Source organism: Tasmannia lanceolata, unplaced genomic scaffold (assembly GCF_043159265.1).
Source record: "Tasmannia lanceolata isolate RefF3 unplaced genomic scaffold, GAP_Taslan_0.1 ptg000003l, whole genome shotgun sequence".
NCBI classification, from domain to species: Eukaryota; Viridiplantae; Streptophyta; class Magnoliopsida; order Canellales; family Winteraceae; genus Tasmannia; species Tasmannia lanceolata.
This window is the reverse complement of record NW_027518680.1, coordinates 5224246-5295519: the sequence shown is the minus strand read 5'-3', so window position 1 is coordinate 5295519 and position 71274 is coordinate 5224246. Positions and strand designations below refer to the sequence as shown.

General features: G+C 39.1%; 4 protein-coding genes and 2 long non-coding RNA genes across 8 annotated transcripts; 5 read left to right on the top strand and 1 right to left on the bottom strand.

Annotated features, from left to right (window-relative positions):
• The first annotated feature begins 5287 nt into the window (after nucleotides 1-5287).
• LOC143848877 (polygalacturonase-like) lies at nucleotides 5288-8142 on the top strand. Its single transcript, XM_077357934.1, has 8 exons — nucleotides 5288-5777; nucleotides 5941-6069; nucleotides 6222-6389; nucleotides 6493-6513; nucleotides 6691-6898; nucleotides 7134-7215; nucleotides 7335-7560; nucleotides 7657-8142. The coding sequence occupies exons 1-8, from the start codon at nucleotides 5466-5468 to the stop codon at nucleotides 7876-7878; spliced, it is 1368 nt and encodes a 455-aa protein (XP_077214049.1). The 5' UTR covers nucleotides 5288-5465; the 3' UTR covers nucleotides 7879-8142.
• Nucleotides 8143-21013: 12871 nt separating this feature from the next.
• On the bottom strand, nucleotides 21014-29632 carry LOC143848841 (uncharacterized). 3 transcript variants are annotated; one of them, XR_013235485.1, is made up of 5 exons: nucleotides 29195-29632; nucleotides 28921-28976; nucleotides 22599-22823; nucleotides 22047-22511; nucleotides 21014-21891 (listed from the first exon to the last, which is right to left on the bottom strand). XR_013235485.1 is itself a non-coding variant. In XM_077357905.1 (4 exons), exons 1-4 carry the CDS (start codon nucleotides 23287-23289, stop codon nucleotides 22488-22490), a joined length of 522 nt encoding a protein of 173 aa, XP_077214020.1. In that variant the 5' UTR covers nucleotides 23290-28872; the 3' UTR covers nucleotides 22298-22487. The 3 variants fall into 3 exon arrangements, 1 of the variants encoding a protein (XP_077214020.1); XR_013235483.1 differs by having other exon boundaries at nucleotides 21015-21891; nucleotides 28921-28971; XM_077357905.1 differs by lacking the exons at nucleotides 21014-21891; nucleotides 28921-28976; nucleotides 29195-29632 and adding exons at nucleotides 22929-23006; nucleotides 23095-28872 and having other exon boundaries at nucleotides 22298-22511.
• A 2186-nt stretch (nucleotides 29633-31818) lies between these two features.
• On the top strand, nucleotides 31819-36986 carry LOC143848812 (putative cellulose synthase A catalytic subunit 8 [UDP-forming]). The gene is made up of 5 exons (XM_077357880.1): nucleotides 31819-32017; nucleotides 34073-34423; nucleotides 34877-35385; nucleotide 35734; nucleotides 36603-36986. The coding sequence occupies exons 1-5, from the start codon at nucleotides 31847-31849 to the stop codon at nucleotides 36675-36677; spliced, it is 1107 nt and encodes a 368-aa protein (XP_077213995.1). The 5' UTR covers nucleotides 31819-31846; the 3' UTR covers nucleotides 36678-36986.
• Nucleotides 36987-40012: 3026 nt separating this feature from the next.
• LOC143848822 (polygalacturonase-like) lies at nucleotides 40013-43973 on the top strand. Its single transcript, XM_077357892.1, has 10 exons — nucleotides 40013-40595; nucleotides 40759-40887; nucleotides 41045-41212; nucleotides 41316-41336; nucleotides 41513-41720; nucleotides 41820-41901; nucleotides 42017-42125; nucleotides 43112-43228; nucleotides 43325-43711; nucleotides 43812-43973. The coding sequence occupies exons 1-9, from the start codon at nucleotides 40272-40274 to the stop codon at nucleotides 43544-43546; spliced, it is 1380 nt and encodes a 459-aa protein (XP_077214007.1). The 5' UTR covers nucleotides 40013-40271; the 3' UTR covers nucleotides 43547-43711; nucleotides 43812-43973.
• A 3979-nt stretch (nucleotides 43974-47952) lies between these two features.
• On the top strand, nucleotides 47953-60655 carry LOC143860432 (uncharacterized). The gene is made up of 5 exons (XR_013239711.1): nucleotides 47953-48053; nucleotides 48228-48299; nucleotides 55815-55875; nucleotides 55962-56576; nucleotides 60118-60655. It is a non-coding gene; the product is annotated as an uncharacterized LOC143860432 (long non-coding RNA).
• A 58-nt stretch (nucleotides 60656-60713) lies between these two features.
• On the top strand, nucleotides 60714-62287 carry LOC143848861 (uncharacterized). The gene is made up of 3 exons (XR_013235492.1): nucleotides 60714-61111; nucleotides 61231-61355; nucleotides 61592-62287. It is a non-coding gene; the product is annotated as an uncharacterized LOC143848861 (long non-coding RNA).
• The last annotated feature ends 8987 nt before the right edge of the window (nucleotides 62288-71274 follow it).

Sequence of the window (71274 nt, the reverse complement as noted above, 5' to 3'; positions counted from 1 at the left end):
AATTTAGGCGCATCTTCTTCTCTCATAATGTTAAACATAACGATATCTGTCAGACATAGTCGAATCGTGCTGACCGCCTTCGACTCTGTGCTTCTCACTTGCCAACTGTCATCTTCTCCTGCTTCCCATCCTTTCCATTCAATGCCTTAGCCAAGCCCTAGGATCTCCTTCACCCTCATCTGCCATTGGGTGAAACTGCCCTTTCCGTCAAATCTGTCAATGTTGAACTCGGTAGAACTCGATTTTGCTGCCATCTCAGATTACTTCGCACTTCTCGGTGTAGCGCTCCACCTTGAACAAGAATCTTCTTTGACAATCTTTCCAACCCAAAAAATTGCTCTAAACGCGATCCAACTACAACACCCACGATCACTCCACCCGGCCTCAACGATCGCTCCAACCACAGCTCTGATACCACTTGTTGAGAAAATCCATCGGGCAGAACAATTCGACCGTGCACAGATTTAACGGAAAAGTAAAATACACAAATAAGCCACAAGATGAAGACTGTGATTTTATGTGGCTCAGAAAAGCTGACTCCACGGGCTAGAAACACGATCTTCCACCATGAGAAAACAACATACAAGGATTACAATGGATTTAAACCAAAATCCAAAACCCACAACCCTTTCCTTACTCCTCAAACCCAAGACCGTACCCAAGAGTAACCCGAGAGAAACCCACAAGAGAAAACCCAAGAAAAAACCCCAAGAGAAAGCTCTAAAGGCACCCAAGAAAAACCCACTTTCTTCTTCTCCTTCTGTCCCTCTTTCTCTCTCTTTTCTCTCGTCTCTTTTCTCTCATGTTTTTTCTCCCTCTCTACTCTTGCACGTTCTCACACCCAAGAGAAACACCTCTCTTGCCCCCTTTCCAAACGTGGGTTTTGGGAGCTAAAATAGCTAGGTTTTTATTTTCTTTCTAAACTCGAAAAAGGGAAACCTGCTACTTTGCTTTTTTGCCTTCCCACCCAAGTAATCCAACGTGGGTCGGAAATAAGGCAACTTTCCAACAATCTCCACCTTGGCTTATTTCCCAGCCACCTGAAGATTTTCCGTTGATGTTGCCACCGGTCCGCTATCATCGCAAACCACCACTGGCCTTCCAAAGTACCAGCTACACACCCTCGAATCACCTTGGTTCTTACTACTTCCAATTCGATCAACACGGCCAATGTACATGTGTAGCTGCCAACCCATTGACTGGCCTAGTCAACCTTGGAGAGGGATCTCGATCCATCCTCCCAAACGCAGGTACTGTCATCCTCTCACCATCATCTGCAACCTGGAAACCTGTCTCTGAACCAACTGCGAAAGAGACCCTACGTGTGCGCACACAATTACCCAGTTTCCAACTAGCCATCGAGATCTTAGGAACCCTAGTCACTGTGTCCCCGAACAGACGATATAATCCACCACAGTTCTCTCCTTTCATGAGAACCATACAGCCACGTGTGATTTTCATGGCTCCACTTGCAGCTGAAACCAAAGAGCTCGACTCCACCCAATTCCATGCTTCCTTTTATTCAGTAATAGTCATATGCCGCAAATCCTATGTTTAAAGCCAGGATGGATGGGCAAGAAGTTTCAAGCTTGAAGGCAAGTTTCGTACGCACAACAGCCAAACTATTGGATTTTGTTCCCCTCGCCCGGTGACATCTTTCCTCCTTAAGCCAACCCCTGGAGTCCAACCGACCAAGAGATATTAGATTCTTCCGTATCTTTGGGACATACGCCACACCGCCCAAAGTACGAACCACTCCATCAAACATATTGATCTTCATCGTCCCAACTCCCGTGACGTCACAAGTAGACCCGTCATCAAGGACACTACACCCGCCCCTGTCTCTTGGAACGTATCAAAATATTCCCCCTGGAGCATACATGAACAGAGTACCCTGAATAAAAAATCCACTCATCATGAGGAGAAGTATGATTACCTGAGGAGACTGTGAGAACGTCTCCAAACACTTCACTCTGTTCATTCGTTATCGCCACCACAGCATTCGTAGCACCATTGTCCGCCAGGTAAGCTAGCTTCGGACAATCCCACTTAATGTGACTATATTCCTTGCAACGGTAACATTGCGCGCCCTTTCCGCCGACTCCGGATCTTGACCTGCCTTTTCCAGATCCCCTGTCAGATGACCTTCCTCTTTGTTTCCCACCATTAACAACCAACCCATGCTCTTCACTTACACCAATAACATGTTTCTTTCGCATCTCATCTGATAAGAGCGACGCCTTGACTTCCTCTAACTTTATCGTATCCTTACTTTATAATAAACTCGACACCAAGTTGTCATACGAATCAGGAAGTGAAGTAAGAAGCAAAAGAGCCTTCTCTTCTTCCTTCAACTTTTTGTCAACCTTGTGGAGCTGATCCACAAGCTCGTTGAACTCTGGGATGTGTTCCAGAAGATCTTCGCCTTTTTGCATCTTCAGCCTGTACAATTGGCGTTTTAGATATAATCGGTTGGCCAAGCTTTATGACATATAAAGCTTTTCCAACTTCTCCAATAATTTAGGCACATCTTCTCCTCACATAACGTTAAACATAACGCTATCTGCCAGACATAGTCGAATCGTGCTGACCGCCTTCGACTCTACGTCTTCCAACTTGGCACCCGTCATCTTCTCCGGCTTCCAATCCTTTCCATTCAATGCCTTAGCCAAGCCCTGTTGAACTAAGATATCCTTCACCCTCATCTGTCATAGGGTGAAACTGCCGTTTATGTTAAATCTGTCGATGTTGAACTGGGTAGAACTCGATTTTGCCACCATTTCAGATTACTTCGCACTTCTCGGTGTAGCGCTCCACCTCGAACAAGAATCTTCTTTAACAATCTTTCCACCCTAAAAAATCGCTCTAACCGCGATCCAACTATAACACCCACGATCACTCCACCCGGCCTCGACGATTGCTCCAACCACAGCTCTGATACCACTTGTTGAGAAAATCCACCGGGCAGAACAATTCAATCTTGCACAAATTTAATGTAAAAGTAAAATACACAAACAAGTCACAAGATGAACACCGAGATTTTATGTGGTTCGGACAAGCCTACTCCATGAGTGAGAAACACCATCTTCCACCATGAGAAAACAACATACGATGATTACAATGGATTTAAACTAAAACCCGCAACCCGCAACCCTTTCCTTGCTTCTAAAACCCAAGACTGTACCCAAGAGTAACCCGAGAGAAACCCACAAGAGAAAACCCAACCCAAGAAAAACCAACTTGCTTCTTCTCCTTCTGTCCCTCTTTCTCTCTCCTTTCTCTAGTCTCTTTTCTCTCTCTCTCTTCTCTTGCATGTTCTCACACCCAGGAGAAACACCTCTCTTGCCCCCTTTCCAAACATGGGTTTTGGGAGCTAAAATTGCTAGGTTTGTCTTTTCTTTCTAAACCCCCAAAAGAGAAACCTACTACTTTGCTTTTTGCCTTCCCACCCAAGTAATCCAACGTGGGTTGGAAGTAAGGCAACTTTCCAAAGTGTTTATGTGTGGGTTGCCTTAGGGGGATCCCCAACTCAATATTCTCATAAAAAGTAGATAGAAAGCTCATATGTTTTTGCATGAATAATGTTTGCGAGTTGAAAAACAAGATCCTACGGCCCATATCAAAAGAAAAAGTAATCAATATTCACAGATCAAACACGTACTCCTCAACGTCAAATGGAAATTCTAGTATTGAATAGGCTCATATGAAGCCTTGGTCTTCCCTCTACAACTAGATTCGACTACGACATTTGATAAAGACGCCATCCTATCATCCTCAACCCTTTTCACATGCATCGCTCGTAAATTCTTTTTTTGGTAGGTTACACGCATCGCTCGTTAATTCGGCAGGTTAAAAACAAGGGTATATAGCCCCCTAGCCCTAGGCCCCAGCTAACACTCCTAACACCCATATCTATGCGCGCACGACTCTCTGGCTACGTGTCACATCTACATCGGACATGGTTCACCCATGAGAAGTGGAGGCCATCGATAAGAGTCATCACTAATCCTAAAGAGGCTAAGTAAACATTGATCGCCCACAATCATATACCACAATGGGAAAAAGAAAAGGGTCCCTCCAATAAAAGAAACGCAATAAAGTCTTGGAGACATTTATGTCACAAAGATAGGCCTTTGAACCCAACCGTTAAAAGCAACAAACCCAAGTCACAAACCCAAGCCCTCCTCCAAACCAATGCCTTCCTTTTCCCTAACTCACCACGGCAACTCATGGTATAAACATTACTATCGCCCCACAAATACTCATTTTCAAACCCCTTTGACATCATCCACAGACATGTCGATATCCTTTGAAATCCATGGATACGTGGGTGTGGCAATAAAAAATGGATTTCCGTTGACCATAAGCCATCTATCTATGAAAAAAAAATACATTTGGCCAACCCACGTGAAAAAATATGATCACTGTTGTGCGACCATCTGTTTGTACATGTGCATGGATGCATGCCTTCATGCACATCATCTACAACTTCATACATACATATATTCAAGAGTATATCCATTCATGTGATTTATAGTATTTGTGCTGATATGGGATTTATAATATTTATAGTATTTGGGAATTGCTAGCTATAGATGCAATCTTTAGTTCATTGTATATCTTTGGGTTGGAGGTCGGGCAGCATGTCCCCCTCTTGCACTATTTTTTCTTACTAATAAAATTTAAGGTGCCGGCTTGAGTTAAAAAAGAAAAAAGAAAAAAGAAAAAAGAAAAACTAAGTATAAGGGGTTTTGGGAAAGATTTGAACACATGTCTATGCTTACATGTATGGTGTTTCTCGTATTGTTGGGGGTTCCACACGAATGCAAAGAGATCCCACATTGGAAAAGTGAAAGAGATGTGGATGGGCTTATAAGGGCTTGGGCACCCTCCCCTTTACGGCTATCTTTTAAGGATGAGTTTTATCCTGGTCCCAACAAGTGGTATTAGAACCGGGGGTACTATTTAGCTCCCCAAATTCATAACACGATGTAATTTACAAAGAACAAATTTGTGTATATCTATAAGCTTCATGTATGTATTATTGTATATGATACATATGCATGTCTACTTTACATGCATGATTATGAGTAACAAGGAAAATGGGGAAAGGAAAGGTCGGTAGCTAGCAGAGAAATCTTTTTCCCTTTGGAGAACAAGAGACTTGAGAAGGTGGTGCAATTAGGTCAGCAACCGCCAAAGAAATCCTTCCATCTCAATCTCCTGTATCTCAATCCATACCTTAAAATTAACATGAAGAACAAACTATCCAAAGCCGCCATGGATTGAGTACAAATTGTACTCTCTTTCCCTCTTTCTCTCGGCCTACAAGTAGCTTCAAAAGCTACCATTGGTTTCTATATATATAGAAACTCATCATGACATGATTTCACCACCATACCTCTTGAACGTCAAGTACTCCATATCAGATTGGTTGTTTTATCTGTCTCTTACAAGTGAGAGATATGGGTCTAGAAAGACATTTACTCCCCCTTTTAATGCTATGCTGTTGTTCTTATTCCTGTTATGGCAATTTTCCTGAGGACCCACTCTCTGAAGCCTCTCCTTATGACAAAAGTGCTTATCCTACATATTTCGGCACTATCAACGAAAATGCCAGCGAATTCGAGGAGGAATTCACGACTTCAATAGGCTATGGCGAACCCCAATTATTTAGTTTCAAGCGGTTAGATCACGTGGAGAGTCGTTATTCTTCACCTATAACCGTGAATGTGGATGATTTTGGAGCTAAAGGTGACGGATCAGATGATACACAGGTAGGCACCAATAGAATAATGATAAAAACAAAACAGAATATCACACAGTTGTGATTGAATCCTCGTTGGGTTTTGATGATGTCTGACTTTTTGTTTGTGAATGGGTCTATTTGTTCTCGAGTGGTTTTGAAAAGTCTCACTTTCTATATGGTGTAACTGTCAGGCATTTGTGAAGGCTTGGGAGAAAGCTTGTTCATCTGCTCCATCTGTTCTTGTGATATCTAAGAATAAAAACTACCTTCTCAAGCCAATCACCTTCTCAGGCCCTTGCAAGTCATCTGTCACAGTAATGGTAAGATAAATTTAATTATGCAAACACATATGGGTCTTAATTTTTTTTGTATATAAAGATTGACCCCCATGCAGATTATTAAGTGTATTTGCTTCCCTTATCATTTCAGTTCATATAAATGTTATATTTATTTGTTTTTCCTAATGCATCAGATATATGGAACCATTGAAGCTTCCTCAGATCGATCGGATTGGGACCGGGGTCGAAGATACTGGATTAACTTTCAGAATATTCAGAATCTTAGAGTTGATGGGTCTGGGACTATCAATGGGAATGGAGAGATATGGTGGAAAAACTCCTGCAAAATCAACAAAGCTTTTGTAAGTTTTTTGAATTCACAATCACCAAATTCGATATAACAAACTTGCATTTCCTTTCAACAAGGGCTAATTCTTTTTTAATTCCTCATCTGTGAATTTGCAGCCTTGCACGCAGGCTCCAACGGTACATTTCCTGTTCTCTTTCCACCGAACACATGTTTAGTTTCATTATAGAGATGCTTAAATAAATACATTTCCTCTCCACTTTCAGCTTTCTTTCTATAAAAATCTTAAAAAAGGTTTAAGTAGTTAAAGAAAGGAACTGATGTTCTTCCATCTTTGGGTTCTTTTTTTTCAACAGGCCTTGACCTTTTCTTCATGCATGAACTTGATAGTGAATAACCTCAGCATTAAGGACAGCCAACAAATTCATCTCTCTTTTGAGAGATGTACCAATGTCCAAGCTTCCAATCTCATGGTAACTGCACCAGAAACAAGCCCCAACACGGATGGAATTCATATCACAAATACCCAAAATATTCAGATAACAAATTGTGTCATTGGAACAGGTAAAGAGAAAAAAGATGAACAGGGTGTCACCTCATTTTCTCCTAAGTTTTTTTTTTTCTGTTTTATGAAATATGGTCTTAATTTCATTACAAAACACAAAAAAAACAGAAGAAATAAAAACAATACATTTTCTTGTTCTACTTTTCCTTCAATGGAGTTTTGGGTACTTTAACAGACATAAAAAAACTCCAAAAAACTCGATTATGATGTGTACATTCTCCATATTTTTTTAAGGTGATGACTGCATCTCAATAGTAAGTGGGTCTCAAAACGTCAAAGCGACAGGCATAACCTGTGGACCAGGCCATGGAATCAGGTCTCAAACTCAATCTAATCCTTCTTGAAACTTTTAATTTGTAAATTTTCTAATTAAGAAGAATTGAACTTATTTTATTTTATTTTTTGTTTGTCCAAATATTGTCTTCTTGAACCCAGTATTGGAAGCCTGGGATCTGGCAATTCAGAAGATCATGTCTCACAAGTAATAGTAGATGGAGCCAATATTGTTGGAACAACAAATGGGGTCAGGATCAAAACCTGGCAGGGAGGTTCCGGGAGTGCAAGCAACATCAAATTTCAAAACATTGCCATGCGCAATGTCGCCAATCCTATAATCATTGACCAAAACTACTGTGACTCCAACAAACCATGCTCAGAAAAGGTGATTTCTGAATCCCCACCAGACCCTTTCTTAGTTTCACTCATCTAAATAGGATGTCTCACTTAAATCCAACGAGAATTTTGATGTGTCTTGCAGAATACAGCTGTGGAAGTAAGTAATGTGGTCTACAATAACATCAAAGGGACAAGTGCCTCAGATGTGGCTGTGGAATTTGATTGCAGCAAGAGCTTTCCATGTCATGGGATAGTGTTGAATAACATTAATTTGGTTGGAAGTGGAGGGAAAACCACAAGTAGCTCATGCAAAAATGTTAATGGGATTGCAATAGGAAATGTTTTCCCACGCCCTTGCTTCTAAAGAGAAGGAAATTAAATATACTTGTATTAATTTATCGATCTAGGATAGTGTGATTTTTTATTCTTCCATTAGATTGACATGAATTATATTGGGTTTTAATTTTTTGTGGGTATCTTTCAGCATTAAGAATCGAGGACAACTTCTCCTGTTTGTGTCTTCAAAATAGTGATGGGAAAAATACTGTATTTTATTTGTTCATGGATTGTAATAAAGTTGATACACTGTGTTTATTGTTCCAATAAAAATGGGTTTCATTTTTTTCCTTATCTTGTAGTTGACGATTGAATATGTCTGTTAGACATGGTGGAAAAGTAGGTTTAAAAAGATCACTTCCATTTCATTCAAACGCATGCTTTTTCCTTCCTTTCCTTTGTTGCTGTTGCTATTGAACACTTACCAAATAATTAGAGAAAAAGCATGCGTAAAAGGCTTGCAATTTCTAAGGTGGTGGTGTAATACTATAACCTGCCTACCTTGTAAAGAAAATAAGGAAACCTCTTTATGTCCTTTCTTACATTCCAAATGTATAACATGGAAGACGTAGAAAAATTAGTTGTGAATGATTGCATATGATGAATGGCTCTTGTAGGGTCTCAATATTCTTCTTGCCCAAGCAAAATAAAGAAAGCTGGATTGTAGTTTTTGATGGGGCCCATGAAATGATACCTATTTTCTATAGGATGGAGAAGAATATAAGCGGATCAGCGTCGGGTAGGGTGGGTTCGGGTTGGGCAGACTTTGCCCAATTGGATTTGGGTGTAGAAAGCATTATTTCGGGTTGATCGGCTGGGCCAGCCCAATTTGGTAAATTTAAATAAAGTTCGATTTTGCCTAAAAATCAATGTACATGCCACAAATCAAATGGTGAGACTCATCCCGTACGTGATCTTCATGCAATGGAGGGGCCCCACTTCCGCCTTATGTACGCGCGTGAACAGATTTGTTGATCTGCTCTTGATCAGATGATCTTAGGCCCTCGATCCATCAATTCTCGTTTGAGGGTCCAAAAAGAAAAGCTAAACCGTGCTTTGACTTAATAGTCTGGACTCCGGAGGGGGGAGGATCTTGCTTAGTCTTAGTCCAATTCTTTCTCCGGTTCAGATGGGGTAGGGAAGCCATTACGTCTCCTCGAATATTCTTTCGGTGGTCCTAGTTCTTGGATTGAATCTAAGTCGAAAATAATTGTTGTGTGCTTTTCTCAAAAGCAGAAGCAGGTAGGGAGTCCGCAGGAAGAGATATGGGGCCCGCCTAATCCAAACCATTGGTAGGGAGGTAAAACGGATTTCTTTCTTTTTGGATAGGTGAGCTCCCAAGTGAAGCCCCCCTATAGCCATTACGGGTGGACATGGTTCGGTTTTGGGGTATACCCAGAACCGAACCATATATAATCGGTTCCCTGAAATTGGAACCAGAACCGAACCATATATGTTTGGAACCGAGCCGAACTAGAACAATATATAATCGGTTCGGTTCTGGGTTTACCCAACCTTCACCAAATGTAGATATTTTGCCTAATCGTATTTATAATTGGTTCGGTCCTGTTTATATATGAACTACAAACACTAACAGGCACAAATTTGGGATAATCATGCACAAATTTGGGGGCGAATTAAAATTTTAAAGGCAAAGCAACACGTTAAAGAGGGGTGAATAAAAAGGGGGTGGGGTGATTTTACCAAATGAGGAGGCATTCGGTTTTAAGGTGAGGGTTGGTTCTCGGTTCCGGGATCCCAAACCCAGAACCGAACTGAAATTCCACCGGTTCCAGGATATCAGAACCGGAACCGAACCACATAGATATGGAACCGAACCGAACCGAACCATATGTGCCGGTTCAGTTCGGTTCCTCCGTTCGAACCGGAACCATGTCCACCCCTAATCCTTATATACTATATATAAAGCAAGAATCATGGGTTAATTTCTTCCACTCTTTTGGATTAATTACTTCTGCATCCTGTACATCTTTTGTTCAAACTTCCAGCCGCCTCCAACTTTCACTGTCCAATCTCGTCATTTCACTCCTATGGTTGTCGATCCAAGCAAAACACCATTCTGCTAATATTTTGCCCTCGAGAAGCATCCAAAAAAAGCGGACATCTTTACCTTTTGGTTCCCCTCTTTTGCTAAAATTGCATCGTATGTCCACTTTTTAAATTCCATCGACCTTCCCTCTATATCCCCTTTCTTTGTTGTTTTTCTCATGTCAGTTTCTCCCAAGCCCTTGTAAATACTTCCAAAAAAAACGCCAGCTGTGACCTACTTCATTACTTTTTCGACTGCATCTAGCCAGCAGTTTGACGTTTTGCTTTCACGTATCATCTCAATATTTGGTTGATAAGAGAGAACGATCAGATAAAGATGTGGCCTACAATACCTACATGTTTGTACGCCCACTCACAAGTACTTTACAGCTTACCCCATAGGATGATCCAAACTGTCCATTTGATAGGCCACAAGGTAAATAGGTTGTGTGCCTAACATCATTTCCCCAAGATGATCCCAACCCTTCGATCTAGAGGTTTCCAAAATATGCCCTTCATCTATAGATTGTAGGGCTAAGATCAACATATGGGAATGATTTTTTTGGGAACAATCAATTTATATTGTGGCCCATTAGGGCGTACTGTACTTTTAAAAAATAATTCACTATACAGACTTACACCATAGGCTATGTGCCAAAAGCCATTTCCATAGGATGATCCCAACCCAGTGATCACGTTCACCCCAAATCGCTTCGAACCCTTCTCTCTTTCCTTCGTTTTCTGTCTTCACCTGTTGGAGTTTTCTAGAACTCTCTCTCCTCGTATGCTCTTTTTTCTCATCTCTTCTCTCTTCCCGTCCCTTTCTTCATATGTTGAATTTAAATTGGTGGCCATCTTGCTTCGCAGATGATAGAATTTATGATATCATGATTGATGAGGAGGTTGTTGGACTTGTAGGGCCACACAGACGTAGTGCTAAAATCCTTTATGTGATGCTGGATTGGATGTTCAAAGAACAAATTAATTTTTTTATTCCTTCAAAACATTGATTATTTTGATTTTCCTTTCATTTTTTTAGAATGGTGTTGCTTTTCTTCTATAATATAGTTTTTTGCTTAAATTAACAACTTTTTTTTTTACTTTTAAAGTACTTAAATTACATAATAAAATAAAAAATATTTTATATATTATTCTAATTCTGTGATAATATTTTATTCCTTTGACAGAATAAAAGAACAATAATCTTTCAGTAGTAATATTTGCAATACCATGTTTTAATAATGAAACAAAATTAGCTTGTATTTCCTCTTCAACTGGCTCTAAAGAGCAATAACAGTTGACAATTGTTTAAATAAGAAGGACAAGATTAATTAGTGCAGTTATCAAAACATGATAGTTCCAATATCAGTACTTTAATATTTACTTTTCTTGCTTTTGTGTGTTTATCTCTTTTATGTATATCTTTTTTCCCCGTGTATTCTATTTTGTTGACAATTATAATTATGAATTTTGATTATACCCCTCTCAAGGGAGCTTTGATCTGTGCTTTATTTATTTGGATGGAATAGCTCAACAACTCCATAGTATTCATTGTCTATGCTGGATGATTCTATAATTAGTGAATTTGTTCGGTTAGTGTTTTTATATTGACTGAACAGAGTTGAAATTAGACATACATCTAAAATTCTGTCCAAAGTGTGAGCCAACAACTAAGTCTAAGTTATGACAAAATGCCAAAGAGATGACATCAGATCACTCCCCTTTGGCTTTTAAAACCCCCCATTCGAATCTTCAAATAGCAAATGCAGGTGACGCAAAGTTGAGACCAATTTTCAGTCCAAAGTGAGGAATTGTTCAAATCAATGTTCAGCAAATGATTCTGCATGATGTATTAGTCAAACGACTCAAACCGTGTTAGTCAAAATCTATGTAATGAGCTTAATCATATATAAACTTTCATAGTTTTCATCAACATATGTAGTTTCAACAATAATTTCCATTAGAACACAGGTTTGTACATGCTTTTGATAGATTTACTTTTGAGATTGCAACTGCACTTTTGTGGCTCCTCATATTGATGCTTTTTTTGCATCATACATTTCAAAAATTGTATAAGCTCCATACTTGTCTTTGTTGCTTAAAGATTATTATTAAATTCATATGCAGTCGATCGGAATAGTTCATTAAGACGCCGCACGTGCGGTGCACGTGCCTTTTACTAGTAGCCATCAAGACTCGACGTAATGGACAAACCCAAGGGAAAAAAAGGCTTCGAATAATCATACTTGACGTAATGGACAAACCCAAGGGGAAAAAAGGCTTCGAATAATCATACTTGACGTAATGGACAAACCCAAGGGGGAAAAAGGCTTCCAATAACCATGACCATATTTGAATGATTGTTTGTTTTTAATACCAAAAAAGCGCCCTACTCATGGGATGTGTGATCAAGACCATGTGGGTTTGGCTAGTCAACTTCACTATGGCTCGAATTGAGAAGTACCTTGTGTCATAATTGAAAAATTCCATGGCTCGAATCTTTTTTTATTATTATTAGGGCTTGAATCATTAGTATTGTACTACGGGTGCAACTCAGGTCCAGTTCAACCCAAAAAAAAGTCTGGTCAAGTTGGGTTGAATTCGGGTTGGGTTCGGGTTGATGGCTTGGGCATCCCGACCCAAGTGAAACTCGACATTTTTTTATCAATTTATTGTTGTGTAAGCTTAAAAAGTCGGGTTGGGCCAGGTTGGAGGGGTCAGGTTGGGTTGAACCTTGTCGGTTTGGAAATCGGGTTGTGTTGGCCTCTGCCAACCCGACCCGACCCAACCCTACTCAGGTGGCACCCCTATTAATAATAGTACACTAACCTCTACTATGGGGTTACTTTCCCCTCGAATTTTTCATCAGTTTACAGGGCTCAGCTTATTTCAAGCTTTTTTTTCTTTTTTCTTTTTGGAAAAAATACACTTAGACTCCCTGTGGTTTCTAATACATTCAACTTAACCCATAATGTTTAAAAAGTTACAAGTAGACCCCCTGTGGTTTCAATTTGTATAAGGTAGACCCCCTCAGTGGACAGTTTGTCCACAGATTGAAGGGTTAGGATGCTCCTATGGAGGTGATTTTTTGGGCACACCCTATATATGTCAGGGCCCATCAAATGAACGCTTTGGATCATCCAAACAATGTGGGCCCACTGTGTTTCTGTTAGTGGGCCCAAACCCCATACCCGAATCCAAACACTACCAAAAACACAGTGGGCCCACATTGTTTGGATGATCCAAAGCGTTCATTTGATGGGCCCTGGCATAGATAGGGTGTGCCAAAAAAATCAGCTCCATAGGATCATCCTAACCCTTCAATCTGTGGACGAACTGTCAACTGAGGTGGTCTACCTTACACAAATTGAACCCACAGGGGGTCTACTTGTAACTTTTTAAACATTAGGGGTTAAGTTGAATGTGTTAGAAACCACTGGCGGTCTAAGTGTATTTTTCCCTTTCTTTTTTCTTTTTGAAATGGGTTTTCATTATTAAAGTGAAATTTGAGCACAAATTATTTCAACCTCCTTTCCACATGAAGAGGGTGTAAAACAAATTCTTGTAAAATCTGTTTTACAACCATTTTACATCAAAAGAAACGTGATTAGCGAAGCAATCGTTCTAATGGAATCCGTCCGATTGTCACATGCTGCTTTTCTCTGTTTTTCAGAGATTCGAATTTGTTTAACTTTGGTGTACATCCAAACCAACCCTCTGTTAAGTCAGTTGCAATCTGTAGACACCCCATTTTGACTAAGCCCTAAACCTTCCTGGCTCGTGCCAAATCCATCCAAATCTCAGCATTAGGGTTCCAAACTTCACCCTAGGCTGGATGAGAGTCTCTTCTAACCCCCTGCAAAATTTCATCGAGATCGGAGGTCGTTTGCCTAGTAAATGGACCGAAATAGTGTGTGTAGTGCAAATGAGGGGGTGGCCCACTAGGTTTTTCATTTTACCCCAAAATCCGTGTATTTGAAGGAAAATTCCAGTCATCCAAAGACCCTAAGTGCCCATGAATACATTTTTAGAAGCCTTAAAGCCCTAGAAATGTCCCGGCAAAATTCCAGAAAAATCCAACAAAAAAAATTCACAAAAGACAAGCTGAGTTTGTGTAGTTATCAAAACAAGGGGGTGATTTAGCCAGTCAGAGTCGCGCATTTGTGCGCTTATCAAATAGGGTGCGGATATCGGTTCGCAAAAATGCCTATAAATAGCACCTTAATCCTCATTTTTAAAAAGGAAAAAAAAGGAAAAAATTCGCAAAGAGAGAGAGAGAGTTTTCCCCAAATCAGAAACCCTAACCCTCGTTCCTTCTTCTCCGGCAGATCTAGCCAAATTCTGACCGATTCTCCGGCCATTAATTCTTTCTTTCATTTGTTCTTTACTTTTCTCTAGTCTTGAAATCCACGGATCTGAAGTTTTTCTCCAAGAAACTCTAAATTCCACTTATTTTCTTCATATTCTCCAATCATCTCCGGTTAGATTCCGGCCGTTCTCGAGCCAGTCTCCGGTCATTCTTTTGTTTCTTCACTTTCATCTCATCACTTTCCTCTCATTCCTTGTTGTTCTATTTCGAAATTTCGAAACCTAAATTTTTTTTTTCCGAACTTTATTTTCTTCTTCACACCATATCTGAGTGTTATCTTATCCTTACTATTGTCTAAACTTTGAAAAATTTGGAGAAGAGGAGAGCTGCAGATTTTGTATATTTGTTCTTCATGTAGATCTAAAGATCTGAGATTCAGAAATTATAACGATTAGTTTAGATCTGTGAAATTGTCATCCTTTCCACTAATTTCAACAAAATCGTGAGATTGAAGCTTTGGATCAAGCTGAGATCAACATAATCATTTTGCAGATCTCATTCTTAACAGGCAGATCAAAGAGTAAAGGTAAGTAAAATATGTTATTTTTCTTTAATCTAATTATTTTCTTTTATTTTTATTTTCTTTACATTTTCTTGATTCTCTGATTCTACCGGCATATTTTTATTGATTGTGTTGAAAGTCATCCGATTCTATGATTATTTCATTAGATGTAAAATGAGGTGTTTTTTTTTTTAATTTCATTTATCATAATTATGATTCTGTATTTGTCTTAAGGATTTAGAAATCAGTTTTTTTTCTTTTAAAAAAAAACTCTTTAACATTGTATTTCTTTTAGTCTACAGTAGCATGAAAACTCAGATTTCATTTGTTTCAATTTATTCCCCTTCTCTGATAATCACAAATAAGTGCTGATTTATAGCAGTTCAGAATGGAAATTTTGGTTTCTTTAAAGCTTTACAAGAAAATTGGATGATTAGCTGTCATATAGAATTTGGTATACCTAGAACCTGTACAAAATTCATGTTTTTTCTTTTCATTTGTGGCATTACAAATTGCCCAAAATCATTTTTCCACTTCACCTATGGCATTACAAGTTGTACAGACTCAGTTCTCATCTACATATTCAGCACTACAAGATGCACAAGTTCAGCTCCTATACATTTGGTTTGGCGTGTTTCATAAATTCAGTTTCTCCTATTTATAGTTCAGTTCATGATTAGAGTAATTCCATGAATTCAGCTTATATTATTGGTAGTTCAGTTTATGTTCTATATATATAGTTCTGCCTATGTTTTGTATGATATAAGGTCAGTTTTAGTTCTTGTCCTTTGTGTTTATGAAAGTCACTTATCATATTTGTATAGTTCAGTTTATGTCTTGGTGTAATAGGGAATTGGTTCATCCATTTATAGTTTAATCTCATTCTGTGTGTTTATATAAAATCAACCTATCAATTCTATAGTTTAGCTCGTGTTCTGTGTGGTCATACAAAATCACCTCATGGTTCCCAATGCAATAAAAGCCACATGTACTGCCAATTCAAAAGTGGGGCCCACTTGTATGAAGAAGTGTTGAAGTGTAGATGACTAAATAACACAAACTCTAACACCTCAAGCTTTACCAGGTATTGAAATCCACGTTATAACCAAGCCAAATGTGAGGCCCACTTGTGAGATAAGTGTTGGAGTGTATAAAATGATTAAATAATACTCACTCTACAGCAAACACTTAGATTATATAGTGAGGCCCACGTTTGAGGGTGGTCTTGAGGTATAAATGATTTAATAGCACCATCTCTAACAGCAAAGCTTTTGGATAATTTGGTGGTTTGACATGAGTAAGGCTAACCTAAAAGTAGGGCCCACTTATGATGGGAGTGTTGAAGTATAAATGAATAAACACCACTGATTCTAACAACTTCAGCTTTTGGGACTTATGTCATCTTTGAAAATTTTAAGGTTTTGATCTTACCCAGTCTTAGTAGTAACCCCCCTCTCATTTAGAAGACTTGTCAAGTCTTTTAGACATGTTTAGACATCCTTTAAACCCTTGCCCTTATCATTATAAGGGCGATGAAGGCGATAGCCCAAGCCCATTATTAGAGGACTTACATAGTCTGAATAGCGCTCCCCTTTTTATTTTTAGGCTTATCCAGCCTTTAGTAAGTCTTAGAAATTTCCCTCTCACACCTTAATAGTGGTAGCCATTTCCTTTTTGATATTAACAGCCTTATTTCACCCTGACAATAACAAATATCATTTTTTTTAGATTTAGTTATACTTCGCTGCTTACATATATTAAATAAATGCCTCTTTTAATTTATACTTTGTATAGATTAGAAATATCATTGGAAAAATTTGTATAAAATATTGAGAATTTATTACTTTTCTTTTATCTTAAGTTTTGAGTTAGATTCTGAAGATAAATGGATTGTTCAGGTGAGATTATCTCGAAGCTTATTATACTCATTCCTTTTTATTTAAATAAATTGTTTAATAGGAAGAAGGAGATCAGATGACTACTCTATTCGATATTATCGACATGAGTACTGTCTGATTTCAAGGAGGGATATAGAAATATTATTATGTGTATATAATATCAGATGATTACTTTAGCATCATCTGATTTCATCCCCATATTGGGGTGGTGTTTGTGGTTGGGCATAGAAGTGTTTGATATTGTTTTCCTTTACTTTATTAGGCTATCCAGCGGCTGGTCTGGACTAATTAATGTTGTTTATCATTTTATGATTGCTATAGATTGTGTATTTTTTTTATTGAAAATTCTTCTTTGCTTAGCACTTGATTTATTTTTATAAGAATAGAATGGAATTTGCGATTATCTGGTAGCCTTTTCTTCTCTCTTTGATGGACTAACACAGTCTTATAGATTTCTGTTAAATTTCTTTAGATACTAGAATCCCCTCTCATTGCAAGGGCGATGAAGGTGATATCCCAAGCCCATCCTAGGAGACTTGCCTAGTCTTGCTAGTATTTTTCTCTATCTCATCTCTGTGCCTAGGAGACTTGCCTAGTCTCGTTAGCAATTTTCTCTATCCTACCTCTGTGTCTAAGAGACTTACCCAGTCTCATTCTCTTGCTAAACCTCCCCTTTGTGCTTCGTTTAGTTTTGGGAGAACACCTTACTCGGCTTGGCAACATACCCCTACCCTTATGGGTATTGGGTTGCACATTTGTTGCACCCTAGGGCTAGGTAGCTGTCCGGCCCGGCTGGGTGTTTTACCTTTACCAAATATGCACAAGGTCTCTTTTTCCTTATTACTTGTGAGCTTTATCTTAGTTTGATAGTCCACTAGCATAGGAATCCGTCCTTAGTCTAGAGAGTCAGTCCTCTTGTTCAGGAATCAAATTCTATCATCATAGGGGTTAGGATTTTATCCAACCTTTCATCAGATCATGTTCTTCTATCCGCTCTTGCAAGGTATAGGATGCTGTCCAACCCTTGCAGAGTCGTGTTTCTGTTCATTCCCCCGCAAAGCATAGGATGCTGTCCAACCTTTGCAGGATATCAGGAGTCTGTCCTCCCCTTATGATGATAGGATTCAGTCCTCTCGTGTCAAAAACATCAAAAATATCTAAAAATCTCAAAAATCTTGACTCATTAGGAGAATAGTTAGGAATTCTGTTCCGAACTACGTTGGCTTGATCCTCTTCCACGAGGTACGTAGTGCAGCTTGGGATCCACATCCCAAGTCCAGCCAAACCTTTAAAAATAAACATTTCAAACTTTCCAAAATTACAAAAATATTCAAAACCTTTTTCAAAAAGATCTTCCTCTAGAGTTAGGAGTCTGTCCTAGATATTTAGGGTGTTTTAGAGTTAGGAGTCTGTCCTGATTTGTATTGATATGGTGTGTCCTGTCGTGTGAGTGTCCCTAGAGTTAGGAGGCCTCGAGTCGATCGGTTAGACACTTAGTCGAACCGATGGCTAGACTAGGAAGCATATAGTCAGCCCATGGTTTTCTTTAGGATGCACAGCCTAGATACATATAGGATGTAGGGCCCACCTGCATTAGCTTAAAGGATAACCAACTTGCATTAGTTAGGGCATATAGAGTCATAAAAATCACAATTCACATGAATTTAAGCAATTGTACAAAAAACTTTAAAAATCAGTCGAGTCTAGTGGAATCGAGTCTAGAATAGCAGTTCTAGATGGTTAGGCATATTAGTTTAGAATATGGCATCGAACTACGTTGACTACGATTCTTCCCGAGGCCGGGATACGTAGAGCAGCTGGGATGGACGGCCATCTTGGTCCGAGTCAGGTCGCATTAGAGTTAGGACTCATTTTGTCCAGTCATGTATAGAATTGAATTGTGTTGTGTGTTTTGCTGTGTTTTCTTACTTTCATGTACAGATCCTATACCTTTAGCTGTAGCATGCATGTGTTTGCACACCAGAACTCAGACACCAATTAGGTATGACACTCATAACCTAGTTATTCTTAGGCGACACTTATTTCATTTCTTTTAGGTGTGGTTATTAATCATCTCCGAGACATGCATGATTAGATAGACGTCTTCTCGGAGATATTCGTTCCCATTTCATATGGCTTTCGCCCAAAACTCTTCAAAATTATTAAGTAAATGGCATAAGAGACCAGGTGTTTGCACTTGGGCGAATGAGGTGCTCTTTAGACCTTCCGAATTCGTAACCAGGCACGAACCTTCTTTTATATCTCTGGTTATCCGTTGCAACAGAGCATAGTATGGGATCCTTGGCCCACTTCCTTGGATGGCGACTCTTCTTTGTTTAAGGTACGCCTCGAATCTGGGCTAGTCCCCGAATCGAGAGGTATCTCACCTTTGTATCGCCACTCATGCTGTGAGAGGCACATTCTTTCGAGAGTTCCCTGGTAGAGCTCCCCATTCACGTGGATGATCCATAGAGACCCAGCGCGTGGGGCACGTCCGCCGCCACCTCTCTCGGATCGGGGTCCACACAATCTAGCGCATTTGAGTGTAGAGCCAATTTCAGTTTGGACTTTCAGTTTGCAAAGTTGCAGTTTTGTGTCCGATTAGAACTTCACGGTGTACCACGAAAGAGAAAGGACCACTTGGACTTTGGCTGAATTATTACACATCCATTGAGAGATTATTATGCTAGGGTTAATTGAATATACCCTTTCAGTACATCATGGTGGACCTCGTGTCCATGCCTGCATTTCACTTTTTAATTTCTTTTCAATATATTAATGGATTTTTACTGGATTAAACTTTTAAAATCCGATAATTTTTATCTCAGTTGGTTTTTGTCTCGTACTGCATCAATTCATATACATCAAGCCATCCCAGCAAGCTTGAGTGAAGGCTCACGCTCTCACTAGATTTATTATAAACTTGCTACCACAACTAGTAAAAAGATTTTTAGATCACACAGAGGGAAAGACAATATAGTGATGTGCTAAGATGCAAGCTATGATCTAAACCCAAGCTAGGTTACTCACAAACTACATAAAGTAACATCAAGCCATTAGTCAAAACTCATATAGAGAAAGCATATGAATAAGTTGCAACAACAAAATTCTAAACAAAATCTGCATTTTGTTGTTCAATATGTTTGGAATGAATTATAAAGAACAATTCCAAAACAGAGAATGTGATAAAAATAAAGAATAACATGCTGACACCTTGATGAGAAAGTGCAAATGAACAAACCTTTTCTCTCTGCAGATGGAATTTTTTCACCAGTAGAATTATCTTTATCAATTCTCGTAGCAAATATATCAAGGACCACAATATCACCAATCTGTTAAATTTTCAAATATACTATAGAAGGAGAAACAAATTTCAGAGCCAAACATTTAAAACATTTGGATTTTTCAGCAATAGACAAAATCTTTGTTTTAGAAAACTGCCAAGCATGGTCCCGTTCACAGTAAGGCACATCCGGGCATGACAATCAAGGTAAACCCTGTTTTACCATTTTCATGAGCCTCTTTGTATATGTTTTACATTAAAAACCTGTGTGTGCCTATGTTGATATTTTACGTGAGAATGTACTAGGCTTCCAATGTTTCCTTTTTAGCCTAGAAGGGCATACTTGTAAGCCTTGAAAAACACCAATGCAAATTATTGTGTAGGGAGCATTCTGAGGTTAGGATGATTTCACAGCATGCTTGATGTTACCTTGTCGCTGATCTCTTCATATATCTTGATATATGTCGCTATATGCATACGGTGGTAAAAGCTAAGGTCAACTAAGTGGTGCTCAACCAACTCACAATATCTCCTATCTTCTAGGAGGAATTTACATCTCAAGTATGAACACATGGGCCTCTTCTCAAACCCATGTACAAAAGCAAAGCAGAATATATGTGCAACCGTGTACTCGTCCGTGTCATTCCGAATCGACTAGGATTTGTTTTGACCGCATTCAAACCTACATCCACATTTTGAAACAGTGGTCGAGAGGCTCCCAAGAGTACCTTGTACTCACTATGCCTAAGCGGACAACACAGATGTGGGACTCTAAGAATATGTTGTGTGCTGATGACCCTCGACATGGTCGCTATCTGACAGCTTCAGCCATTTTCTGCGGGAAGATGAGCAACAAAGAAGTAGATGAACAGATGACTAATGTTCAGAAAAAGAACTCTTCCTACTTTGTGGAATGGAAACCAAACAATGTCAAGTCCACTATTTGTGACATCCCACCCAAGGAGCTGAAAATGTCATCTATGTTTATTGGGAACTCGACATCAATTCATGAGGTGTTCCAGCAGGTCAGTGAGCAGTTCACGACTATGGTCAGGAGGAAGGCTTTCTTGCACTGGTACACTGACATATCCACCTTACAGACAATACCCTTGATCAAATGCATAATGAATGCAGAGAGAAATGTCAGCATATGCTCAAAATCCACCTCCTGCTTCCCCAGAACAGTGATGGAACCCTCCACCAACATTGATGGCCCACCCTCGCTCCTTTGCAAGTGGTGCCGCCAAGATGGTGCCCCCCACCTGCAGTATATCTTGGTATATTTTAATGGTTTACCCTGTTATACAGGATTGATAATCAAGAGACCTTTTCTCTATTGTTGCCTAAATCAACTCTCTCAGAGTGCTCTTACCACTGTGGTTGTAAACAGAGATTAGCCTCTTCATTAGCTTGATATTTTGAATGCGTTTCTTCACGGTGATCATCATGAGAAAGTCTACATGGACCTTCCACCAAGGTTTCAGCCTATGGGGAGGCTGGAAAAGTGTGTAGGCTATTGAAGGTAATATATCGCCTAAAAAATCCTCTCGTGCATGGTCATGACAGATTTAGATCAATAGTTTTGAATTTGATGGAAGAAATCATGGCCTAACTCTAAAATCTGAATTGTATCTCTTTCTTCTACATAAAATCTAAATTGTATCTATGAGGAGAGGACATATCCTTGGCAAAACATTGAACTACTATGGATATGCAATACAAAAAAATGTTGATGGAGATGTGCCAAGAGATTACATACCCAGTTATAATATCTGTTCATGTCAGGCATTGCATCAAATAGTTGGCGGGCTTGATCCGTTGACATCACATAAACAGAAATGAGTGAAATGGGGATGAAGGGATTATGGATTCCATTCCTCAGTTCACAACAGATAAATGCATATGATGACCTTGCTTGTCATCGCTGCCTACAATAAGGGCTGTAATCAAAACAGAACCGCTCCTTGAGGAAAAAATATCCAAACAGAGAAAAAATTAAAAAAGAACAATAAAGAAGTGGGGCGGGGGGAGGGGGGGAAATGGAGATAAAAGAAGAACATATAATCTGAGAAGAAGAAGAGGGAAAACAACCAACCTTTCCATCACCCACAATCTCCTCTCCTCCATCTCAACATCACCTCCTTCAACAATCCACCATCAGCCTCCTCTCCTCCATCTCAACATCACCTCCTTCAACAATCCACCATCAGCCCCCTCTCCAATACATCCCAACAACCATCATCTCTATACCTTATAAAGTTCCCATTTGGAATAGACAACACAGAGACATTAAATAGCTTAAATTTGTACGAATTGTACATCAAAATACCTTACATAAAAATAACATAATGTGGCAAAATACACTACTTCAAACTTAGAAATGAAATATAAAGGTTCATACATCAACCATAGAAATGGAATAAGACAAAGGGACTGTGCTTCGTGTTTGGTTAAGTACATCAAAACCCCATACAAAAAGTTACCAAAATTCATGCATGTATTAAGAACAGAAATAGAAAAGACACAAGAAACTGGCTTAAGTGCTTCCTGTTCGTTTGACCTGCAAAAAAAAAAAAATTTAGAATAAGTGACAGATTCAACAAAGTCGAAATAAATTTATTAATAAATAAAAGTATCATATACTTACAAAGGAAGAAACCCATGGCACATGTCCTCCCGCGGCGTCTCTAATAGTTTTGCGTCGTCCTGATGGTCTTATTAGAGGTTCAGTACCCACCATTGCAACCCTGATACTAACCAGAGAGAATCCATCTCCCATTGGTTTGCCATCAACTAGAGTCATCGGATCATCACTCACAAGAAGTCCCTTGGCCACTTCAAGCCCCGGTTCTTTCATGCTCATCAAAATAACCTTAGCAACATTAAAGAAATGAAGCCAAGTACATTTATACTCCAAAATTATAATAGTAAAGAAAATACATGATTAATTGGATGAAAACGTAAAAACCATTTATACCTCAGGGCGGGAGCGATCTATGTTGATACTAGAGGGGGACGAAGCATCCATTCGTGTAGGTGTCCCCTCAGCGGGAGTCTTAAATATTTTAAGGTAGATCCATCATTCAAAAGCATCATATCACATATTTATAACTAACTCTTAACGAACAAAATTCAAATTTTACCTGGCTGCGCATGTAAGTCGATATGAAATCATCTCTTATATCCACTGGTAACTCAACCCCAAATGCCAACCTCTCAGGTAATGTTTCAGCCTGCTTGAGTGACTCTACCCCATATTGGATTATTGACAGTGGAGCAACAGACCACATGGCTTTTGACCCCTCTCTCTTATGCTTTGCATCACCCACCTCAACCATGAAGCTAGTTTCCTTACCTACTGGTCAAACTGCACACATCACTCATATTGGCTCTACCATGTTGACATCATCTTTACCCATTGATAATGTTTTATGTTTGCCCTCCTTTAACCATGACCTTCTTTCTGTTAGTCAGCTCACTAAAATACTAAATTGCTCAATCACTTTCTTTCCTGAACATTGTATTTTGCAGGACTTGTCCTCGAAGATGGTGATTGGGTCGGGTAAACAGCAAGGAGGTCTTTACATCCTCCAACCACACCAGGCCAACCAGGCTTCTTTCCCTTCCAACAGCATATCATTTGATTTATGGCATTGGGGACTAGGGCATCTCTCTCACTCTCGTCTTCAAACATTGTCCAAGAACAATTCTGAGTATTTGTTTTTCTAATAAATCAATCTGTGGTATTTGTCCACTTGCCAAGCAATCTAGATTAGCATTTCCTTTGAGTTGTATTTCTTCTACAAGATCGTTCATGTTAATTCATTGTGACATTTGGGGCCGTTATGGTACTGCTTCTCATTGTGGTGCTCATTATTTCATGACAATTGTTGATGACTACACGAGAGTCACCTGGGTTTACTTGATGCAAACCAAATCTCAAACTTTATCTTATCTCAAGAATTTGTTTGCTTTAATAAAAAATCAGTTTAATAGCAAAGTTCAACAAATTAGAACCGACAATGGTACTGAGTTTTTTTCTTCTGAATTCCAATCCTTACTTCACAACAAAGGGATTTTTCACCAACATAGTTGTGTGGCCACCCCACAACAAAATGGAGTGGTCGAACAGAAACACAGGCACCTACTTCAAGTAGCTCGTGCTTTGAGGTTTCAAGCAAACCTTCCATTAGATTTTTGGGGTGAATGTGTTCTCACTGCCACCTATCTAATCAATCGTATCCCTACCCCTCTTTTGTCTGGAAAAAGTCCATATGAGGCCCTTTTTGGCCACCAACCCAACTATATAATTATATTTATTTGAATTGTGTATGAAAATTAGTGTATGCATAACTTATAAATCAGACATGCGCTATATGTTTGATGTTGTTATTATGAGTGATTTTTTATTTATATGATGGTTTTTTAGTGTATTTCTGCTTATTCTAGCACTTCCGGAAGTTTTATCTTAAATGTGCGTCATTTGTGTTTCCATTACAATTTCCGTAATTTTACGGGATGCCCACTGAAATTTCCATTCGAAACCCACATGGTTCCATTTCCATTGACGATCAAAATGCATACTGAAACCGAAACTTGAAACCTTGACTTTAGTCCAATAAACAATTAGTCGAGGGCTTCTTCTGTTTCCACACCACTAGAGAATTTGGGTATAACGTTTTTGTTAGATTTATCAGTTGCATCAGGAAACTGTGACTCTGTCAATGGGAAAGTGACTGACTTTTCATGCTTTTCAGAGTAAGTAGGAGGAATTGAATAACTACTAAGTACTAACCAATTGTTCCCATTATTGAGACACGGAAGAAACTAACAGAACCTCGAAGGATATTTTAATTCCTTGCAAGATTAAACCTAGAATCCGCTGACTTCTGGTGTAAGCCTGTAAGCATCATTTCAGTTATTAATCAGCTGATTAAAGGCGTACACGTGAAGCATTCTAGTACTAGAGCAAGTTTCAGATATCAATGGAGGAGTAGTATTATGGGCATTCAGAGGTTCGATTCGGGTTGTGGATGCAAACGAGGCGGAAGTCCGGGCTATTCACCAAGGAATTAAAATGTTCCACAACGTGGATTTGAACAAGGTAGAGATTGAATGGGACCCTCTTAACATCATCCGGTGGCTTAGAGGTTCTCATGTGGCTCCTTGGAGATTTGCAGCCTTATTTGACGAGATTCGGGATAGATTGGGTTTGCCATCAGTCTCTTTCCTCCATGTGATGTGAGGCGGTCTGCCAACGGGGAGGCGGACAGACTGGCGAGAGAGGGTGTTTCTAGGGAAAGTTTAGAGCTTTTTGGATCTTATCCCTCCCTAAATTCTGATTTCGTTTGTTGTATGGTACTTTGTTTTTTTTCTTTTTTCTGTTAGCCTCCTTTTCATTGTATCTTGGGGACCCTCTCGGTCTCGTTTTCATTAATGAAAGCCTTTCAACATTCAGAAAATAAAAATGAAATATTCAAGTACATTTCTAAGATTTGGAAAACACCCTCAATACTTGACCAAAGAGGCACATAATGTCCACAATGGATGAACTTGGTTAGATATATCTGTAAAGAAAAAGAAGCAACCTTTTGTGAAACTGTGTGTCAGAACAAAACAACCTTTAATGCAACTGTGAATGTTAGAACCTCACTGATATTTATTTCTCATTATAGCTGACTCAGTATTTAGTTTTTCTTTAATAGTTTGGTTTTACTACTGTTATTTTTTTTCAGGTGGCGGAACGAGCCTTATTGCTCTGGAACAATGACCACATACGGAACTTGATCACGCAGAATCGGAAGGTGATACTTCCCATCATCTTCCCAGCCTTGGAGGAAAACACCAGGACCCATTGGAACCAGGCTGTCCAGAGCTTGACCCTGAACGTAAGGAGGATTTTCTCGGATGCTGATTCAGAGCTCTTCGAGGAGTGCTTAATCAGATTCCAAGAAGACGAAGTCAGGGAGACAGAGATGCAAGAGAAGAGGGAATTGACTTGGAAGCGCTTGGAAGACGTCGCAGCCTCCAAAGCTATTAGTAATGAGGCAGTTCTCGTCTCTCGGTTTGTCACTTCCCTTAGCATGACGAGCACAAGCCCACGAGCTACCGTTGGCAGTTGAATTTCCCTCGAATTTCCCTCTTGGATTCCCCGGGTTCCTACAGTTTCAGTACATGCTGAAGGTTTGTAGATTTGCAGACCCCTGAAATCAAACCCCACAATGGGCATGGGTGGGCTTGGGAAGACTACTCTTGCTCAATTCGTCTATAACGATCAGAGGCTAAAGACCCATTTTGGGCTAAGAGTGTGGGCTTGTGTGTCTGACAAATTTAATGTATTGAGAATAACAAATGCAATTATTGAATCTGCAACTGGAAGTCACTGTGGTCTCTCAAACTTGGATGCCGCGCAGAGAAACTAAATGGTGAGAAATTTTTAATTGTTCTAGATGATGTTTGGGATGAAAATCAAATTCACTGGGACAGTCTACGAGTCCCCTTTGGTGTTGGAGCAAAGGGGAGTAAAATTATGGTAACTACACGAAGTGAAAGGGTTGCAATTATAGTGGGCACAGTTGGTGCTCACCATTTAAAGGTTTTACCAGATGGTGATTGTTGGGAACTATTTACTAGGCGTGCATTTGTGACAGGAATTTCAAATGCGCATCCAAAATTGGAGGATATTGGTAGGCAACTCGTGCAGAAGTGCGAAGGCCTGCCTTTGGCCATAAAGACATTGGGGGGCATCTTGTCTTCTAAAACGAATGTGAGTGAGTGGGAAAGCATCTTGACAAGCAAAATATGGAAGGATGATAAAAATGAAATATTACCAGCTTTAAGATTGAGCTATCATTACTTACCACCGAATCAAAAGCAATGTTTTGCCTATTGTGCTACATTTCCTAAACATTTTCGGTTTGGGAAGAATGTGTTAGTCCGACAATGGATGGTTGTGGGCTTCATTCAACCCAAATGAAGCACGATCCTAGAAGACATAGGTGGGGAGATATTTGATGATTTATTGCTGAAGTCTTTCTTTCAATATTCTCATCATGAATTCTATCGGGAGACTTCAATATACGTGATGCATGATCTCATGCATGATCTAGCAGAATCTATCTCAGGTGATGAATGTCTTAGAATGGAATGTGGTGTGTCACGCACCATCCCTAAAATTGCACGCCATTTATCGTGGATTCTTGACGAAGAGAATCCAATATCTTTGAAGGTATTGTACAAATTTAAGAGCTTACGCTCATTTCTAGTGGGTGTTAATTCTCTTAATCCCCCACCAATCATCAATGATGCCCTCAAGGAGTTGACATGCTTGCAGGTATTAGATTTGAGTTTCACTAGAATCGAAAAGTTGCCAGATTCAATTGGCAATTTGAAGCATCTACGTTACCTTGACCTCTCTTGCACGATGATAGACAGGCTACCTGAATCAGTAACTAATCTCTGTAATCTGCAAACGCTATGTATGGATTTTTGCGTCAAACTTAAAGGGTTACCCAAAGGTATCACGAATCTAGTTAATCTACGATATATTGCCATACAATCGGTCCATTTGAATTGGTACTCGATTTCTTTTCCAGGAATTGGGAAATTAACTTCGCTCCAAACATTGTTGAAATTCAAGGTGTGCAAAGAGAGTGGTTGTCAGATAGGAGAGTTGAAGGACATGAGGAACATCAAAGAAAAATTCACATCTCGGGTCTCAAGAATGTGCAAAACATAGAGGAGGCAAAAGAAGCCAATTTGAAAGATAAAAAATACCTTGATGAGTTAGTGTTGGAATGGGATGGATATGATAATTCAGAAGATGGAATGGTTAATGACGAGACGGTCTTGGAAGGCCTCCAACCCCACACAAACCTCAAAAATTTACAAATTTTTGCCTATGGTGGTGTCAGCTTTCCAAGTTGGATAGGGCATCTCTTCAATTTAACAAGCATTACTTTTGAGGACTGTAGAAAATGTGAACGCCTCTTGCCTCCTGATATCCATCTTCCCTCTCTTCGTGAGCTTACATTAAGATTATGCCCTAAGCTGGAGGCATTTCCCGAAGCCAACCCTCTTCCTGCCCTCACAAAGTTGGAAATAATTGGTTGTGAAAAATTGAGTACCCTTCCATTGCTCTCATCTCTTTGTGATTTAAGACTAGGGAGGTGTGGTGAGAAGCTATTAAGCTTATCAGTTCCTTGCCTCACCTCTCTTTCCATATTGACTATCGAACGCTTTGAAAGCCTGAGATCACTACCACATGGGTTGCTGAAACCCCTAACCGATCTTCAGAGGTTAAACATAGGATGGTCTGATGATTTGAAGTGTTGGTCCACGGAAGGCTGGTTGCAAGATCTACCCTCTCTCCAACATTTGGAGATCTATAGCTGTCACAACCTAGAGTCCTTGGCAAATGGAGAGGGCGGGGGGGGCTTCCCACCACACTCAAAACTCTAGAAATCCATTTTTGTTCTAATCTCAAGTTCATGCCCACTCGGCTGGAAAGTCTCACCTCCCTCAAAGAACTGATAATTGAAGATTATCGTCAACTCCATTCCTTGTTTCCTGATGATGACAATAATGATTATGGCCTCCCCACCACACTTGAATGTTTGAAGATTTTATGTTGTCCTAAACTGGAGGAACGATGTAGAGAAGAAGGGGGCCAAGATTGGCCAAAGATACAACACATTCCCCACATTGACATCATTTAATCGTCATCCAGGCATAGGTGCGATCTCACTCTCTATTTAAATGTTCTACACCATTACAATGTTATTATTAAAATCTCCATAATTTTAAGAAAAAAAGGAAATCGATCCTTTGAAATGAAAAAAAAAATCTGGGAAATTTGAGACTCAATTAGGAGAAGATCCATAGAGATAACAAAATAAAATAAACACCGAACCAGATCATAAATATCATGACAAAACTAGTAAAATTAAGGAAAAAGAAACAAAAGTTACCTCTAGTTAAGATCCCTTTTCTTCTTTTCTTCTCCTTTGTCTTATCCTTCTCTAATCTTGCCGAAATTACCAAAGGGAAAGAGAATCATAAATCTATTAACAGATGAAATGAAAAACAACTGAAAATACAAAGGAACCCTAGCTCGAAAATCAGAAAATGGGTACAAGTGAAAACAAAAAACAGAGCCTTGGCACAGATTTATAGAGAAAGAGAGAGATGGAACTAATAATGAAACCCTTTTTCAAAAAGAAAAGAGAAATCAAGGGGACTCACATTGTTGGAACGATGGTAGATATCTCAGGCCAGAAGGAACCCTAACCCCAAATCAGCCCCCTTCTTCTTCGTTTGACAATGGCCAAAAACAGGGAGGGCGTGGAGATGGAACCAAATGCAGAGGGATGGTCGAAACCCTAGCAAATAAAGGAAAAAGAATTGTCAAATCCTACAAAACAAAGCAATAGAAGCTTCTCTCTTCCTCAGTTTCTTCTCCTTCATCAATCGGCAATGTAGATTAGGGTTTCTCGACAGTTTTGGGCTCCTAATCGTTAGCAGATCCTGATGGAAAAGAGGGAGCGGGAGAGAAAAGCTAGGGCATGAGAGGGAAAATATAGGTTTGCGCGGGAGAGGAAAAGAGGCAGCGGGAGAGAAAAAAAATATGGCGCGAGTGGTTTGTTTAAGCTTTTTTTTTCTCCGATGATATAGCAGCGGTCATCTAATTGACCGCGCCTAAATACCCACTTTCAACAGCGGTTTTAAAGACCGCTGCTAAATTACCGCTGCTAAACAGCGGTTTTGTTGTAGTGAATCCTTTCCATTCAACGCCTTAGCCAAGCCCTGTTGAACTAAGATGTCCTTCACCCTCATCTGTCATAGGGTGAAACTGCCGTTTCCGTTAAATCTGTCGATGTTGAACTGGGTAGAACTCGATTTTGCCACCATCTCAGACTACTTCGCACTTTTCGGTGTAGCACTCCACCTCGAACAAGAATCTTCTTTAACAATCTTTCCACCCAAAAAAATCGCTCTAACAGCGATCCAACTACAATACCCACGATCACTTCACACGGGCTCGACGATCGTTTCAACCACAGCTCTGATACCACTTTGTTAAGAAAATCCACCGGCCATAACAATTCGACCGTGCACAAATTTAACGGAAAAGTAAAATACACGAACAAGCCCCAAGATGAACACCGAGATTTTACGTAGTTTGGACAAGCCTACTCCACGGGCGAGAAACACGATCTTCCACCATGAGAAAACAACATACAAGGATTACAATGGATCTAAACCAAAACCCAAAACCCAAAACCCTTCCCTTGCTTCTCAAACCCAAGACCATACCCAAGTGTAACCCGAGAGAAACCCACAAGAGAAAACCCAACCCAAGAAAAACTCTTCGCTTTTCTCTCTCTCTCTTCTCTTGCACGTTCTCACACCCAAGAGAAACACCTCTCTTGCCCCTTTCCAAACGTGGGTTTTGGAGCTAAAATTGCTAGGTTTTTCTTTTCTTTCTAAACCCCAAAAAGAGAAAACTACTACTTTGCTTTTTGCCTTCCCACCCAAGTAATCCAAGGTGGGTCAGAAATAAGGCAACCTTCCAACAGTGTTTATGTGTGGGTTGCCTTAGGAGGATCCCAACTCAATATTCTCATAAACAGTAGATAGAAAGGTCATATGTTTTTGCATGAATCATGTTCACGAGTTGAAAAAAAAGATCCAAATGCCCATATCAAAAGAGAAAGTAATCAATATTCACAGATCAAACACGAACTCCTCAACGTCAAAAGGAAATTCTAGTATTGAATAGGCTCATATGAAGCCTTGGTCTTCCCTCTACAACTTGATTCGACTACGACATTTGATAAAGACGCCATCTTATCATCCTCAACCCTCATCACATGCATCGCTCGTAAATTCTTTTTTTGGGTAGGTTACACGCATCGCTCGTAAATTCAGCAGGTTAAAAACAAGGGTATATAGCTCCCTAGCCCTAGGCCCTAGCTAACACCCCTTAACCCCGTTAAGGGGTTGGGCACCCTCCCCTTTACGGCAAGCTTTTAAGGATGAGTTCTACCCTGGTCCCGACAAGTAGTATTAGAATCGGGGGTACTATTTAGCGCCCCAAATTCTTAACACGTATGTAATGTACAAAGAACAAATTTGTATATGATACATATGCATGTCTACCTATGTTGATATGTACATGCATGATTATGAGTAACAAGGAAAATGGGGATCAACCCAAGTCATGCCAAAACATTCTAGGATATGATTCCAAACCTCTCTAGTAAACCTCAAATGTATGAAAGATGATCTATAGTTTGTCCGGCCGCTAAACACAAAGCGTAGTGATCCACAATTAATACCTTCTGATTGCAGAGATGATCAACCGTCTTGATCTTTTTCTAGCATAGCTGCCCACCTGAAATCACATTCTAGGCGGAGGTAGTATCCTCCGCACTTTAGTTACTGATGGGACTGATATTGCTTTATACTTTCAAAAATCAGGCTCAGGATTTGATGATGAGAAGTCACTGCTTATTGGTTTTGGCGTGTCCATTTGGTTATCTGTCTATCCTTTCTGCTTTGGTGCGTCCATCTGGTTACATGTATAATACTCCACATGGTATATCTTATCTGTGGGAAAACTACGCTTCTCTCTAAACTTCTGTGCCTAGGTAATATTGACCGATTCAGTAAACTCATTGTTTATCTGTATACCCTGTGTTTTGGTGTGTCCATCTGGTTTCTTATATGCTCCACACAATGTATCTTTATCTCTAAGAATGCTGCGTTTCTCTTGTTTCACACTTCTCTGTGATATTGACTGATTCAGGAAACTCTTGTTTATCAGTGGCACTGATTTTACTTTGTACTTACAAAAAATTAGGTGCTGAATTTGATGATGAGAAGTCACTGCTCATGTCACAAATGAGCTTGGAGAAAAGGTTTGGCCTGTCAACTGTCTTTGTTGCCTCGACACTTATGGAACATGGCGGCGTTCCTCAATCAGCAACTCCCGAGTCTCTTCTGAAAGAAGCTATCCATGTCATCAGCTGCGGATACGAGGACAAGACGGACTGGGGAAATGAGGTAATGATATTTCTTGTTCCATGATTTGGTTTCTTTGTTGGCTTATATTTTCTCTACTAGTATGTTTGTGATAAACTAAAAAAACACCTCTGGTTTTACATGGAGCTACGATGCTCAGGGTATGTGATCTGCATAATTTTGTAAGGCCATTATCATAGGACTGGTTCACAGGTGGGTTACCAGATTTTTTTTTATGAAATGACAAATTATTATAATCAGGATGGGACAAGATGTCCCTCCTTCTCCCCTCCCCCCCCCCCCCCACACACACACACCCACACCCACACCCCCCCACACACACACACACACAAATATACAAGATTAGAGCAACTACACTCAAACCGTACAGAAATTCCCCCCAAAGGTACAAGATAAGAGTAACTACACTCAAACCATACAGAAATTACAAATATGAGACAACTAACATCTCATCCCTTTGGGCTCTCGCCTTAGCTAGGTTATCAGCCATCTCATTTGCACTCCTCCTCCGATGCTCGATCCTAGGCTCCAGAAGTCTTACTAAGTCAATTACTTCCGCAATCAAGTTTTGCAGTCTCCGTGGTTCCCAGAATTGCACACGAACCAAGAAACAAGCAAAATAAAAGGGCACTACGAGTACGGTCAATTGATTGATGTAAACCATATTGCCATGCCGAAGGTGTGAACTATATTGAGTGTGCTAATTTTAGTACAATCATATTGAACACACAATAAGTTATGGCAGCGACTAGAATCTTCTAGTACAATTACTTGATTTTAAGGGGTAAATCATATTTTCATAACAAAAATAGGTGGTAGAATGCTAATGAGAAGTTCATTTACTTTTTTTGGTGAGCAGAAGTACATTTACTTGATTGTGACGATTAATGTAATTTTCGTACACTAATGATTATTAATATAAGATTGTGATTGGTAAAGTACATTTACTTGAACCATTCAAAAAATAAAGTACATTTACTTGACTGTGATTGGTAATATAAGATTGTCCAGCCATCATAAACTTTTGCAAGATGTTATCAGTTATCAGTTTTTTGTATAATTTTTTGCCTTTAAACATTAAAATCAATTATATTTTAATAGCCAAAACTTAGATGATTTTTTTTCTAAGATTTACACAATTTTCTGAATTGTCAGGAACCTTTGTTGCCAATTTAAATAAACCTTGCCCCTTCTATATAGGACCAAAAAACTTGCTAATTTCTGCTTGTAACTGGAACATTACATAAAAGTTTTCAAAATAAATTTCCTGGCAAGTAGAATACTCTACATTGATAAAAACATTCAAGCCTTCAAGGTGGTTTTATATTTGTTTTTCTTCTGTACTAGAAAATGAGTTTTGCTTATTGTCTCACATGCTTGCTACCTTGGTTTTGGGAAATTTTTTGTTTTGAAAATTGACTATTATATTCATACCATGGACTATACATGGGGACCAGTAGTCCCACCAGATTTACATAGTATGAGGATCCAGGAGCATACTCCAGGACCAAAATGATTGCAGCTTCATTACCATTGAAAAAAAAAAACGATTGCAGCTTCATCGAAGGCATGTTCTGTTGGTATGTTCTGTCTTGTATTATCTCCTGATTTCAATGATTCTCTGGCAGATATCCAAATTCCAAGAACTGGTTATGGATAGGGATGCTGAGGGAATGTGGGTCTGTCAACCCACTGCCATCAAATAAATAGTTTTTTGGTTTATAATTTTTCAAGGATATTTTCAGAGAGAGAGAGAGAGAGAGAGATGGTAGCCACTTTTGCACATGTGATTTTCCTAAGAGAACTTTCACCTCTTTGCACAAAAAGTTGGCAACTTTTTTGTCATCACTGTGGCATGGTCGTTTCTACCCGTAAAATCACCCTGCAAAATTCAAGAAGTGAGAAAGGGTCTCGCTCTCAATAAGTAGTCTCTCTTTTTGTCTCATATTACCTGCCGAATAATCTTGTTATGCAATAATCGGCAGAGTGCCCTTCCAACTGCTTCGGGAATTCTAATGCATCTTTAGTTGGTTCTCGTATCTCGAGTTTTTAATATATGTGTATCCCTTTCTGCAGATACGATGGATTTATAGTTCTGTAACAGAAGATATTCTTACTGGATTCAAGATGCATGCCCGTGGTTGGCGGTCAATCTACTGCATGCCCAAACGCCCAGCATTCAAAGGATCTGCTCCTATTAATCTCTCAGATCGTCTGAACCAAGTGCTTCGATGGGCTTTAGGTTCTGTTGAAATTCTTCTTAGTCGGCATTGCCCTATATGGTATGGTTATGGCGGAAGGTTGAAATGGTTGGAAAGATTTGCGTACATCAACACCACCATTTATCCAATCACTGCTATCCCTCTTCTTGCATATTGTACATTACCAGCTGTCTGTCTACTCACTGGAAAGTTCTTTATCCCACAGGTATTTATACACCCACGCTGATAAATAATTTTGGTTGTGTTGTATATTGTCATTGTAAATTATCAAAAGCATGATAGCATGAATGTCTTGATTAAAATTTGATGGAAATGCTTAGCAGCTGTAGCGAGTTTTTTTTTTTTTTTTTGAATGGAGCTGTAGCGAGTTCTAAGGCCCTGTTTGTTTTGGTTTTTGAAAACCGATTGTAAGTCCAAAACCGATTATTGGACTCATTTATTTTTTAATTTCGAGTCCAATAATCACTTTTGGACCCGCAATCGGTTCTCAAAATCCCAAACAAACAGGGCCTAAATAATCAGCCTCAAGTTCTTGTTGCTTCCTAAATAATCAGCCTTGAGTGCTTGTTGCTTTTCTTCGGGTTTACCTCTTTAAGCAGCTGAAGCCATACTTTGGTATTGATTTGGGGTCTGAATTTTGTTTCTTGGCTTCTTGCAGATTAGTAACATTGCCAGTATATGGTTTATCTCTCTCTTCATTTCCATCTTTGCCACTGGCATAGTGGAGATGAGATGGAGTGGCATTGGGATTGACGAGTGGTGGAGGAATGAACAGTTTTGGGTTATTGGAGGTGTGTCAGCCCATCTCTTTGCAGTTGTCCAAGGCCTGCTCAAAGTCCTTGCCGGTATCGACACCAATTTCACTGTTACTTCTAAGGCATCAGATGAAGATGGTGATTTTACCGAGCTGTACATGTTTAAATGGACAACCCTACTGATACCTCCAACCACTCTACTCATAATCAACCTGGTTGGGGTAGTTGCCGGAATCTCTTATGCTATCAACAGTGGGTATCAATCATGGGATCCTCTCTTTGGGAAACTCTTCTTCGCCTTTTGGGTGATTGTTCATCTTTACCCATTCCTCAAGGGGTTGATGGGACGCCAAAACCGAACACCGACGATTGTAATTGTATGGTCGATTCTCCTTGCCTCCATCTTCTCCTTGTTATTGTTGGAAAATTTGTTGAGGGTACTGTTGATGATAGAAAACAGAAACTTGTTGCTTCAAGGCGTGATATCACTTTCCTTAAGACAAGATTCGCCCCCACTAGTAGTGTGCAAAGGGGATCCGCGAATTGCCTCCAAGATACAATGAAGCCTAGTAGGGAAGCCCTACTAATGTTTGATGACGCGTAGCACTAGCGGAATCAAACCCGAAATGCCCTTCCGAAATTTCAAGCCTTAGAGAAATCTCTAGATTCTGTTTCTGCAGAAAAACAGTATCTAGAACAGTAAACAAAAGAAAAACAGTATGTAGAAATACTTGGGGATTTTTGTAGGAGTGTAGAAGAGAGTGTAAAGTCAGTCAGAATTGCCAATTCGATTTCTATTTTAAATGACTGAAGTTTGCACATATTTTATAGACCATCTGGTGACTTTTCAGTGTGAAAAACACCTCTACAGGGCACCTTTCCAGAATGTTTGAAATCTGACCGTTAGATCGCACCCATTGATTTTGAATGGTCCTGATCGATTCTAGAGGTGACTGTTGGTTTGAGTAAAACCTCTCTCCAACCCAGTCATCGTTAGATCAACCATCTATGGTGTGGATCGCACCCCCTTGGCACATGACCGTTGGGGAAAGGGACACAACCCATTTGATCACACCCTTTGACCGTTGGAGTCATGGGCCCGTTGGGCCGACCGTTAGGCCCGAACCGAAGCCCAACCCAACTGAACCATTCGGCTTGATGGGCCTGCGAACCATTTGACCCACCCATCCGACCGGTCCACCTTCATCTTGATCCAACGGTGCAGATCAAATCTGGAAAAATTAAAGGCTCCAATCGCTCCTCGCGACGTTGCGGAGTGCGCCTAAAAAAGCGCCAATAAAGCGCCACTATGCGCCCTATAGCCCATTGCCCACGCCGCGCGCGCGCGTGTGCGAACGGTGCGTTGCACCGTCCCGCGGGTCCAACCATGGGTTCAACCCAATGTGCAATCAACAAGAGTTAGAAAAGGTAGTGCTTTATAAGCCCTTCTCTTTCTTTTCTCTCATCCGATGTGGAACTATCTTTTTCAACTACACTTCTACATCATTTTGTAAAAGCAAATATTTCCAAGAAAACATTTTCTTTTTCCCAAACGCTTTTGATAAAACATTTTCCAAAACACTAAAACATGTAATATACATGATTTTGAAAATGCAAAATCACTAACAGTTATGGGTTCGGATCGATCTGTTTACGACCCAAGTGACTTGCCCGGATGTTCAACAGTGTGGAATCAATTGCTAGAAAGAGAAAGGACGACGCGAAAGAGATGTGTGGAGATAAGCTATAGGTTATGCTCATCAACTTGAAGGTATGGGCTTCAAATTTTAAGCATGTTTGGGGTCTGTTTGTGTCACATTGTGAAGTATATGTAGATAGGACATGTACGATATCTTGTGTCTGATATCCCATAAATTATTATTCTTTTGTGTAACCAATGAAATTTGGAACTGCTATTTTTGGCTTTGTAATAGACTTTTGGTTGCTGGAGGTGTTTCCTTCTCTTGTTGGCTGCAGTCCAGAATAAGGAATTCGATTTGAAATATGACAAAATTCACTTTCTCCCTACGGTTTTTCTTTTACAAACTATACCCCACATTGAAATGCACACTTGACAATTTGGAGTTTTTGAAAGCTACTAATGAGCTTTTAGTTTCCGTTTTCGTTCTAAATCATGGGAAAATCGCCAAAGGTTAACAACCCAACCCACTCTATAATTTTCTTTCCTGAAATGGAAATGGAAATGGCGAAGAGATGGGCTTTGCCTGGAATGATTGTAAGTATCGGAATTCAGGACGTGCACAAAGGTTCAAATGGATACCTTCCAAAAAAACACAAAACTTCAGATGGCATACTAGTATATGAACGAGTGATATTAGATCCTTGAAAATTAGAGCTAGTTTGGACGGAGGGAGTTCATTGGTTTCAGAGTTGCTTATTTTCTAGGTGCAACGGGCAAGACTGTTTGTAGGCTGAGTTTGTACTGCCGGAATTAGGAATCAGAATTGGCAACCTATTTTTGATTCTCATTCAAAAAATTAATTAAAAATTGATAAAAATCTCATTCCAACCCCAAAATCCGGCACAATCGGAATCTGATGCCTGTTCCTGTGTCTGATTCCGGCAATCCAAATATGCCACTGTAATGACAAGGCAGAAGTTAGAGTGGATTGCTCCTATTGCTTAATTCAGCCAAAAGAAAATCTCTGTCAGCCACAAAGATGATGTTGGTAAAACTCTTACGATTGGGGCATTTCTTATCCGACTTAATTGGATGGGCATCGCCATTTGTACATGTTTGATGATTGGAACCGTTGATCCTGATGGGACACTACTTGATGACACAATTGTGCTAAGTAGACCCGGCAAAAGCGACCCGTGCCCGCGGGTTGACCCGACCCACCCGCAAATTTGCGGGCACGGGTCTGAGTTTTAGTGACCCGTCAAAACTAACCCGCAGGTGACCCAACCCGCAAAAACATGGGTCGGGTCGGGTCAACCCGCGGGCACCTGCAAGTCACTTGGCTTTTTTAAGGGTGGTGATTTTGTTATGCTAATCTAGTTAGATGGCTTTTTTTTCTAATGCAAAGGATGGTGATTTTGCCATGCAAATCTATTTTTTAAGGGTTTGATGCCTGAATAGGTTATGGCTAGCACCATAGGTTGATCCCAACCCTCCGATTTGAATGTTAGAGGGTTGATCACTTGATCCTAACCCTCTATAGATCGGAGGGTTGGGATCAACCTATTGAAATGATTTTTGGGGCACAACCTATTTAGGCTGTGGGCCATCTAATGGACAGTTTGGATCATCCCACGGTGCCGGCCATACCACTGTTTGAATTTGCGGACATGTTTTCCTAAAAATTTTCTTGGCCGGACACGTTTGATCTAAGTTTTCTCTACCTAAACAAGAAAATGACATGCATTATGCATGAACAAGATTAGTACAAAAATATGCACTTTTAATCATAACTAAGTATTTATGAGAATAGAGATCACTACCGAAACGACCATTGCATGTGTAGAACCCCGTGAAAATAGAGATCTCTATTTATGAAAAGAGGGATGATATTTTCACAACCCCCCGGCGCAGTACGCATTCGCCGTCCTTTTAACGTGAACTGACGTGAAAAGGCGTTAAAGCACGACTCTCTGATGAGACGTGCGGCGTGGGAAGGACACGTGGAGGCCATCGATAAGAGCCTTGAGATACTTGTCATCCAATGGATGAACTCTCCTTCACTAGAGTCGTCACTAATCCTAAAGAGGCAAAGTAAACATTGATCACCCACAATCATATACCACAATGGGAAAAGAAAAGGGTCCCTCCAATAAAAGAAATGCAATAAAGTCTTGGTAACATTTATGTCACAAGGATAAGCCTTTGAACTCAAACGTTAAAAGCAACAAACCCAAGTCACAAACGCCGAGCCCTCCTCCAAACCCATCCCTTCCTTTTCCCAAACTCACCACGGCAACTCATGGTATAAACATTACCATCGCCCCAAAACACACGCAAATGCCGTTCTCTTACCACATTCTCACCTTCTCCTTTTCTTACCTCCTCTCCCACAAAGACTGGAGGAAAAAAATCTTGAGACATTTTCCACCCCTTTGACATCACCCACATTCATGTCGATATCCTTTGCAATCCATGGATATGTGGGTGTGGGAATAAACAATGGATAGAACCCATTCTTCCGTAGACCATAAGCCATCTATCTATGAATAAAAAATACATTTGGCCAACCCACGTGACAAAATATGATCACTGTTAGGGGGTCCATCTGTTTGTACATGTGCATGGATGCATAACTTCATGCACATCATCTAAAACTTCATGCATACATATATTCATGAGTATATCCATTCATGTGATTTATAGTATTTGTGCTGATATGGGGTTTATAATATTTATAGTATTTGGGAATTGCTAGCTATAGAGGCAATCTTTAGTTCATTGTATATCTTTGGGTTGGAGGTCGGGCAGCATGTCCCCCTCTTGCACTATTTTTTCTTACTAATAAAATTTAAGGTGCCGGCTTGAGTTAAAAAAGAAAAAAGACAAAAAAAACTATGTAAGGGGTTTCGGGAAAGATTTGAACACATGTCTATGCTTACATGTATGGTGTTTCTCGTATTGTTGAGGGTTCCACACGAATGCAAAGAGATCCCACATTGGAAAAGTGAAAAAGATGTGGATGGGCATATAAGGGCTTGGGCACCCTTCCCTTAACGGCTAGCTTTTAAGGATGAGTTCTACCCTGGTCCCGACAAGTGGTATTAGAACCGGGGGTACTATTTAGCGCCCCAAATTCATAACACGTATGTCATGTATAAAGAAGAAATTTGTGTATATCTATAAGCTTCATGTATGTATTATTGTATATGATACATATGCATGTCTACCTATGTGGATATGTACATGCATGATTATGAGTAACAAGGAAAATGGGGAAAGGAAAGGGCGGTATAGCTAGCAGAAAAATCTTTTTCCCTTTTCTATTTTTTCTTTCGTTTGGAGAACAAGAGACTTGAGAAGGTGGTGCAATAAGGTCAGTGACCGCCCAAGAAATCCTTCCGTCTCAATCTCTTGTATCTCAATCCATACCTTAGAATTATCATGAAGAACACACTATCCAAAGCCGCCATGGATCGAGTACAAACTGTACTATCTCTCCGTCTTTCTCTCGGCCTACTAGTAGCTTCAAAAACTACCACTGGTTTCTATATATATAGAAACTCATCATGACATGATTTCACCACCATACCTCTTGAACATCAAGTACTCCATATCAGATTGATTGTTTTATCTGTCTCTTACAAGTGAGAGATATGGGTCTAAAAAGACATTTATTCCCCCTTTTAATGCTATGCTGTTGTTCTTATTCCTGTTATGGCAATTTTCTTGAGGACCCACTCTCTGATTATGTTGATGAAGCCTCTCCTTATGACAAAAGTGCTTATCCTACATATTTCGGCACTATCAACGAAGATGCCGGCGAATTCGGGGAGGAATTCGCGACTTCAATAGGCTATGGCGAACCCCAATTATTTAGTTTCAAGCGGTTAGTTCACGCGGAGAGTCCTTATTCTTCACCTATAATGGTGAATGTGGATGATTTTGGAGCTAAAGGTGATGGATCAGATGATACACAGGTAAGCACCAATAGAAAAATGATAAAAACAAAACAGAAAATCACACAGTTGTGATTGAATCCTCATTGGGTTTTGATGATGTCTTACTTTTTGTTTGTGAATGGGTCTATTTGTTCTTGTGTGGTTTTGAAAAGTCTCACTTTCTATATGGTGTAACTGTCAGGCATTTGAGAAGGCTTGGGAGAAAGCTTGTTCATCTGCTCCATCTGTTCTTGTGATATCTAAGAATAAAAACTACCTTCTTAAGCCAATCACCTTCTCAGGTCCTTGCAAGTCATCTGTCACAGTAATGGTGAGATAAATTTAATTAGGCAAACACATATGGGTCTTTTTTTTTTTTTTTTTGTATATGAAGATTGACCCCCATGCAAATTATTAAGTGTATTTGTTTCCCTTATCATTTCAGTTCATATACATGTTATATTTATTTGTTTTTCCTAATGCATCAGGTATATGGAACCATTGAAGCTTCCTCAGATCGATCGGATTGGGACCGGGATCGAAGATACTGGATTAACTTTAAGAATATTCAGAATCTTAGAGTTGATGGGGCTGGGACTATCGATGGGAATGGAGAGATATGGTGGAAAAACTCCTGCAAAATCAACAAAGCTTTTGTAAGTTTTTTGAATTCACAATCACCAAATTCGATATAACAAACTTGCATTTTCTTTCAACAAGGGCTAATTCTTTTTTAATTCCTCATCTGTGAATTTGCAGCCTTGCACGCAGGCTCCAACGGTACATTTCCTGTTCTCTTTCCACCGAACACATGTTTAGTTTCATTATAGAGATGCTTAAATAATTACATTTCCTCTCCACTTTGAGCTTTCTTTCTATAAAAATCTTAAAAAAGGTTTAAGTGGTTAAAGAAAGGAACTGATGTTCTTCCATCTTTGGGTTTTTTTTTTCAACAGGCCTTGACCTTTTCTTCATGCATGAACTTGATAGTGAATAACCTCAGCATTAGGGACAGCCAACAAATTCATCTCTCTTTTGAGAGATGTACCAATGTCCAAGCTTCCAATCTCATGATAACTGCACCAGGAACAAGCCCCAACACGGATGGAATTCATATCACAAGTACTCAAAACATTCAAATAACAAATTGTGTCATCGGAACAGGTAAAGAGAAAGAAAAAGATGAAACGATGCCATTTCGTGTTCTTCTTTTATTTCAATGGAACTCAATTATGATTTGTATATTCACCATTATTTTTTAAGGTGATGACTGCATCTCAATAGTAAGTGGGTCTCAAAACGTCAAAGCAGCAGACATAACTTGTGGACCAGGCCATGGAATCAGGTCTCAAACTCAATCCAAACCTTCTTGAAACTTTTAATTCCAACATTTCCTAATTAACAAGAATTTAACAATTTTTTTTTTGTCTTTTTTCCAAATCTTGCTTTCGTGAACCCAGTATTGGAAGCCTGGGATCTGGCAACTCAGAAGCCCATGTCTCCCAAGTAATAGTAGATGGAGCTAATATTGTTGGAACAACAAATGGGGTCAGGATCAAAACCTGGCAGGTAAGGGTTTGTTTATATATAAGTAGATAATGATACATAATACCCAGGCTCCCATGTTTCAATAGTGGCATTAAACTCCTTTACTAACCAGATTTTAGAAGTTGTTGCAGTTTCTATATACCTTTTTTTTGTAAGATAACAATTTTATTAGCATTTCCTACAAGCTCTCAACAGCCAATAAAAAAAGAGGTTACTATAAAGTGCCATTATCAAAACTCGGGAGTGCAGATATCATCTCTCTCTCTCTCTCTCTCTCTCTCTCTCTCTCTCTCTCTCTCTCTCTCTCTCTCTCTCTCTCTCTCTCTCCAATGGAGTAGATAACTTATCTACTCCATGGAGTAGACACTCTTTCCTAACCCTTCCATGTATAGGAAAGAGTGCAGAAATAGGGTGGGCCCACATTTTTTGGGGGGAACTAAAGCATTCATTTTTGCTACACACCGTATCTATGATAGGACCCATCAAATGAATGCTTTGGATCCCCTAAAAAATATGGGCCCACCCTTGTTTTCTGCACTCGAGCGCAGATAAGCTATCTGTGCTCGAGCGTAGGAACAATTTTCCGATACACACACATGAGGAAATGGTTCGTGAGCAGATGCTTAGATAAGCTTATCTAAGCATAGCTCACAAATGATGGGGGGCCACATTTTTGGTGTGATCCAAAGCAATCATTTGGAAGGCCCTTCCATGGATAGGGTGTGTACCAAAAATCAGCCCTATAGGATCATCCTAACCCAATCAAAGCTGGAGGGGAAAATGGGCAGACACTGTGTGTCCATGTTTTTGCCCATTTTCCCCCTCCACAATTGGCAGGTTTAGGATGATATATAGTATGCTGGTGTATACATGTTTTTGCCCATTTTTCCCCTCCCCATTTCCCCCCTATATATGTAGTATGCTGGTGTATGCCAGTACATATTTTCTTTTTATGTGTCATTCTTTATAGTTTATTAAATATTATGGTCATCCTTGTTTAAACTCAGGGAGGTTCAGGGAATGCAAGCAACATAAAATTTCAAAACATTGCCATGCGCAATGTCACCAATCCTATAATCATTGACCAAAACTACTGTGACTCCAACAAACCATGCCCAGAAAAGGTGATTTCTCAACCCCCACCAGACCCTTTCTTACTTTCACTCTTCAAAAATTGATCTCGCACTTAAATCCAACAAGAATTTTGACGTGTTTTGCAGAATACAGCTGTGGAAGTAAGTAATGTGGTCTACAATAACATCAAAGGGACAAGTGCCTCAGATGTGGCTGTGGAATTTGATTGCAGCAAGAGCTTTCCATGTCATGGGATAGTGTTGAATAACATTAATTTGGTTGGAAGTGGAGGGAAAACCACAACTAGCTCATGCAAATATGTTAATGGGATTGCAATAGGAAATGTTTTCCCATGCCCTTGCTTCTAAAGAGAAGGAAATTAAATATACTTGTATTAAGATCTTGGGTGGTGTAATTTTGTATTCTTGATCCATTAGATATACATGAATTAAAAAGGGTTTTAATTTTCTAGTTCAGTTGGGAATTTTTTGTGGGTCTCTTTCAGCATTAGAAATCGAGAAGGACCACATAAGGTAAAATTCAATAGCAATATTTTGTATTCATTTTATTTTTGTTATTATTGGATTGAATGATAGTATTGTAATTGTGTTTCTTATTTTTTATTTATTTCAGGCTGGATTGAACTAGGAAATGAAAGAAGAAAGTTTACTTCTCCTGTTTGTTTCTACAAAATAATGATGGGAAAAATACTGTATTTTATTGTTCATGGATTGTAATAAAGTTGATACACTGTGTATATTAATGTTCAAATAAAAATGGGTTTCTTTTTCTGTATTCAATTTTTTCCGTATCTTGTAATTGACGATTGAATATGTCTGTTAGACATGATGGAAAAGTAGGTTTAAAAAGATCACTTCCATTTCATTCCAAGGCATGTTTTTTCTTCCTTTCCTTTGTTGCTGTAGCTATTGAACTCTTACCAAATAATTAGAGAGAAAGCTTGCGTAGAAGGCTTACAATTTCAAAGGTGGTGGTGTAATACTGTAACCTACCAGCTTGTAAAGAAAATAAGGAAACCGTTTTACCTCCTTTCTTACATTCCAAATGTATAACAAGGAAAAGGTAGAGAAATTAGTTGTGAATGATTGCATATGATGAATGGATCTTGTAGGGTCTCAATAATCTTCTTGCCCAAGAAAAATAAAGAAAGCTGATGGGAGAAAGGGAGGTAGTTTTTGATGGGCCCATGAAATGATACCTATTTTATATAGTATGGACTATGGAGGAGAATATAAGCGGATCAGGGTCGGGTCGGGTGGGTTCGGGTTAGGCAGACTTTGCCCAATTGGATTTGGGTGTAGAAAGCATTTCGGGTTGATCGGCTGGGCCAGCCCAATTTGGTAAAGTTCGATTTTGCTTAAAAATCAATGTACATGCCACAAATCAAATGGTGAGACTCATCCCGTACGTGATCTTCATGCAATGGAGGGGGCCACTAAATGAATAATGTAGATCATGTTGACGTCACATATGTGGGCCTAATTTTTTTATGCTTCTCATAATTAATTGCTTATCAAAGAACTTATATAAATTAGAAGGAAGATGATAGACTGGGGGGGTTGTTACCCTTCTCCCTAAAAGACATTTATTGGGCCCCACTTCTGCCTTATGTACGTGAACAGATTAGTTGATCTGCTCTTGATCAGATGATCTTAGGCCCTTGATCCATCAATCCTCGTTTAAGGGTCCAAAAAGAAAAGCTAAACCGTGCTTTGACTTAATAGTCCGAAGGGGAGGATCTTGCTTAGTCTTACTCCAATTCTGTCGCCTGTTCATATGGGGGCAGCGAAGCCATTACTTCTCCTTGAATTTTCTTTCGGTGGGCCTAGTTCTTGGATTGCAAGTTGGATTGAATCTAAGTCGAAAATAATTGTTGTGTGCTTTTCTCAAAAGCACAAGCAGGTGGGGAGTCCGCAACCATTGCGAGGGAGTTAAAACGGATTTCTTTCTTTTTGGATAGGTGAGCTCTCAAGTGAAGCCCCCTATAGCCATAAAGACTTGACGTAATGGACAAACCCAAGGGAAAAAAAGGCTTCGAATAACGATGACCATATTTGAGTGATTGTTTTTGGGAAGTGATATATCCGCCGCTTTTAATTATTTGGGACCATGGTTTTAAATTTCGACCGAAATCTGAAATTTGGACCGAAATTTCGGATTAAACCGAAACGTTCCGAAACCGAAATAGCCGAAATTTACAAAATTTCGGTTGAAATTTTGGTCGAAATTTCGTTAATTTAGGCAATTTCGGCGAAATTTGTTAAAAAAATATTAATTTTTTATTCTTTTACAAAGTTTCAATCGAAATCAATTTCGGGGATTTCGGTCGAAATTTCGACCAAAAAAACGGCATTCCGAGCGCGTGTACCAAATTTCGACCGAAATTTCAGTTTATGATAAGTCCGAAATTTTAGCCAAAACCGAAATTTAAAACCATTGGGTTGCCTCATGCCCCCACCCCCCAATCTCCCCGTGCGACCAAAAATACAAAACCTTCATTTCACCTAACTGTAGATAACAAAATTGAAAGATCTTGATTATATGATCGATGACCAACATATGGGCAATAAAAAGAGAATGTCATCCAACAGTTCAGATCCCTCATGAATAAAAGTCCATTATTCGGAATACCACAAAAAAATTCGATTGGATTAATGTACTTATTTGATCTAATAAGTACCTTGTGTCAGAATTGAGAAATTCTATGGCTCGAATTTTTAGTACTGTACTATGGGTTCAACCGTTCAACTCAAAAAAAAGTCGGGTCGAGTTGGGTTGAACTCGGGTTCGGGTTGAGGGCTTGGGCATCCCGACCCAAGTGAAACCCAACAGTTTTTATCAATTTATTGTTGTGTAAGCTTAAAAAGTTGGGATGGGCTGGGTTGGGGGTGTCAGGTTGGGTTGAACCTTGTCAGTTTGGAAATCGGATCGGGTTGGCAGGGTTGGGTTGGCCTTTGCCAACCCGACCCAACCCGACTCGGGTTGCGCCCCTGTTAATAATAGTACACTAACCTTTACTTTGGGGTCACTTTCCCCTCAAATTTTCCATCAATTTACAAGGCTCAGCGTAATGAAGAGGGTGTAAAACAAATTCATGTAAAATCTGTTTTACAACCATTTTACATCAAAAGAAACGTGCTTAGCGAAGCAATCGTTCTAATGGATTCCGTCCGATTGTCACTTGCTGCTTTTCTCTGTTTTTCAGAGATTCGAATTTCGTTGAACTTTGGCGTACATCGAAATCCAACCTCTGTTAAATCAGTGGCAATCTAGTGTTTCGGTCCTCACTGTAACAATGGTTTCAAATTTCAGTTTCGGAATGCGTTTCGGTCCTCACTGAATTTTGAAATTTAGGGTGAAATCCGGCGAAATCAATTAAAATAGTATTTTATTTCATAAAAAAATTCGGCCAAAATTAGCAAAATTTTGGGAAAACATTATTTAATTAATAAAATGGAGACTTTTGGCAGAATTTCCTTGAATTTCAGATGAAATTTCAGAAAAATGAAATTTCGGCCGAAAAAAAAAGAAGAACGAACCTTTTAAGGCATACCCGATTTCGGTTTCGGTCTAGACCGAAATTAAAAAACACGAAAGAATTTTCAACTAGTGAACAAGAAATTAAAAAACAGTACTGATAAAAGCAATAACAGAAACAAATAAAAAAAATGTCAAACTTCTATTGCAGATATATGCAAATGGGACACTGGGCACAGCTTGTTTAATCGCCAAGCCAGTGGAGTAACTTACTAGAGCAATTAGATTAACTTACTAGAGCAATTAGCACTATTAATCAACATCCAGGCATACACAATCTTATTGTGCTTTCTTAATATACGTTTGTACGTTATTTGCTCAGAATGACATACATCCATACAAGTATTTGTCTACTGTGTCTTCATGGGTCATGAGTCGGGAATTAAAGCAATATCTTCAATTCATATTCTCTAACAGGCATGGAACCAAGTTAATCAAGGAATTAATAGCATCAACAGACCTCAATATTTGAGCTGTATCACAATAAAAGGACTCAACATGGAAGGTAATCAAGCACTGTGTAATCCTTACTATTCTAAAAGCGTAAACGAAGGAAAATTCGTCAACCAACTTTCGTCAAAATTCCCTATGTATCCTGCCCTTTCTTTTTGTTGAACTTCCAAATAGGTCCCAATTTTTCAGCCCATTATCGGTATATCAGCCTCCTTATTTGCCCCTCCATATATGTCCAAAAAACTCACGTGAGGCAAATTCGTCGATTGTTTGCCCTTCATATTCCCATTTGTATCCCTTAATGTTATACCCCTTAATCTCCTTTCATAAACTATACTGCACCACAGGAATTCTGCCAATTTCACAAGGGCATCTAAGTCATTTGATTCATAGGTATATCCACCCTAATCGAAGAAGAAGAAACGACCAGGAGTCTTCATCTACCTCTCCTCCATTTTTTCCTAAAATACGCTCTCTCTCGACACTTGCTTCTTCCAAATGTACACTTGCTTCAATCAATCCTCCTTTTGGGCAAAAAAAATGCCGTGTGGGCTTCTCTGCATAGTCTTCATCTACCTCTCCTCCATTTTTTCCTAAAATACGCAATCTCTCTCGACACTTGCTTCTTCCAAATGTACACTTGCTTCAATCGATCCTCCTTTTGGGCAAAAAAAATGCCGCGTGGGCTTCTCTGCATATAAGGCTTCATGTAGGACGTTTCCCCTCTGAGTGAATCTCCTTTCAAGCAAGAAACCCTGTTCAAGCAAGAAACCCTGGTATGTAATTTCTATTTATATTAAATCCTCCAAAACCATTCTCTTCTACCTGCACTTCTCATCTCCTTCATTTCTTCTGCAGATTTAGGTAAAGTCTGGTTTTATTTTTTTTATTTGCTTATTTTGAAAGCAGAAACCAAGGTTTTAAATTTCGGTAATTTGGGATTTTTATTGGCCGTTAGGTTGTTGTAATTTTTGGAAGAAATGCCCATTGGGTTGGATTGTTTTGGTAAACTTGTTTTTAATGGTTGCTTCTTACCAGCTTCCAAAGATTCTGGAGTTAGTTGGGCTTGGATACACTGGTTGGTTTGTCTTTCGGTACCTTCTCTTCAAGGTAACAGAAAAGTCTACCAATGCTTTAACTCTTTCAATCTAAAGAAAAAGAAAAGAAAAATCATTGATCGACTCCCAAGCATGCCAAAATTGAAACCCACCTGAACTAATTTTACTTAATCACAAACCATTTATTTCTAACATAGAACATCTGTTTTATCAGTCGAGCCGGAAGAACTATCGACAGATATTGAATCATTGAAGAAATGACCAATTTTAGGGCATGCAAATGTAGTTACACTTGCTTTTAGTATGTATTTCATGTTGCCTCTCACAATTGTTTAACTTTTTAATTTTTTGAACATACTTTCTTAATAAAAATAATAAATATTGTTAATCCACTGAATAAATTTATTTCCTTTTATTTTCGTTGTAGTTACAGAAAGCTTTAGTTTAAATGATACATTTAAAATTTAAAATAATAATACATTGTTAATCCACTCAAAATATTGTTAATCCACATGTGTTTATAATTTTTGTAGTTCTGTTTCATTGTTCATTTGCTTTAAAAAATTTTGTGCTGATTGAATAATTGGTTACAATTTCTTGCTCTAAATTTTTTCATATATTTTTAAGGAAATTTTATTTGCACATAAACTCCTCACATAGATAATTTTCTATTCCAAAGAAATTTCTTGCAAAGGAGATGTACTGGAGTTCACTCAAATCCCAACTACGACAGAAGAACTCTCCCTCAATTCAAATCCAACCCCACCCAAATGGCTACACCCATCTTCCAAAACCCGATCATCTTTTCGAGAATAAAGAAAAGGTGATTAAAACCATAGTGGATTGGATGAGATGAAAAAAAATTATGTGCCACAGTTAGCTTCATATAAGAAACTACCTTATTATGGTTATCCCCTTTTTCTTCTTAATTAGTTACAATTTCTTGCTCTAAATTTTTTCATATATTTTTAAGGAAATTTTATTTGCACATAAACTCCTCACATAGATAATTTTCTATTCCAAAGAAATATCTTGCAAAGGAGATGTACTGGAGTTCACTCGAATCCCAACTACGACAGAAGAACTCTCCCTCAATTCAAATCCAACCCCACCCAAATGGCTACACCCATCTTCCAAAACCTGATCACCTTTTCGAGAATAAAGAAAAGGTGATTAAAACCATAGTGGATTGTGTGGACCCCGATCCGGGAGAGAGGTGGGGGACGAGCCCCCAGCGGCCTCTAGGATCATCCACGTGTGAAGGAGAGCTCTACCAAGGAACTCTCGAAACGGATGCCACCCTCATAGCATAGCACGAGTGGCGATATAAAAGAGATACCTTTCGATTCGGGAACAAGTCCGGATTCGAAACGTACCTAAACAAACTCAGAGTCGCCATCCACGGTATACGGCCATGGATCCTTTAAACAAAAATATGCTCTGTATACCATGGATAACCAGAAATATATATGGGTTCGTGCCTGATTACGAATGGAGAAGGTCTGAGAGCACCCCCAATTCGTCCGAGTGCAAGCACTTGGTCTCTTATGCCATTTATTATTAAATTTAAAGGGTTTCGGGCAAAAATCATATGAAATAGGAACAATTCTCAGGAATCGTCTACCTAAGCATGCATTTCCTGAGGATAAAGAAATAAGCATACAAAATGAAATGAAAAATGTGTCACCTAAACAAAGCTAGGTTGTGAGTGACATGTCTAATGGGTGTCTAAATTCTGATGTGCAAACACATGCAAGCTATAGCTAAAGGTATAGGATCAGTACTAAAAAGTAAGAAAACATATCAAATCATACAATAATTACACAACAAATCCTAAAACTCTAAATTATTAGCCTGAGTCCTCGGATGGCCTGGTATTCATCCAAAGAAGCCTACGTATCCCCGCCTCCACGAGAATCAAGGCAACGTAGTTCTTCGCGCCTATTCTAAGCTAGGATGCCTAAGACACCTAGACCTCTATCCTAGACTCGATCTAAAAGACCGGACTAGTTATTAAAGTTTCTTGTACGATTATTTAACTTTCAGTGAATTGTGGATTTTAGGACACCCTATATGCCCTAACTAAATGCAGATTAGCCCTAGGCTAATGCAGGTGGTTCCTACAACCTATGTGTAACTAGGCTGTATTCCCTAAGGAAAACAAATGGTTGACTAACGCATCCTATTCTAGTCATCAGTCGGCGATGTGGATCGCCAACTGACCCGACGGAGGCGCTCCTATAACTCTAGGACAAACCCCTAACTCTAAAACAAACACAAACAAGCACACAACAAATCAAAGACAAACTCCCTAACTCTAAAACTCTCTATCTAGGACAAACTCTTAACTCTAGGGGAAGATTTTGTTGAAAACAAGGTTTTGAAGAAAAATGGTTAAAACATTTATTTACAAAGTTTGGCTGAACTTGGGATGTAAATCCCAAGCTGCACTACGTACCTCGTGGAAGAGGATCAAGCCAACGTAGTTCGAAACGAACTCTCCTAATACGCTATAAAACTCAACACTTTAGCTGATTTAAGGTTTTTTAATATTTTCAAATGTTTTTGATATTTTTAAAGTTTTCAAATATTTTTTGAGTTTCAAATTTATACTGTTTTTGGATTTTAAAGCTTTTCCAATGTTCTGGACCTTTGAATGCTTTCAATTTTAAAGGGAACACGCAAGCACAACCACAAACTAGGGCAAAGCCCTAAATCCAAAGGTGAAAACCCCGAACAAGCAACTAACGCCTCAAAGAGACGATCCACAACAAGTAACTGGTGTCCCAAGAACAATGAAAATGATCTAAGATCCCTAGCAGGTAAAAGCATCTTAAATGATAAAGTCATATCTAACAGACGAACCAAAAGGCTACGGGACAAACTCCTAACATATAGGATAATCAACTCTAAATGGGAAGCCAATGAGTCCAAGACTCTCTATTGCTCTATAAGAGAGGGCAAATGAGTCAAAGACTCGCTCTAAAAAGGAGGGCTCTAACATGAGGCTAGATAAGCCTTCTAAAAGGAAAACTCTCTAAATGAGACAAAACTTGTCTTCAAAAAGGAAAACATTCTAATGAGACAAAGTGTGTCCCCTAAAATGAGACTCATGGAATTTGGAAGGTCTGGACATGATTTGGAAGTGATCCTAGAAGTTTAGATGTCTAGGTTGACATATAGCACGAGTTCCACTCATTTAGCATAAAAAAAAATTTGAAAGCACTCTACACAATAGGCAATTTTCGCAAATAAGGCTCTAAAATATAAAGTAAATCATGAAAATTGATCAATATGTGATTTGTGACTGGCTAGCATGCTCATCATATCCCAATACAAGCATTAGAATCAATATAGGTTCAAAACAATCTAAAAAAAAAAGAAAAGAAAGGGTGAAATTTCCACCCAACATGTAATTTTCACCAAAAATGGTAAAAACAGCCGACTAAATCATGAGAATGATTCAATATATGATTTAAAACTTGCTATCAAGCTCAAAACATCTCAAACACTCATTAAAATTGAATAGAGCTCATATTGTCCATGATTTTCAAGAAATGGCACAGTTATGTCATATAATGTGAAAAATGCAACTTTGCACTGACTTTTAGACCCCTCAAACATCAAAACCATCAAAAACTATACTAATCAAAATTGTAGATCTCAGCATGAATGACATTCTCACAGTTGACCATTTTGTTTGGATCTGGCCAGAAGTGGCCGGAAAATGGTCTCTTCCGATCCATCGCCATTAAAAGACATATTAGTGTTTTTACTGAAAGTTCGGGCTCAGTTTTGACACTTAAAATATCGCTTCTGGAAAAATTCACTCAAGGACAAAGTATTAGAAAATCTTGTGAAGAACATTTTTTCTTTGTATGACTTCGGACAAAACAGACCTGGAATAGCCTAAAAATGGCCAACAAGCTGCTGTTGCAGAAATGACAGTTTTTTCAGAAAAACTGAAGCTTGCAAGTCGTTTTTGACATATTAAAAAGCCTTTATGGAAAAAGTTGCTCAATAAGACAGTTTTAAGAGATATTATAACGAACACTTTTCCAGTTGACAATTTCGAACAATTCCGATCAGAAGCAGCCCAAAAATTATTCGACACGATAATTTCTAAAAAAAACTTGAACAAAAACAGCATTGTGGACTGAAAATTTTAAACGGGCATAACTCTCTCGTCTTTTGGCCAATTTGGGCCGCCATATGTCGAACTGACCGGCTCGACGAGATCTACAAGATTGAGAAGTTTTTTTTTGGTGATTTTAAGTTTTAGAAATCCGAAAATAGAAAAAAAAGGGCTCGACAGCAAGCATGTACAGTTTTTTTTTTTTTTTTCGAATTCAACAAGTACTTCTAAATTAATACCCAAAAAATCAAATGCTCAAATGGTTAGCACAGGTATAAGAAGTTCACGGACCTGAAACTGAAATAGAGCAGAGAGGGAAATCGAAATCCACCAGAGGAGCTTCCTTAAAGGCTTTGAAAGATCTTCCAAAAACCGACATTCTCTTCGAAAAGATGCAAGGCATTTGGTTTTTCGCCATTAAAATGCATCGTTTTATGAGCTTTTTTTCTTTTCTTCTCCTTCTTCTCTTTCTTTTTTTTTTTTACCCCCAAATCTGAATCTCCCAACGCCAATGAAGCTCCGACCTCATCCTTTTCTCGAGTTAGCAGTGCACTGCAATTCCTTAGAGACCTCATCATCGTCCACGAATTTTGCACTTCCAATACTTGCAGTCATTCGAGAAACCTGATCATGACAAGAGTGGACTTCTTCAAGGTTGTGATCGCTAGTGCTTATTGGCACATTCGTTAGCCTATGAGGCGCATCAACAGACACAGAACTGCTGGCTGCCAACTCGGTTTCATTATGGTCGCCACGAGAGTTGTCCAATACATTATCCAAGTCCTCTGCTCGACTGGATGCTGCTGATTGCTTAACCCTGATCTTAACAACAGGAACTCTCCGCTCGTGGCCGTTAGAAACAGTATCAGCTTCCTTGGAAGCTTCTGAAATGGCCAAACCATCGGGTGAGATGATGATAGGTGTATCCTTGGCTTCTGGTGTACCGGTGAGAGCTTCTTGGGGCTTAGATATCCTTAGCTTCAGATGAGCAGATTTAATCTTCTCATCGGTGGACGGTTCAGCATCCACCACAGGTTGTATTTGAACTCTTGGAACACCATAAAGTGTTGGAGGCCTCCCTTATTTGACACATGTGCATCACATGCACAGCCAACTTCACCTCGTAAAGATGGCTCTTCATCTAAGAATTCCATGAATAATGACAAGGCTGAATCAATGCCTTTGAAGTAGAACTCAAGATCAAGCAGTGCTCTACTTGCTTCAATTCTAACTTGCCATGGTGCCGTCTCAAAATTACGGAAAGGTTTAATAAGACAGAATACGCGATCAAGTGGCACCCAGGCTGTAAGCTTAAGTGTAATCTGCGTAAGTGAGCGAATGCAGCTGATTGTCAAGACTCCATTGTAACTGGGCATCATCCATCCAAAAGTTCATAAATCTGAACGAAATTGTTACGAATAGCATCTTCATCAAATGCCCCACCAAAATAAGATTTGAACAGTGCAACCGCCTCGACAACGAACTTCAATACACAAGCAACATTAGCATTGCTGCTGACAACAATCACAATGTACACATTGCTGATTCTCATGTAAAGGAAAGAGCAACTCCTGCTGGACAATTAGATCGTCGAATTCTGAAGTGGAGCTGTATTCCTCGTTGTAATTGACAAAAAACGAATGTTTTCCCTCTCTGCTTCCAATTTTTTATAGGATTCTTCATGCTCTTCGTCTTCGAAACTCAAAATAGTAAAATCGTCTGAATACTCTTCTTCAGTTTCCAAAGGCGGAACAGAGTTAAAACGCGAGCTCAATCTAGAGAGCTGCTGTTTTCCTCTAATTCTCGAACATATTTGCTTCGTCATACTCCGAATTTGAGCTGAAGCTTCTTAAAAGGCCTTTTGAGGATAAAACATCTATAACTTTTGAAATTCGCTCAAACTTTCATTAGAGCTAAAGCTAGATCTGAACATTCCAAGGCAATTTAAGCTTTAAACAAAAATTGAGGAAAGCTTGATCTGAAATTTCACTAGAAAATGAACAGATTTAAGGTTCCAAAGATTTCTCAAGCTACTTAGGGTTTGAAGCAAGAAATCAAAGAAAATCAGCAGCTTTAATGAAGAATAAGGAAGAAATTAAAAGGTACAAGGTAAGATTGAAATGAAGAGAAGCTCGAATCCCTTTTCTCTTCCTCAAACTTTCAATTTCTCTCTCTGAAACTGCAGATTTCTGAATCTCCTAACCTGAATTTTCTTCTTCAACCTCTTCAAATCACAGATCGGAGCTCTGATCAAGCCACCGGAGAAGAAGATCAACACTTCCTCTCTGAATTTGTCTAGATCTAAGGTTTCATGGCTAGGGTTTGAGGAAAATGAAGCTCGGTTGGAGTTTCTATAAAAAAAAAATCCAGATCTGATGGGATTTAAAAGCAAAGAAAACTAAAAGTATATCTGATGAAAAAATGTGCAGATCTAAGGTTTAGAGATGGAAGAAATAGAATTAAAGAAAGAGATCTCAGATCTGAGCTTGCTGGAGATGGAAATCCGGTTGGAATTCCGTCGGCATCTCAACGGAGAAGACGATCTCTCTCTCTCTCTCTCTCTCTCTCTCTCTCTCTCTCTCTCTCTCTCTCTCTCTCTCTTAGAAAATGAAGATCTCCCCCCCTTTTTTTTCGTTATTTTTTATATATATATCAAATGAAGGCTGCTGATATCGACACTACTATATTGATGGGCGCACAAAAATGCGCAAAATTTGATGAGCGCACACCCGAATCGCGTCTTTTCTGCCCCAGGCCACGTCCTTTCCAGGATAAATTCGCCCCCCCTTCAGGATAAATTCACCCCCTTTTCTGGTTTACACTACGACACCGCCTCGGCTCGATCGCTAGGCAAACGCGCTCGGATTCTGACGAAATTTTGCAGGAACCTAGATGAGACCCCAACCTAGCTTAGGGTGAAGTTTGGGACCCTAATTCATTCATTTGATGGGGTTTTGCATAAAATTGGAAGGTGAAGGGCACGGTCAAAATGGGGTGTCTACAGATTGGATGAGATGAAAAAAAATTATATGCCACAGTTAGGTTCATATAAGAAACTACCTTATTATGGTTATCCCCTTTTTCTTCTTTGTAGTGGTTCTACGTTGTCTTTTTTTAAGGTGTGAGTATTAGTTCAATTCAGCTTTTGTGTGTTGGTTCATTTTCAGTCCAGCACTCATTGAAAATGTACATATGAATTGAGTATGTGTCTTCACAGCAATACACGTGTGTTGACATTGAAGAAATAGATGATGAAGAGTGGAAAAAGCCTCCAGCAGAAATAGCTGCACTTCTGCCAGATAACTAGATTGTATTAGTTTGTAGGTCATCCATTTCTTTTTGCAAATCATTAAAACTTCAACTCTTTCATATTATTTTTTGGCAATATTCACTCCTACAGTTGATTTATCATTTTCAAATGATGGATTCAAGGGTATCAAAGTTGAAATGAACTCAATGGCACATGAAGATTACGAATCTTTTTTGATGGAAAGTAACTTTTTGTCCCTAATTCTTATTATTTGTCTTTAAGTTCTTATTTGTACAAATCATTTATTATTTTCAACTAATTTATTTCAGGATATGCAAAATTAGGTGGAGGCAAAGGAGGATGACGAACTTACCAGTGTTTTTTGATATAATCAAACTTTTTCTCCAGAACAAACGATGACTTAAATTTGCATATTTTTAAAATTGAACTCTGTTTGTATGTAAATATGGTTGCTTTAAATACGGTCTATATGTAAATATGGTTGCTTTGAATATGGTTTATATGTAAATATGGTTGCTTTGAATATAATATCCTCAAAAAAAATGGTTGCTTTGAATACAGTATAGGAACTGTGTTTACGAAATTACATGTCTCTTTACTATAATGATATGTGGCTACATGACCCCTGCTATGGGCCTATGGCTGAACAAGAACTGAACTTCGTTGAATGGATCCCCAACAATGTGAAGTCAAGTGTATGCGACATCCAAATTCTTCAGACTAAAGAACCCCTTCCATCTTCTAATTCCTTGTTGTCTTCTTCTTCCATCCTTTTGCTTCCAGATGGCATCCAGAGCTCAAGAGCATGAACCTACAGGTGGAGAGAGTACTTTTTCTTTTCTTTTTTGGGGAAAGCTACAGGTGGAGAGAGTATTTGCAGGACGATCTTATGGTTGGAATCACCGTAGGCGCTTGTTCCGTAGGTAGTATTTGCAGGACGATCTTATGGTTGGAATCACCGTAGGCGCCTGTTCCGTAGGTATCTCTCTCTCTCTCTCTCTCTCTCTCTCTCTCTCTGTATTTATTCTTCACCGTCTTCTTTGATCAATTTTTGTCTTTGTTGATGTATATTCAAGAGAATTTCTGCATGGAGATAGGTGATTATTTCATTTGTGAACTATAATTCCTGGAAATGCTAAGAGATTTTTGCTTTCATTTGAGTATATTGCACTTTTATTCCTTTCAGTGTATTTGGTTTCCCTTATATGCTACACTTTTCTTTTCTTGATTGAATTATATCGTTTTTTATACACAGATTCTGGTTTCATTCCTATCTTTATTTATTCTATATTTGAGTCATTGAGTCAAGTCGCAGTTGGTCCGGTGGCATTGGTGTCTCTCTTAGTCATTGTCTATTCTTCATATGAACTATACACAGAGCTTGCAATATTGCTAGGCTACTAGCACAGATGGTCAGCGTTTTTTTAATGTATGATGGGTCTGTTGAGGTATGAAGCCAATTTTTTTATTTTCTTGTATTTTAATTGCTACAGGTGATCAACAATTTTGTAGATTAATTCTGAGAATGTGAGACCAAAAAGTTGATGATTTATGCACTCCTAAGCAATAATTTGTCTATTAAAGGACTTGTTTATATTCTGCTTTAATTTTTTACAATGGCCAAAGTTAGTGGAAGCACTTTAAGCATTTCTCATAGCCCCTTAATTTTGCATGAGTATAACTAGACTATTTTCTTAATTTTTTTTTGAAAATACCAGGTACTTGTTTATTGAACGAAATAGAACCTGAATCCTAAGCACCCTATATAATTAGACTATTCTAGAAAAAAATAAAATAAAAAAGGTGAATTAGTGACTTAAGAACTCTGACATGTATGCTAATGAAGTGTTGATTTTGTACTGCTAATTAATTGATGATTATTGACAAAGTGAAATCTAGAGCAGTGATTTCAGGATATCGCCATCTGATTGATAACGTCGATAGGCCTAATGACAATACACGTGAGTGACCAATTTCATGTTCAGGTTGGTCTCATTGCTGCAACCAATCAAATGGGCAGAGAACGAACCACATCTCCCTTTACTATGATAAATGTTGATGAGAAATTGACAATGATAAAAGGAGAGAATTCCCTTAGCTCTGTTACCAATTTGTTGTTGTGTTAGGGGAAATGATATAGATTGTTGTCTCTCCTAAACCAATTTGTTGTTTTGTTGGGGGAGATGATATAGATTGTTGTCTCTCCTAAAAGCCAATGTAGGACATTCATAAGATATGATGATAGAAAAGTTGGATTTCAGTCAGTGGCGGAGCCAGGATTTATACATAAGGGGGGCAGGTTATACATAAGGGGGGCTGCTTATACATAAGGCTGGGCCCATTTGAGTTGGGCCTATTAAGGAGTTTGGCCCAACTCAACAGGGGCAGCTGCCCACCTTATGCTACATGTAGCTCCGCCCCTGATTTCAGTGATGGTTTGATTTATGCATGTGAGAAGCAAAACATTGGTAAATACTTGTGTTCTATCTCTTCACAATGTCTCTTTGAAATTTTGAGCAGTTTTGGTCGTTGCCTGCATTTGACGTTTCTTGCTTAAAATCATTGTCAATTTCTCCTCTATGTAAAATGTAAGATCAAATCAAATAAGGGTAGTTGATATGGTGGAAAAATGCCCTAACATATCTTTTTGGTGACTAACACACCAACATACCAATTTTTATGGTTGGAATTAAATAACTTTCATTTTTTTTGACATTTAATAAGTGATCTATTATGACCTACTTTGCATCAATGTATGATCTAGATGGGTGCTGTGTAGAAACTTCTACACTGAAATTTTAGTTTTGGGGATTTTGTTTATAAATCTATGATTCACACAATTTTTTCCAATGTGTACTTTTTATCGTTCATTAGTGAAAGAAAATTACATCTTGTTTTGTAAGTGATGTGGCTTCTTGCATAATGATATGTTTAGGTGTGATTTCAGCATAGGCTACCATGCATGACAGTGCTTAGGACACGTGAGTGGCCAATAGAGCACATTTATTCCAGACATAATCATGCTTGGATTAATTTATTTTGGATTTGCAGTAATGAATTTCTTATATTTCTAGATCACCCAAGGCTATTTAACAAATCTGCTCACTTCCCCCAGGCCCCAGTAAACAACAGTTGTTGCATAACAACCCATATTCTGCTCTTGTTGTGGATGATTCTGAAGATGATAGTTATGAATTGCTTATCATTAATTGATGATTTAAAAAGGTTATCAAGAGTTTTTTTTTTCCTTAGAGATTTATAAAGATTATCAATGGAAGTTTTTTATTCTTACGATTAACTTCATATAAATGGTTTTATTTGTGAGGAAAGTGTTCCTGCGCAGCTGCGTAGGGAGCTCCCTGCGCTTAAGTGGCTTATAAAGCCAACGATTAGTCGCTTTTTGTGGACCCCGCAAAGGTGGACCCGCCATACGAACCAATCGTTTGTTCTTTTAAAGCCATTCCATCAACTGATTAGGTTTAGATTTTCTAATTAGATTTTTTATTCAGCTGTATGTCTTTTGAATATATATCAATGCAAGATCCATCCATTTTTTTGACACTTGGATCATCTATCTTTTGTTAATATTGGGTGGTAAATAGCAGTATAGCAGTCGATGTATGAGTAAATGCTCCTTAGAATAGGTTATATCGTATGGAAATTGTTTTTCCCTGTCTCCCTCTCTCTATGTGTGGGTTTTTTTTTTATGTACATCATAAACTCTTGGGCATGAACCATGAGGCACTACTCCTATCGATTTTTAAATTTTAATTTCTCAATTGAGCTATGAATTTTATACTATTTTACTTCATTTGTCCCGAATTGAAATGCTTCTCTCTTTCTCGCTCATATGTCTCTAAAAGCCGGTGTCGGTCGGTTGACTTGAATTGGCCGATTCTTGATTCAACTTTGTAACTTATCTATCATTTAGTTACATGGGTTTTTTTTTTTTTTTTTTGTGTGGCAGAGGAACAATTTTGGTAGAATTCTTTTCAATCTTTTCCTTTACCGCACTTGATAGTGATAAAATTTTATGAGGATCTTAATTTCGCAACTGAGCTATGAATTTTCTCCTAACTATTTTCTTTTAGATTGCAATTACAATCACATTGACTACTGGACTTTGGTTTCACAAACATCTTTGTTTATGTGCAAATTGTTCAATTATTATTGGATTAGCTAACAAACATCCACATAGTGGTCTGTTTGAAATTTCTATGTTGTTGCTATAATTTTAATATATTTTCTGCTATGAAAAAATAAATAATGTTACATAAATATGCTATTGCTCTATTCCCTATGCCAATTTTCCTGTTCATTTGATTCATTTCCTTCTCACGGAAAAAACCCACCATTCTCTGTTTTCTTATTTCTTTCAAATATTTTAATAGTAAATTTATGATTTAGATTTGTTCACTGTACTAATTTATTTGTCGAAATATTGACTTTTCTATTTTATTGTAGGTGTTCTTCTTTTTTAAATTGACTTGATGCGACTTGACATAGATAGGTGTCTGCTTTTTTTTCCTGGTAATATATGCTCTTAATGGATTTTATTAGCAGTTCTGATCAATATTTGTTCGGTTTAAATTAAATGTATAATTCAGTTTTCTTAACCGGATAATTAGGTTTGGTGTAGGCTTGACTGATCATGTTGATTATCAAAGGACACACTTGCCTCTCTGAAATCGGTCTACTGACATTTATATTCCTTTAGAATGTCATGAATAATAATACCAACATCTTATTTTAATCATTCAAGTAAAATTTTGATCTATTATAATTTTGCCTCTAAATATTAAGATAAAGTGTATTTTTTAGATTTCTTTATCTAAACCAAGAGAATGTGTTTTAAACAACCAAGCATGATCTTATGTTTGTTTCCTTTTTGTTAATTAAAGAGGGTACTCTATTTAGATTGTTTAGATTTTCTTCTTGGTTATTGTTGTGGTGTCAACAACAACAATAGATCAAAAAGAAGATATCATCAGACTTGGTTATTATTTTCGTATCATCAGAACCTTCTTGGTTATTGGAAACTCAATCCAGGAGATGAAACTTACTGTCACAGAGAGTGTCGAAGCAATTTACAGCTATGTTTATACAGAAATCTTTCTTCTATTGGAACACTGGAGGAGGGATGGACGAGATGGAATTTTTGGAGGCTAAATGCAACATAAATGATCTGGTCTCAGAATGTCAACGATATTAGGATGCAACTTCAACAGTATTCAGCCCGTCTTTATGTGAATGGCTTTCTTCTATTTTGGTGCTTTAGTGGTTGGGTCGGATTGCATTGCTGTGGTTTGGATTTCTCTTCGCTATTAATTTCCTTTGGTGAGTTGTTGCTTTATGGATCTTCGGATGAATATCAGTTTTGATCATGGGATGATTAGTAAGGCCCTGTTTGTTTTGAAGACAGCGACCAACATTTTGCAGGATAGCTGCCGATTGCAAGGTGAGAATACCTTGGTCTTGAAATTACTTTTTTTCAAACAGAAATGCACATCTCTCTGTTGAGCTCTCCTCCCATTGATTTTTTTTTTTAGTGATTTAATAACTTGCTTATTTTGTCAGTTGGAGTGTACGATGGCAATGAGGTCCCTTCAATCCTTCCAATGTGATGTACAACTGCCTCTTTGCAGTCATAGATAAAGCGGGTGGAGGAACTTACTTGGATTCTGCAGTTGGAGACACGAAGGGTAATGACTTCAATCTTTTGTTTGTAAATATTAAGGGTTTCTGGTTGTAAATATTAAGAGCGATGCTATAAACCATTTCATATACTTTATCTCCTTCGTCTAATTTTTGGAAAAATGTCCAGTTTTTAAATATAACATTTCAGAGTAGTATGATGATATTGTCCATCATTCAGAGTATTTGTAATTGGAAACAAAATATCTTTTTGCACTTGACAAACCGGCAATTTTGTTTACAGGCGGATATTGGAGGCCTCCCTAGCATTTTCACCTATTTGACATTGGAAAAAGAGGACTCAGATTGTAATGGAGGAGGTTGTACAAGCTGTTGAGAATGTGATAAAAGAGTGGTGGGATCAGACATCAGGAAGTGGAACAGAGGAAGCGACTTCGCTTCCCACATTGAATTACTGAAAAGTAGTCCCCACGAAATCTGTGCTCAAAACAACAAGGGCTGCATGGCTATTTCCATACTCAAACGACATCAAATGAAGAGTAGTAATATTGTCATTGGTCTCATCAACCCTTATCTCTGGCAGTTGATGTTGTTTGTTGTATGTTGCTAGCTTAAAGTAAAGTTGTGGACTCAACCTTGCTGATTATGTGACTCAAGACAATTGATCTGCTAGAACTGTAGGTTTAGTGATCCATATTTTGTCTATTTTGAGTTTTGGATCTCCCACTCTCATGGGTTCCAAGTTAGCTTCAAGGAAATAGACTTATTGGGAAGATCCACCATGTTGCTTGTCTAATCTTAGCTGATTTTCCATTTCCCCTTTCCAAACTTTCCTAATGACATTGGTCTTAAATTTGTGTTATTTTCACTTCATAATCTCCTCCTACGTAATTTTGTAAGTTGTTTCCTACCTAACATAATGATTGTAATTTAGCAACATCTTATGAATGTATCTATCTATCATAATGATTGTAATGTAGCAACATCTTATGAATGTATCTATCTATCATAATGATTGTAATGCTTGAACTCAGTTGTTTTTTAACCATGATATTGCATCCTCAACATTTCTATACAGAGAGAAATATGGTAAGAAGCACATGGCAATGAAGAGGTACATTGTGGGTCCAATGAAATCAGAAGAATAATATACTTGTACTCTCATGTTTTTTTAAAATGGTATTATACTTAAGGTCTTGGGTCACACGTGCAAATTGCACGTGAACTTTTCCTAGTCATATATAAAATGCAGAACATATCAAAGCAAAGTGTATAGTGTTTAGTGTTTTGTGTGTGTGTGTGTGCGTGTCATATGGGGATGATATTTCCACCCTTACAATTAGCCATTCCATTAACCATAAAAAACCATTCAGCAGCAAGTAGGAGAGCAGCTCAAGGTGGCAAACGTGCCGACCAAATGAGGCCCGGATAGGCCCGCGGCCTGGCACGGCACTGCACGGAAGGGGTCATGGGCCGTGCCGTGCCATGACCCCTTCCGTGCCGGGCCGAAATCCTCGAGGCTAGGCACGGCACGGCCCACGGCCAGCCGTGCAGGCCCGTGTTCTTTTTTTTGTTTGAAAATATATGTTTTGGATGAAATACCCCCCAAACTAGCCGTTTGAAACAACTTTTGGAGGGTATTTTCGGGTTTTTTTTTTTAAAAAAAAACATTTTATAAAGGGGAACCGGGCTCACGGGCCATGCCGTGCCGGGCCTCCGTGCCGTGCCATACCTGGCCAAACGGGCCGTGCCGGGCCTCCCAACCAAGCCGGGCACGGCCCGCGGCTTCATGCCTGCCGGCACGACATGCCTCACTGTGGCTATCTGTGGCGTGCCGTGCCTTGCCGGGCCGCGGGCCGGCACAGCCCGTTTGCCACCTTGAAGAGCAGCTGTTTGCAATTTTGTTGGCCAAGCTTGATGATTTGCTCGCTCCAATTTGAGAACACGTCTAAGATCCTGAGAATGTTTAGCAAGGATTTATTCTGCATTCTTTTGAACGATGAAAATTTTATTACAACAAGGCTTTATTCTGGATTAAAATAATTTTTACAAAGGTATGGTTTTGGATTAAAATAAACTTTTATAGAGGCATGTGTATGGATTTAAATCAGTCAAGATGAAATTTTCCTTTAAATCCAAGGACAGAGGCTGTAACTATTTGCTAGTGGCCTTCAAAAGAACCAGAACTCACTTTGCTGGTATTGGTTGGGTACTGTGTAACTGTAGAGAGAGACTCTAACAGGCTGACACACACCTACTTTCGTGCTTTCATGTTCTTTATTTTTTGTCCCTAACAGGTCATGGGCCACTAAACGGAATGCCACTTGTAAGCGAAAACAAGAAGTCAACAAGGACGGAATGGCTAGAAATGGGGGTGGAAATAGAACCAACGCCCCACTCCTCCTCCAATGATAATTCAATACTATGAAAGAATTTTTTTTTCATACATCACTTACAATCGTATAACTAGGGACTAACAAATTCCAAATCAAATACCCAAATTTGTCCTAAACATATGAACATGTGTGGCTTCAATGTTGGGCAGAAAACCTTAGCCAGTTGAGGTAGACGCAAATGCCTTTAATAATGGTCAGCAAACAAATTCATTTGGCTCAATCACTAAAGAAAATGAAGAGATGCAAGAAAAAGACAGCATAAACATGGCTTTAGCTTATGAAAATGTTGGGGACCGAAGATGGAATCTCATTAGAACTCGACCGTCTATAAGCATAATGACATTGTGTTCTGGGACATAGGGATTAATGTCGGTCCGTGCCATCCATTTTAAAGGCCCTCACATAGATAGGGTGTCTACAAAAAATCAGATCCATAGGATCATCCCAACCCTACGATTTGTGGAGGTAAAATGGATGTCTTTAAACCTTCATAAATTAGTCCATTTTTTGCCTCCACAGTTCGAATGGTTAGGATGATCATATGGATCTGATTTTTTGTGGACACCCTATCTATGTGAGGGCCTTAAAAATGAATGGTTTGGATCACCCAAATAATGTGGCCCCCACTGTATTTTAAGCTAGTGTGTAGATAACTTATCTACACATGTGTGTAGGAACCGTTTTCTCATATATATATATATATATATATATATATATATATATATATATATATATATATATATATATATATATATATATATATAACATTTCCTACACACTTGTGTAGGTAAGTTACCTACACACTAGCTTAAAATACAGTGGGGGCCCACATTGTTTGGGTGATCCAAACCATTCATTTGAATGGTCCTCACACAGATAGGGTGTCCACAAAAAATCAGATCCATAGGATCATACCAACCCTACGATTTGTGGAGGTAAAATGGACGAGTACAGCCCACAACAATGTATGATACAAAGATTCCCCATTTAAATCGGTCTAAAACATGAACCAGTGAGCTGCGAGTTTGAGGTTGTACATAAAGCCCTAACCATTTGAGTTATAGGATCAATGCCCTTTCCTAATGTCCGCAACCAAGTCATTTGGCCCTTCCCCTAAGGAAATGGAAGAGACACAGGACAAGGCAGCGTAAGCGTCTCTTTAGCTTATGATAATGTTGATGACTGAAGATGGAATATCATCAGAACTCGACCGTCAATTAGTATCGAGACATATTATATATAGTGGCATGACATATATAAGGACTCACCATTAATTTCAAAGATACACTAACAGACGTTGTCAGGCAGAAAAGGACATAATAAAATCAAATTGAACTATTGATTTATCTATTCAAAAAAGTAGTACACAATCAAATATGAAATTCTATAAACAGGACGAGGTCCCCATGAATGAAAAAGTTGAGAACATGGGAATAAAAGTAAAGGGTGTGGTGGTAGTTGCTAACGGCCCCAAGACGAACTCTATAAATAGGAGGCGATCATTTTGGAAGGGGGATCGAATCATTAGGAGAAAAAAGAGCTATGCTAAGGATAAGAAGAGAATAAGAGAGAAAAGTGAGAAAGATTATTAACCAATTATATTCCTTCGCTCTTGGAGACTTCCTCTGAGAAGAAGGTGGATACTCTTGAGTCAATTCTAGCAGACTCATTAAGAAGGTTTCCCTCAGCGAGAAAAAGATATTCCTTGAGAGCTCTCTTTGTAAGACTCAAGGAAAGGGAAAAAAGTTTTCATCTCCGCAACAAAAATTTCTCTCATCCGGGAAGAAAATCAAGGGTCCGTGAAAGAATCTTCCTCAGAATATACCTTACAAAATTAACATCTCTGACTCTAGGGAATTCCTCTTCCGAGAGGACTCCTTACAAAAATGGAGTCAAAATCTTTTCCGACTAAAGGAGTTACTCTTCTAGATGGGCTTACAAAAGAAAAGAATAAGTCGTCAAAATCTATCCTCCAAGTGGCCCAAGATGAAAATCTCTCATTTGTGAAGAAAAGCCCTCCCCTTTGGGATGCACGTGAAAGAGTCTTCCTAAGAAGATCCTTAGGCTCTGTTCACTAGCGTTCCCTGGAAAGCAAATCCCTGGAAAACAGCCTCTTTTTTCCTTGTCAAGACAAAATTCTGGTGTTCACTTGCTTTCCAGTGAAAATAGAATTACTCATGTGGAATTTCTGCAATAAGTCAAAAAATGACATGGAAAAGCTCATTTTCCCCCCTTTAGGGATTTCATTTCCGACCAAAAACACACGGATTTTGTTTCCCTAGGAAACTAGTGCAAAAAGAAGGGCAAGCAGTTTCCCTGGAAACCTTTTCCTGCGCAAGTGAACAGTCCAGAAACAGTACAGGGAAACCTTTTCCTGCACAGATTCCTTGGATTTTTTTTCCTAATGCCATGTCAGATTCCCGGGAAACATTTTCTTTACCTTTCTCGGGAAAACAAGTGAACAGAGCCTTAGGGAGGGTCAGTCGCGGGGATTTTAAAATGCCCAAAGATTTCCCAGATTGTTGGTCACTCTAAGGAAGTCTTGTGGATTGTGGCCTTGTGGGTCACTCTGAGAACGCCTAGGACTCTTCAAGTAGGGATCACACTAGGGATGTTAAGTAATCTGGGTTTTAAAGTTTTACATTCTAATTTTTTACCATTACTATAGGAAGCTTGTGGGGACCCAATTGAGGGTCCAAATAAATAAATGCTGTGAAGCCCACTAAAAAGGATTAGTTGTAAAGAAATCAGATATTGGTGTTTCAAAATAAGAGTATTTTTCATTCCAATTTTTACTATTATCCCAAAAAGTTTGTGGGCTAAAACTTTTCTTGGCAGAACTCTAAACCGGAAGCCTTTAATCTAAGTTTTCTCTCTCTTTTTACCAACAAAAACAAGAAAATGACATGCATTATGCATGAACAAGATTAGTACAAAAATATGAGAAATTATATGGTGGCCGCCCTTCACATATAAAGAGCGGAGAGACAAAAAATCAACCACGTTGATTTTTGATAAAGGTAAAAGTCAAAAAAGGGAGTTTGCCTGGATAAAAAAATCAAGGGACAGGGTTTTTTCTCCCTCTGCGCTTGTTGTTTGACGGTCGGCCACCATATAAAAACTCCAAAATATACACTCTAATTATAAGTAAGTATTTATGAAAATAGAGATCACTACCGAAACGACCATTGCACGTGTAGAACCCCGTGAAAATAGAGATCTCTATTTATGGAAATAGAGATCATTATCCAAGAGTTCCCCAATCGGATCATTCGATCAAGACAATTGCTCTTTGATGCAGTGGAGCCCTTTTTCTTGTTGAATATAGATTCTTGCTCATTGATTAGGTTACTCTCATTAGTAGCTTTGTTTGTGTGTGTGTGTGTGTGTGTGTGTGTGTGTGTGAGAGAGAGAGAGAGAGAGAGAGAGAGAGAGAGAGAGAGAGAGAGAGAGAGATTTCTCTCTGACCACCTTTATCTTTTTATGCCCGCTGAGACTCTTCAATAATGATTGAGTTGATTAATTGAAGGGATTGGGAATAGGTTTAATGCAAAAAAGGCCAAAGGAAAAAAACACTTGATTTCCCATGATATTTCAATTACACATGATAGGTTTTCTTCAAATAGAAGAGGGAAAAACCACTAATTGTAGTTGTTAATAGCTAAATTTAGGGTTTGATTATTAATGTGTAGAGAGAGAAATTTCTTTTTAGTGTGTTTGATTATTAGTTTTCATTTTAAGATAAGAAGGTAACACTCACTTGGGGGTTTTAATGCCATGATATGATTTATGGATTGAAAGACTTCTTGGCAAAAGTACCATGCATTTGCTTATGAGTATCAATTGCTTCATGTAATTATTGCATGAGATAAAGGAAAGGTAAGGCCATTTTTGGATACAACTAAAATAGGGCCTTATTTAAGTTAATCTATTTGCAATGCCCATGGTTTTCCTTTCCATTACATGTCGCATGTAACCACAAGTTTAGCCCATTGCAGTTGGTCCTACTATAATTGGATGATCCTATAACCTTCATCGATAAGGTTCCATTTTTTCTCTATGTAAATGGGCGATAAAATAAATTTTACATCCATTTTAGTGAAATATGGGCATAAATTTTCTTTTACGCCCATTTTATGTCGAAAGAAACAAAGCCTAAGGCATCTTTAATAGCTTGCCAATAAAAGCTAAGCCATATAGATGGACGCAACATATGGTCTTGGCAAGCTATTAAAGATTCAAATGGACCTAACATATGTTCTCGACGATCTGAGTACTATGTGGGATCCAAGTTCGATGACTACGATTACAACCTAACAATAACCATGTTGTTGAGAAAATCCACCGGGCAGAACAATTCGACCGTGCACAAATTTAATGGAAAAGTAAAATACACAAACAAGCCACAAGATGAACACCGAGATTTTACGTGGTTGGGACAAGCCTACTCCAAAGGCGAGAAACACGATCTTCCAGCATGAGAAAACAACATACAAGGATTACAATGGATTTAAACCAAAACACAAACCCGCAACCATTTCCTTGCTTCTCAAACCCAAGACCGTACCCAAGAGTTACCTGAGAGAAACCCACAAAAGAAAACCCAACAAAAACCCAAGAGAAAGCTCCAAAGGTACCCAAGAAAAACCCACTTTCTTCTTCTCCTTCTCTCCCTCTTTCTCTCTCTCTTCTCTTGCACGTTCTCACACCCATGAGAAACACCACTCTTGCCCCTTTCCAAACGTGGGTTTTGGGAGCTAAAATAGCTAGCTTTTTCTTTTCTTTCTAAACCTCAAAAAGAGAAACCTACTACTTTGCTATTTTGCCTTCCCACCCAAGTAATCCAACGTGGGTCGGAAATAAGGCAACTTTCCAACAATCTCCACCTTGGCTTATTCCCCAGACACCTAAAGATTTTTCGTTGATGTTATCACCGGTTCGCTATCACCGCAAACCACCACTGGCCTTCCAAACTACCAGCTACATACCTTCGAATCACCTTGGTTCTGACTCCTCTCGATTCGATCAACACGGCCAATGCACATGTGTAGCTGTCAACCCGTTGACTCACCTAGTCAACCTTAGAAAGGATCTCGATCCATCCTCCCCAACGTAGGTACTGTCACCCTCTCACCATCATCTGCAACCTGGAAACCTGTCTCTGCACCAACTACGAAATAGACCCTACGTGTGCGCACACAATTATCCCGTTTCCAACTAGCCATCGAGATCTTAGGAACACTAGTCACTGTGTCCTCGAACAGACGATATAATCCACCACACTTCTATCCTTTCATCAGAACCATACAGCCACGTGTGATTTTAATGGCTCCACTTGCAGCTGAAAACCTGCAACCCCTAGAGTCCAACGGGCCAAGAGATACTAGATTCTTCCGTATCTTTGGGACATACGCCACACCACCCAAAGTACAAACCACTCAATCAAACATCTTGATCTTCACCGTCCCAACTCTCGTGACATCACAAGTAGACCCCTCACCAAGGACACTATACCCGCCCCTGTCTCTTGGAACGTATCAAAATATTCCCTCCTGGATCATACATGAACAGAGCACCCTGAATATTAAATCCACTCATCATGAGGAGAAATGTGATTACCTGAGGAGACTGTGAGAACGTCTCCAAACACTTCACTCTGTTCATTCGTTACCGCCACCACATCATTCGTAGCATCATTGTCCGCCCGGTCAGCTCGCTTCGGACAATCCTGCTTAATGTGACAATATCCCTTGCAACGGTAACATTGTGCGCCCTTTTCGCCGACCCTGGAGCTTGACCTGCCTTTTCCAGATCTCCTGTTAAACGTCCTTCCTCTTTGATTCCCACCATGAACAACCAATCCATGCTCTACCCTTACACTAAGAACATGTTTCTTTCGCATCTCATCCGATAAGAGCGACGCCGTGACTTCCTCTAACTTTATCGTATCCTTACTGTACAATAAAGTCGTCACCAAGTTGTCATACGAATCAAGAAGTGAAGTAAGAAGCAAAAGAACCTTGTCTTCTTCCTTCAACTTTTCGTCAACCTTGTGGAGCTGATCCACAAGCCCGTTGAGCACCGGGATGTGTCCCAGAAGATCTTTGCCTTCCTGCATCTTTAGCCCATACAACTGGTTGGCCAAGCTTTTTTATATATAAAGCTTTTCCAACTTCTCCAATAATTTAGGCGCATCTTCTTCTCCCATAATGTTAAACATAACGCTATCTGCCAGACATAGTCGAATCGTGCTGACCGCCTTCGACTCCATGCTTCTCACTTGCCAACTGTCATCTTCTCCTGCTTCCCATCCTTTCCATTCAATGCCTTAGCCAAGCCCTAGGATCTCCTTCACCCTCATCTGCCATTGGGTGAAACTGCCATTTCCGTCAAATCTGTCAATGTTGAACTCGGTAGAACTCAATTTTGCCGCCATCTCAGATTACTTCGGACTTCTCGGTGTAGCGCTTCACCTTGAACAAGAATCTTCTTTGACAATCTTTCCAACCCAAAATATTGCACTAAACGCGATCCAACTACAACACCCACGATCATTCCACCCGGCCTCAACGATCGCTCCAACCACAGCTCTGATACCACTTGTTGAGAAAATCCACCGGGCAGAACAATTCGACCGTGCACAAATTTAACGGAAAAGTAAAATACACAAATAAGCCACAAGATGAAGACTGTGATTTTATGTGGTTCAGAAAAGCTGACTCCACGGGCGAGAAACACGATCTTCCACCATGAGAAAACAACATACAAGGATTACAATGGATTTAAACAAAAATCCAAAACCCACAACCCTTTCCTTGCTCCTCAAACCCAAGACCGTACCCAAGAGTAACCCGAGAGAAACCCACAAGAGAAAACCCAAGAAAAAACCCCAAGAGAAAGCTCTAAAGGCACCCAAGAAAAACCCACTTTCTTCTTCTCCTTCTGTCCCTATTTCTCTCTCTTTTCTCTCGTCTCTTTTCTCTCATGTTTTTTCTCCCTCTCTACTCTTGCACGTTCTCACACCCAAGAGAAACACCTCTCTTGCCCCCTTTCCAAACGTGGGTTTTGGGAGCTAAAATAGCTAGGTTTTTATTTTCTTTCTAAACCCGAAAAAGGGAAACCTGCTACTTTGCTTTTTTACCTTCCCACCCAAGTAATCCAACGTGGGTCGGAAATAAGGCAACTTTCCAACAATCTCCACCTTGGCTTATTTCCCAGCCACCTGAAGATTTTCCGTTGATGTTGCCACCGGTCCGCTATCATCGCAAACCACCACTGGCCTTCCAAAGTACCAGCTACACACCCTCGAATCACCTTGGTTCTTACTGCTTCCAATTCGATCAACACGACCAATGCACATGTGTAGCTGCCAACCCATTGACTGACCTAGTCAACCTTGGAGAGGGATCTCGATCCATCCTCCCAAAGGTAGGTACTGTCATCCTCTCACCATCATCTGCAACATGGAAACCTGTCTCTGAACCAACTGCGAAAGAGACCCTACGTGTGCGCACACAATTACCCAGTTTCCAACTAGCCATCGAGATCTTAGGAACCCTAGTCACTGTGT

Excerpts from the sequence above, each read along its gene's own strand:
- LOC143848877 (XM_077357934.1), top strand. The coding sequence starts at position 5,466 with ATGGGTCTAGAAAGACATTTACTCCCCCTTTTAATGCTATGCTGTTGT. Across the intron at positions 6,070-6,221 it reads AGTCATCTGTCACAGTAATG|ATATATGGAACCATTGAAGC; the intron begins GTAAGATAAATT and ends CTAATGCATCAG. Across the intron at positions 7,561-7,656 it reads ACAAACCATGCTCAGAAAAG|AATACAGCTGTGGAAGTAAG; the intron begins GTGATTTCTGAA and ends TGTGTCTTGCAG.
- LOC143848841 (XM_077357905.1), bottom strand. The coding sequence starts at position 23,289 with ATGGTTGAGGTGGGTGATGCAAAGCATAAGAGAGAGGGGTCAAAAGCC. Across the intron at positions 22,824-22,928 it reads TAGATCGCTCCCGCCCTGAG|GTTATTTTGATGAGCATGAA; the intron begins GTATAAATGGTT and ends AATGTTGCTAAG. Across the intron at positions 22,512-22,598 it reads TGCCATGGGTTTCTTCCTTT|GTCAAACGAACAGGAAGCAC; the intron begins GTAAGTATATGA and ends TTTTTTTTGCAG.
- LOC143848812 (XM_077357880.1), top strand. The coding sequence starts at position 31,847 with ATGTCACAAATGAGCTTGGAGAAAAGGTTTGGCCTGTCAACTGTCTTT. Across the intron at positions 32,018-34,072 it reads AGACGGACTGGGGAAATGAG|ATACGATGGATTTATAGTTC; the intron begins GTAATGATATTT and ends CCCTTTCTGCAG. Across the intron at positions 34,424-34,876 it reads GAAAGTTCTTTATCCCACAG|ATTAGTAACATTGCCAGTAT; the intron begins GTATTTATACAC and ends GGCTTCTTGCAG.
- LOC143848822 (XM_077357892.1), top strand. The coding sequence starts at position 40,272 with ATGGGTCTAAAAAGACATTTATTCCCCCTTTTAATGCTATGCTGTTGT. Across the intron at positions 40,596-40,758 it reads ATGGATCAGATGATACACAG|GCATTTGAGAAGGCTTGGGA; the intron begins GTAAGCACCAAT and ends TGTAACTGTCAG. Across the intron at positions 41,721-41,819 it reads AAATTGTGTCATCGGAACAG|GTGATGACTGCATCTCAATA; the intron begins GTAAAGAGAAAG and ends TTATTTTTTAAG.